This window comes from Abramis brama, assembly GCF_963993115.1.
Source record: "Abramis brama genome assembly, chromosome: 1".
Lineage (NCBI taxonomy): Eukaryota > Metazoa > Chordata > Actinopteri > Cypriniformes > Leuciscidae > Abramis > Abramis brama.
In genome coordinates, this window is record NC_139963.1 from 39,657,908 (window position 1) to 39,715,770 (window position 57,863).

The window sequence follows — 57,863 nt, forward strand, 5'->3', positions numbered from 1 at the left end:
CTTGCCTACTTTTTTTGCTACACTCTCAAAAGCAAAAGTATATACTTTTTCTTCACAAAAAGAGTAGGCTACATACTTTTAGGGCGTATAGCCTAGTATAAGTAGGCGAATTGGGACGTAGCACTAATGTTTCAAATAGTAGGCTACACCAACTTAAACATGTCGCAATCTGTGACGAAGCATAATGAGCGTTTGATATCACTCCCGTAAAACATGTCGTAGTAGTGTTGCCAGACGTACGATAATTATCGTATTTGTACGATAATTTTGACCTCTGTACGATGTACGATCAATAATGACAAAAAATCCTATAATGTACGATAATTTCAGAACTGTGTGACACTTCAAATGATGGTCGTTCGTTGTAATCATAGGGCTTATACTCATTGATCTAGCTGTGGATTCTACGTCTACCGGGAGAAGAACGTGAAGAGAGAGGGAGCGAGAGACCTTGCTTGTGTGTGCTAGTGTGCCTCACGAAGCGCATGTAAGGACCCAACCAATCAATTGTAAGTGCGGGCGGGGTTTTATACTCCCGAACCGAATTAATCAGAACCGAACACCCGTTCGGTTCTGTTTAAATGTTTTATTTAAAAAATAAAGATGAAAAACCGCACTCTCAAAGTATACTTTCATAGATTTATTGTTACCATGTCCACACAGACGCGTTCTCAATACTAAATGTTTTATTTAAACATTATTTATGTTTAAATAAAAAGAAAGTTGAAAAAAAAAAAAAAAGAAAGTTGCATGATTTATTGTTAGTCACATTATAAAGAAAAATACTATTTTTTAATCAGGAAAAGTGTCATGATGAAATATATTATGTATATGTAGCCTTATATGTTTTTGTTTTTTTTAGTAAAAAGTATTTTTTTTCTCCCTTTGTAAATGTTATTAAAATAGGCTACAATTAAATTTCAACAAAACTCAATTAGCCTAATATTATTATAGTGAAGTACTATTGTGATTCGCACATGTTATTCATCTTTATTAGAATATCTCTGTAATTTCAACCTCCAGTATTCTGGATTCTAGCTCGCTCAGTTGAGAATGACAACCATGAACATTATCTCTGAGTTGAATGAACTTTTCCCGTCCGCATTTTTGTAACCGATAAAGGTAAGTTAACCCTGCTTTACCCATAGATTTAGGTCATTTAAAAAGAAAAAAAAATGTCATAATTGATTGATTGATTGATTGATTGATTAAATGATTAATTGATGTCATATTAGGCCTATATCGTGTAGCGTTTACCCTTGAGAACACACGATCGACATGATCAAATACATGGATAAAAACAAGACTTGACTCATTCAGTTCTGTGCCTTTTATTGAGAAATGTTATTCAGACATCATGCATGAGTTGGTTAGGGGTGCCGCACAGTCTTGCCCATGGATGCCCACTGGAAGTTTAGCGGTACTTCTCAGCAAGAGCCAGGCCCAAGTTCTGAAAAAACTTGTCAACTGACACGTGAACATCTGGGGTGAAGTCTCCAGGGAAGAGCATGCCGATAACCACTATGATGTTGTGTGCGATGATCTAGAAAAGGAATAAAGAGAAACACATTACCATGATTAGGCTATTACTACATGTCAGTGTTGGGTAGACTTGTAGTGCTGTTGTTTTGATGTACCTTGAAGTTGGACGGGTCGACACGCAGCTTGAAAGCATGAAGTTCGCTCAGGGCGGCCAGACCTCCCACAAGGTCGTCTATTTTTGAAACGGCATCGCCGACTGCACCCATGATAACCTTGCCGTGCTTCCTCACTGGAGCAGAGCCGGGGCTCAGGTCAGCCCAGTGAGAGAAGTAGGTCTTGGTCTGAGGGTAGACGGTCAGCATTCTGAAGAAGAAATTAATAACAATAATCATTTGGGTAATCTAAACATTAGGCTATACTTGAATGTAGAAGAGATAAAAACATTAACTTTTCATGTTCTTTAGCAAAGTTATTTAACAAGTTTCTATAAAAGTCCGTTAATAATCTTAACTTAAATAGAAAGACAATATCAGTATTACCTGCCGAGGGCTTCAGCGCCGATCTCATCGGCCTTAGGGCTGATCTTAGCCCAGATGCCCTTCACCGTAGCCTTGTCCTTATCAGAGAGACTCATCTTTTTTTCTCAAGTTAGATCGTCTTCAGAAAAAACGGTGTTGGCGAAAACGGGATTTTGTTCCACTTTTTATATAAAACTAAAGACGGGCACACCCATGCAATCGATCCAAACCACACCTCTTCAACGCTTTTCTGCTGATCTCTAACCTGTGGTGTCCAATCAAAAACGTGCCAATTTTGTGCTTCTTGTTTAATGAAGATAACATTTTCAATTTAATTGAATAATGCTCTCATATTATTCATATTAGGGATTTAGAATTTTAAATGAAAAAAAATAGAGATAGAGCTTAATAAAACATTTTTTATACATTTTAATTGAACAAGGGAATTGGTTTAGTTTATGTGATTCATATTCATAAATAAATAAAAATGAAAATTTGTTTTATGAATTTATGAATAAGAATCATATAGCCTACACTAAATGGTCCGTTCCCTTGTTCCATTAAGATGTATACAAAATGTTTATTTAAGCTCTGCTTAACGGATTTAAAATTCTCAATCCATAATATGAATAATATGTAAGTATTGTTCAATTAAATTAGATGGAATTTTACTATACAATTGAAATTCGTAAATCTGAAAAATGTATATTTTTTTTGGAGTGTAGGTCTAGGTATTTCACCGAAAATAACTACATTTTATTGAAATTTATGATCGTTTGTTTGTTTGTTTGTTTGTTTGTTTGTTTGTTTCTTTTAAAAACATAAACTTTTTATTTTTAACCCTATAACAGTGGGGAATATTTGGGGAAGTAATGGCATGATCATTGTGGGCACGACCAAAATTCGTTATGCATATATTTGATAAAAAATGTAAAACATTATAAAAAAAAATAAATAAAAAAAATGCTTGTTCATGGTTACTTACTAACTTTTTGGACGGGGTCCGATCAGTGAGGTCCAGACACATATGCGTCACCTGCTTAGAGAAATTATCCAATAAGACTTTGCATATTTTAATGGGCGGAGACATCAGACATCAATAAATTGTACTTCGGTTTCTGAATTTCTACTAGTGATTCCTATTGGACTTAAACAAGCACCTAAGGACATCCTAAAGCGTAAACATGGTTGAGTGGACAGACGCAGAGCGAGCTGCCATCGCTGGCCTGTGGGGAAAACTCAATGTCGATGAAATCGGACCTCAGGCCTTGTCCAGGTAAAATAACTGAACCAGTTTATTAATAGACGCATTCTATCAGGACTCCCTCTGTTAGATGATATCAGCTACACAGTTTGTCTAATGCTTCTGTTCTTTTAAGGTGTCTGATCGTGTATCCCTGGACTCAGAGATATTTCTCGACCTTTGGCAACCTGTCAAGCCCCGCTGCAATCATGGGTAACGCCAAGGTGGCAGCTCACGGGAGGACTGTGATGGGAGGTTTGGAGAGAGCCATCAAGAACATGGACAACATCAAGGCCACCTATGCCGCGCTCAGTGTGATGCACTCTGAGAAACTGCATGTGGATCCAGACAACTTCAAGGTAGGTTTGCGCACGACATACAAAACTGTTGTGCTGCATATTATGTTGAATACATTCATCACCGAAAAAAAGCAGCCATTTAATAGATCTCTTGCTCTACAGCTTCTCGCTGATTGTATCACCGTGTGCGCTGCCATGAAGTTCGGCCCCTCTGGTTTCAATGCTGACGTCCAGGAGGCTTGGCAGAAGTTCCTGAGCGTGGTCGTGTCCGCTCTGGGCAGACAGTACCACTAGAGTCTCATCACCAATGAACACCAGCTGTATTGCAGAAGATCGCACCCCACGGAGCTGTTCACACAAAGATCTAACTCTTATACAATAAGATCAATAAAATAATGCTAAAAGCACTTTAATGTTGTTTGCTCCCATTTATTCCACAAAACACGCTGATAGTCTATGATCATAAATATAAACTCTTAAAATATATATATATATATTGATGGCAAATTAAGAAAAGAATCCTGTTCTTCAACAACATCATATTGGGGTTTTAACCATTTTAAGTTTTTCTTCAAGACCTAATGAGTCAGAAACGTCTGACAAATAAGCCTTTCAAAGACAGTTGTAATAGATTTGCAGACTGTGGGTGTTAACCGCTTGAATTCATTGATAAAAGAAATTAAATTTATCGCAGCCTCCATAAGCTGACACTCTTATCTAGTTTTATTAATATAATTATTTATTAGTCAGTTAGTTTCTATTTGCAAATTTGTATGCAATTTATTTTAATAGGAGAAAACAGCAAATTACCTGCAATATGCTTGAACAATATTTTTGCAGGGAACGGAAGAGTGCATTCTTATTATTATGAAATAGTAAAAACAACATTCCAAGTTCAAGCAGACCAAGTTCTATTATGAGCTATTTTGTCAAGGTTAAAAAATGATATGCCAAATAACAAAGGTATAGCAGAAACTATAAGTTTAATTTTGCACCTCTTCTTCGAGTTAACACGTTTAACTCAAAATGTCCTAAATGTCCAACTGAAATGTGGGCATCTCTGCTCTGTCGAATTTCTAAATTCTTTAAACTACTTCAACTACACCGGACATCTACTAAAATGAGCCGAAAGCAAACCGTGTAGATCTACCAAATAGGCCAACTTTCAATGTCGAAAGTTAGGTTACATGTAAGTTAATAGCCAAAAGCTATACAATCGCATTACTTCTTTTAGTAGGCCCTATACCGATAGCAAACTATGACATATCGACTGTAATTTGCTTTCCCAGTTTGACAACACAGCTGGACAACCACAGAAACAACAAACAACAGATGGAAATGTATGGATTATAACTTAGCCAAAATAACTGTCACAAAATAACTGTAAAAAAAAAACTTCTGAAATAGAAAGCTATAGGCCTCTATGTAGCCTATTAAAAACGAAAGCACAGAGGATGGATAACCCGGGGCCTCATTTATGGTTCAGTCATTTCTTTTGCAAATTTAACACAACACAAAAAGACAGGTAAGAGGACAGATTTTGGCGTATAAATTGCACGATAAACACAATGCGTGCTATAAGACGCATTTAGTGTGATCGGGTTGTTTCGATAGATGTACAAAGCACTTAGATGTAGCTACAAAGCACATAGTTAGATGTAGGCTACACAGCCAATTTAAATCCTCACGACTCAGCGTTTTAAGCAAATCTGTGTCCAAGACTTTATACACGACAGGCTACAAGACAAACACTACCCCAGTCAATATTATTGACAATTTACTGAAATGTCATCTTAACGTTTGCTTATTTTTTATATATTGTAATATCAATCAGTAGGCCTATTTAATCCGCGAGATCGTGTCTAAAGTTTTGCTAGTAGCCTAGGCCTTCTAGAGAGCAGGTTGACAGTCTAATAAAAGTTAATAGAACATAGCCTACATTTATAGAAAAAATAATAGAAAATAAATATATCTGTTTTTTGAATATTGCTTGATTAAGTAGGCTATACTCTTTCCAGTGTTGACAGCTCCGTTTAATAGCATGCTGCACTTTTGCTGTAGGCTACCATATAGCCAAAAAAATTCAAACATAAAATACACATTTTTAATTTAGGCCTACTTTTGTTTCTGAATAAGTAATTAATAAAATCATCACGACTCTGACTTTATTTGGTCATAATTTATCCTAAATTACGAATAAAAAAATTACAAACATTACATAATGTATAATTTAATGATGAAATATTTGAATATAGGCCTACCTGCAATGTGATTTCTAACGGATGGATGAGGAAAGTAGTTCTAAAATAATCTTAGAATCTTGAGGCTAAACGACGAACGAGGCGGACAGTATTGTTTTATTTAATTAGTGTACATAGAAATCTGTGAAATGCTTATAGATCATTAAATGTTTTTCTTTTCTAGACCCCAATAAAACACATTTTTCAAATTACAAGACATGATTAAATATATTGCTGTCCATTTAAAATGGAGAGACACTTATGTTTTCAAGATATATTCAATTTATATAAAGACACTAAGGCTTACTGTAGTGGTATGAAAATAAAACAAACACTTGTGTTAAACTGCAAGCAGGTTAAGGCAACACACATAGAAATAGCTTATACCTTTAAGGCTCTTTTCATTTTTAAAATATATTTCTATATAATATAATCAAAATGGCTCATAATAGAACTTGGCCTGCTGGAACTTGGAATGTTGTTTTTACTATTTCATATTAATAAGAAGGCACTCTTCCGTTCCCTGCAAAAAATATTGTTCAAGCATATTGCAGCTGTTTTCTCTTATTAAAATAAATGTCAATTTGCAAACAGAGAAACTAACTGACTAATAAATAATTATATAATAAAAATAGATAAGAGTGTCAGCTTATGGAAGCTGCGATAAATTTAATGTATTTTATCAATGAATTAAAGTGGTTAACACCCACAGTATATAGGCTACCGTATAGGCTACACTATCTAACGTTTTTGTTCAAAATTAATCAGTCAATACATCAATACGTTTTCTTTTTGTCTTACCCTGATTCATATGGTAATAGCCTTTTATAAGTGTTTATGTAGACCTCATGGGATGGTTTTCGCGGAAGCATCATAAAATCATGAAACTGCTTGTTCGCTCAGAATCACTTGTTATCCATATCATATTCATATGTACAAAGTTTTGAGAAGTTTGGACTTTGTGTAGCCTACTCCAAAAAAACGCAGTAGCCAATCAAATTTCAAGGCAAGTATACTTATGCCTAAATTTGTTTTTAATAATAATAAACATCTGTAACTATTTTTCCGGAACTCAAATTTTTTTTATGTTAACATTTCAATTGTTGTTGTTTTTTTCTCACTTTAGAGAAAAAACTGACACAAAAAACAGCCAGGCCGCAGCATCCGAAGGGGTTGACCCTGATCCTGTTAAATCATAATGCAAGAGACTGGGATGGTGGAAGGAGCAGAAGAACCAGAAGACTTGAGGACTCTGAAGACAGAAGACTCAAAATCTATTTAAAATAAATGCTGCTCTTTTGACAGTTCTGTTCAAACGTTCCTGATTTTTTTCTCCACGATTTACATGCTGACGACTGGATGCTGGCTACTGTAATAAATTATTAACATAATTTTTTAACATCCCAGGAATAATTACTTTGTAAAATAGATTAAAACAGAAAACAGTTATATTAAGTTGCAACAATATTTCAGAATGTTACTCTTTTTAATGTATTTATTAAATAAATGCAGCTTTGATGATGGTATACTTTCAAAAGTATTTTAAAAAATTTACTGACCCCAAACTTTTGAACGGTAATGTATTGTGTATATATATATTTATATATATATACACACTTTTTTCACGCTGGTATCTGGGCCCACAGTGGGCTGCCCACAGTGGTCCCACACGGGTCCCTAAGGGGTTTGCTGTGGGCCCACAACTGGCCCCAATGGGGGCCCACTCTACTTAGTGTGGGCTAGCCCACAGTCAGCCCACACTTTGGGCTAGCCCACAGTCAGCCCACACTTTGGGCTGTCCCTATGGGGCCCCACCTGGGCCCCATAGTGTGGGGCCCACATGTGCCCCGCATTTCACGCCGGTATCTGGGCCCACAGTGGGCTGCCCGCAAGGGCATATTAAGTGCTACTTAAGTTACGATGCTTTTGGGAAACAGACCGTAATATTAAGATCAGTCGTACGATCGTTTTTCCGATCTACTTAGGCTTACGATGCTTTTGGGAAACGCAGCCTAGAATGGCTCGTAATTGTCGCACACGCTTGTATTTTGAAATGTTTAGCCTAATTGTTTTCATCTGATGTGCATTTTCTACGAGGCCAATAAGCAAAAACTTACGGGTGGAGACACCAGCAAAATGGCAGAACCAAAAAAAAAAAAAAAAAAAAAAAAAAAACTCAAAGAAAATAATTTTTTTTCAAAAAGAGGAGATTAATGTCATTTTAGAGGAGGTGGAGCTACAAACAATTTTTTTTCAGCAGGTTTGAGGGCAGTCATACAAATAAACAAAAATAACAAAAAATCTGGGAGGATATTGCTACAAAACTGACTGCAACTAGGGGCATTAAAAGATCAGGGAAAGATGTCAGGAAGAAGTGGCATGACTTTACCGACCTTGCTAAAAGGAAAAGGGCACAGCAGAGGACAACAATTATTAAAACAGGTGGTGGGACCAATGAGTCCCCCCTTCTCACAGCAGAGGGAGAAAAGGCCTTGTCAATACTTGGCACAAGTGCTTCAGCATTGTGGTGGTATTGACATCCATGGAGAAGTAGGGGTACTCAACCAGGGGTGCGTTTTTACCAAAAGCATCGTTAGCCAACTATGTTCCCAAGTTCCGTCGTTATCAGGAGTGCGTTTCCAGTACAACGACGTAACCCGATGCTTAACTAGTACGATGCATCGTTGAAGAAACCAACTAGCTAGTCACGACTGTTTCCCGAAACCATATTGTCGCAAAGTGGTCGTTCAACCACGTTAGTTTATGACGTCACGCATGTGGTGGAGGTGATGACTTCTTTTAATGAAACTGTTTGAGATCGAATTAATGCTAGATGTTTTGATATAAATTACAGACATGGCATCTGAGGACTATTTCTCATTTTTCTATTTTCTATCATTTTTAGAAATTTCAATCCTGGGTCGTTGGCAGACTGTATGCCAGTTTGATTCCTTGGCTGTTATCGCTGAGTTTTTGGTGGCTGATGTTACCCCCCAAGAATTAGCCTACTGTTGGGTACAGATTTCCTCTCTAAATTTAAATTGTAAAAATATAGTGATATAATTAACTTCTAGCAATGGACCAAATTTGTTTGGACCAAATGTTTAAATTAACATTAACCTAAATTTTGAAACATGAAAAACGAATGCAAACAACCTTGTCATAATTCTCTAGCCTAATTCGCACCTTGGGTTTCACAAGCAAAATAGCCAACACAATTCTAAATCTCCAAAAAGAAATTGATTTGTTAAATAGTCCTACCAACCTCTGAGGTTTGTATGCATTGTAGAAGTATACATTTTTGACATTGAAATATATTGGTCATTGGTAACTGCCCACAACATTGTGAATCAGTGTTTTACTCACAGAGTTGATTTAAAATTAACATTAAATATGTTCAATTAAGTGTAAATCATGTTTAGTGATGTTCTATGTGAATATTATCATATCATATTATAAATAGATTTTGAATAACAATTAGGTCTGTCAATCAATTCATTTTTAATCGAAATAATTACACTATTTATTTACGTTTATATTTTTACTACTTTTTTTTTTAAAGTAGGCCATACTGAGTAACATTTTGGCTTTTACTTATAAAGTCCCCCTGTAGTCAAAAAATGTAAAACTCATCTTTGATCACCAAAATTACATATTTAAACGTGTTTTCCCTTAAAACATTCGTCATGCCTTAAAATAGCTTGAATGTAACGCTACACCCTTGTCTCATTTAGTATAAGCGGTTCTATGAATATGCAATGCTATTAACTTGTGAATTTGTATATGGTTTGTCTTAAAGCACAAAGACATATTACAACTTGACTTTCACCACATGGGGACTTTAAGTTTTTTAAGGTTTCACCCCTGGATCTAAAGAATGTTTTTTAGAAATTAAATGACATTGATTAAATAGAACAAGCTTTACAGAGATTTACATTTCTTTTGGTCATTTCATTATTGTCATCAATAAAATAAATGGCTGCTGATATTTTCAATGTGCTAAAATGAGAGTAACGGATTACCTTCGAGCAGCCATAATAAAATTAATAAAATGGAAAGATCCTGCTTTAAACTCCAAAGCACAATGAGAGGTGCTAAAGTTATCCAAGTAATGTGTCTGAAAGGGTTAAAGGACAATCAATCATGCAATGTAACCTGTTTGGTTATCGTCCGGAAAAAAATACAGGTATAAGAGACGGTGAAGATTTTATTGATTGCGTTTGATATTTTATTTTTCATTATTTGAGGTAGCCCCTGAATGATGATCTTATCTGTATTTATCTGCGATGGCTGCAGACACAGCCGCAAGAAACTTGTCCACGGCCACGTGCACTTCTGCAGTGAAGTCAGTGGGGAAATGAACTGCAAGAGTCACGAGGATGTTATGGGACAGAATCTGAAAAAAAGAAAGAAAACACACACACACACACACACACACACACACACACACACACACACACACACACACACACACACACACACACAAATACACTATGAATTAATAATCCACATTTTATATCACATCTTGAATGTCTCCTTTTGATTTAACTCAGAGTGTTGCACACCATGATTTGAGTGTGTCAGATTATCTTAAACACCTTAAATGTACACTCAAGTGAAAGGATTGAAACACTGCACATAGAAATCATCTCACCTTGAAGTTTACAGGGTCAATGCGAAACTTAGTGGCATGGAGATCACTCAAGGTGCTCATTCCACCAATAAGATCATCCATTTTGCCCACAGCATCAGTGATGGCTGACATCACAGTTTTGCCGTGTTTCTTCACGTGAGGAGAGTCGAGAGACAAATCAGTCCAGCCAGAAAAATATATTTTAGTCTGAGGGTAGACGATGAGCATTCTGTGGGAAGGAGAAAAATCCGTTATTTGGTTTGGCAAAACTCTTTGACATTGATTTGCTTGGTGTCAAAAAATAATTCAAATGTAGATCTCTTACCTTCCCAGAGCTTCTTGTCCTATGGCGTCGGCCTGACCAGAGATTTTACCCCAGAAGGCCTTGACAGTGGCTTTATCCTTAGCTGTCAAACTCATTTTTCGATCCTTTCCACTTCGGTATTAGGCTAGAAGAGAAAAGTTTTAGTTGAAGGATAAGGGGTCTTTTTTTATAATGCGCAGTTCTGCCACACCCAACAGCGCATCAGCTCCACCTCTCAGACTTCAGCCAACAATTACAGACGCATTTTGTCAATTCATTTCATCATTCTTTAAAAAAAAACAAAAAAAAAACAGGGAATGTCTTAATCATTTATTCTAAATGAGAGAGAGAGAGAGAGAGAGAGAGCGATGTATATATCCTAAAATAATTACCAGAATCCTAAACAATATATTGAATGTATTGGCCGTTTTTGTCTGAAAACATAAACAATATTGTCCTTGCTTTTTTCTCCCTTTTTTATTACTAAATTAACAACATATTTATCTGAACAATTTATATTCAGTCTGCTGTGTTTGCATGTAAAAGTTGCTGCCTTTAACTTGGTAAAAGGTTTAAGTAATTTAAAGTACAATTAACTTGGATGTTTAAGTAATTTCAAGTTAAATTACATTAAACTGACTTTTTTGTTAAAAGAATTTGTTGAATTGTTGAGTTGAATTTAGTATAACAAAAAAGGTGAGAACTGCTTATGTTATTATACATTGCTTTAACTCATCAAAATAAGTTATGTTGTAATAACTTGACCATGTAATTTTTTTATACAGTGGGAGAGATGCTTCGGGGTCTTTTGGGGACACCAAATGGTACCTAAAGGGGTGGGGCAAAAAGAACAGGACATCCACGGTTATCGAGATTAAACAAATTGAGAACATTTTGAAATGGGAGGAACGGGTCTGAGTGTCCAGATAAAGCAAAATGAGCTGGCACTCGTTCAAATTAAAAACTTAAATTAGATGTTGAAAGCGTTAATTGAAAGCGTTGAAAGCATTAATTTAACGTTTATTTAATATTAATAATTTACATGCCCGAGCTTTTCCCCTATACGGATTCATATGCCTAAATATTAGCCTATAACATTGACTAGCCTATGTGCCATCACTGTTAATGCGACTCATGTGCCTAGTGTTTTTTAAACATAATTAGGTTAATGGCCAGCTATAGTTTTCAACATTTTCTGAGAATGGAAGACAAATTACAACATAAAGCCTTGATTAGATTTTGGACTCTTACACACAACAATACGACATTAATTGTGATGATTGAATCCATGTTTATTTTGAGATGTACGAAATGGGTTCAAATGGGTTCAATCTAAGTTCGCAGTTCTAATCAAAATGTAGCTAACTAGGATCGGATCCAAGTACGAATGGGTACCACACCAATCAGTCTCGGCGCCTGGTGTGGGGCGGAGAGTGCGAGTATAAATAAAAACTCCGCGCGCATCTATCTATGTTCAGCATTCACATTTGTTGAAAAAGGAAAGAGATAATCACAATGGTGGAGTGGTCAGATTCCGAGCGCAAAACTGTTGCGAATGTCTGGGGCAAAATCAACGTCGGTGAAATCGGACCACAGACTCTGGCAAGGTAATGTGAAAGCGTGTCAAAGATTATATCACGTCGTTAATTCAATTATGTATTTTGAAAAGAGTTTGGATTCATAGAGCTATATTCCATTCCTTCATGTGACAGGGTGCTGATCGTATACCCCTGGACTCAGAGGTATTTCGGTACCTTTGGAAACCTATCCAATGCAGCTGCAATCCAGGGCAATCCTAAAGTGTCAGCACATGGTAAAACTGTGCTAAATGCGTTGGACAAAGCCGTGAAGAACATGGATAACATCAAAGCCACTTACGCCCAACTTAGCCAGCTGCACTGCGAGAAACTCAACGTCGATCCAGGCAACTTCAAGGTAAATGCTTTATTTTCTAAATTTGAGCGTATTCATAAGGATATCACAGACTGTTGTTGCCTAACAAATGCACGTTTTCTTGACCCACGCAGCTGTTGGCCAATTGCCTCACCATTATCATTGCGACCGCATTTGGACCCGCTTTCACCCCTGCAGTTCAGGCCACCTGGCAGAAGCTCCTGTCTGTAGTTGTGTCCGCTCTCACCAGCCAGTATTTCTGAAGTCCTGCTCGACATCTCTGCCTCAATTCAATGATTCAATGCATTAAAGTGTTGAAAAAGTATATAAATAAAGCAATCAAACAAGGGCTGGATTGTGAGTCTTTTTATTCATCAAGTAAATTACTTTAACATACAGCATAATGATATGTAAAGCATCATTGATAAATGAGCATCAACATTTCTCTCCAAAATGAACAAAACTGTTGCCATCATGTTCAGCATTATCAGTGAATAGTTGTTCACCTTGCAATGGTTATAAAGTAGGCCTAATATTTTCTTTTTCAATTTTTAAAACACTCAAAATGCTCTTAATTTGATCACAATTGTATACACAGACTTTCGGAGGGTAGCGGTATATGCTGCAAGTTGGGCCATGTGAGATGTTGCAAGAATGTATGAGCCCCTCTCATAATTCTGCCATTATCCTACAGTTTGTTTTTTTTTTGTTTTTTTTTACACACATTTTGGCACCAGTTTTAGAACCTTGATGTAATTTTCCAAAACTGTAGACACAAAACTCAAAACAGTCATCACTTGTAGATAACACAGGCTGTCCGGTGTTCAAAACTTTGCATTGTGCATTCATATCTATAAAGATGCCTTGCACTTGTAGAATCATTCCTTCAAATAACTAATTTATCATGAAATATTTAATTAGCACTCGGTGTTGCCTCAAGGCAACATAGTCTATTTTAGTTTATTTTTAATAAAATGAGACACCCATTTATTGGTCAAACCTATCTCAGGGGAGAAGAACTCAAATACTAATCAATGAAAGTGCAAAAAAGTGCTCACATGGCCCACAGGGGTCCATTTAGTGTCTTGTTTCAGCACAAATGCACAGGTCACATAGGCCATAGCTAGAGGATTCGGGGCCCCCTGAAAAAATATTGATGTGGCCCCCCCACCACCCTCCACCAATATGATACTGTACAAATGAGCATGAAGGCCCACATATAACAGAAGATGGTGATGTTGTTGTAAAACCTTTATTTTAAAAGTTAAATGTTTATATAAAAATCACAGCTAATAAAAAAAGTAAACATTTAGAAATTGACAAGAATGCAGTCAAATTTAAAACATAAAATCATTTATTGTCTTATTTTTTAATAAAGATAATATGGAACTGGTAATATTATTAAATAAATCTAATAAATTTATTCATCCAAGTGCAGTGTGTTGTATTCGTGTTTTCTTGATGTAATAAATACATCATCAGCCGGCAGGTCAGGTGCATAATGCAATTCGTCCTGACTCGTGTAAAAAAAATTAACTCTATTTACAATATTGTAAAAAGACAGGGATTTTGACCACGTAATCATTCGGTAAAATACTATTGCTTGATGCTGAAATTTTTTTTTTTTTTTACCTACAAGAGTCTCCTAGGATACTCTAGGATACTAGAATTTTTTAATAGCTGTCCACTGTAGTGACCACTATGCATGAAAGGGTTAACATTTTTTTGACAAAGAAAAAAATTATTTTGTTGTTGTTGCAGACAGAGGCTGAATAGAGACAAAAAGTGGCTATAGAAGTCAGTGTTTTAATTCTATCTCAATCATAAGCCTATCACTGCCAGTTCACATCAGCAAAACATTTTGAGCAGCAGAGTTTAGGAGTTGTTAACTCAACATGTTCTTGCATTCTTTCTTAAATATGTTTATGGCCTCTGCATCACATCTGTCTGTTTAAGAGCCATACTTTTTTCTTTCTCTTGTTTTTATTTGTGCTGGAAACTTTATTTTTAAATAATATTATATAATTTATAGTTGTACTTTTTTTTTAAAGTAGGCCATACTGAGTAAGATTTTCTCTAGGCTTAAAGTCCCCCTGTAGTCAAAAAAATGTATCCCTTAAAACTCATCTTTGATCACCAAAATGACATATTTAAACCTATTTTCCCTTAAAACATTCGTCATGCCTTAAAATAGCTTGAATGTCACACCCTTGTCTCATTTAGTATAAGCAGTTCTATGAATATGCAAATTATTCCTCCACTGACTCACACCAGCTCAGAGATCCACTCCTTGATGATCAATTGGTTACAAGGTAGTTTGTGACATCAGAAACACGATTTCAAACCGAGACGGTCTTTGGTTCATTGCAGTAAATACTCAGCAATGCTGCTGACTTATGAATTTGTATATGGTTTGTCTTAAAGGATATTAAAAACACCACATAGACATATTACAACATTAAAAGCTTGACTTTCACCACATGGGGAAGTTTTTTAAGGCTACACCCCTGGATCTAAAGAATGTTTTTTAGAAATTAAATTGATTAAATAGAACAAGCTTTACAGAGATTTACATTTCTTTTGGTCATTTCATTATTGTCATCAATAAAATAAATGGCTGCTGATATTTTCAATGTGCTAAAATGAGAGCAACGGATTACCTTCGAGCAGCCATAATAAAATTAATAAAATGGAAAGATCCCGATTTAAACTCCAAAGCACAATGAGAGGTGCTAAAGTTATCCAAGTAATGTGGCTGAAAGGGTTAAAGGACAATCAATCATGCAATGTAACCTGTTTGGTTATCGTCCGGAAAAAATACAGGTATAAGAGACGTTTTGATTGTTGAAGATTTTATTGATTGCGTCTGATATTTTATTTTTCATTATTTGAGGTAGCCCCTGAATGATGATCTTATCTGTATTTATCTGCGATGGCTGCAGACACAGCCGCAAGAAACTTGTCCACGGCCACGTGCACTTCTGCAGTGAAGTCAGTGGGGAAATGAACTGCAAGAGTCACGAGGATGTTATGGGACTGAATCTGAAAAAAAGAACAGAAAAAAGAACAATTAATACACTATGAATTAATAATCCATATTTTATTTCACATCTTGAATGTCTCCTTTTGATTTAACTCAGAGTGTTGCACACCATGAGTGTGTCAGATTATCTAAACACCTTAAATGTACACTCAAGTGAAAGGATTGAAACACTGCACATATAAATCATCTCACCTTGAAGGTTGCAGGGTCAAGGCGAACCTGAGTGGCATGGAGATCACTCAAGGTGCTCATTCCACCAATAAGATCATCCATTTTGCCCACAGCATCAGTGATGGCTGACATTACAGTTTTGCCGTGTTTCTTCACGTGAGGAGAGTCGAGAGAAAAATCAGTCCAGTCAGGAAAATATATTTTAGTCTGAGGGTAGACGATGAGCATTCTGTGGGAAGGAGAAAAATCCGTTATTTGGTTTGGCAAAACTCTTTGACATTGATTTGCTTGGTATCAAAAAATAATTCAAATGTAGATCTCTTACCTTCCCAGAGCTTCTTGTCCTATGGCGTCGGCCTGACCAGAGATTTTACCCCAGAAGGCCTTGACAATGGCTTTATCCTTAGCTGTCAAACTCATTTTTCGATCCTTTCCACTTCGGTATTAGGCTAGAAGAGAAAAGTTTTAGTTGAAGGATATGGGTTTTTTTTTTATATAATGCGCAGTTCTGCCACACCCAACAGCGCATCAGCTCCACCTCTCAGACTTCAGCCAACAATTACAGACACATTTTGTCAATTAATTTCATCATTCTTTAAAAAAAAACCAAAAAACAGTGAATGTCTTATTCATTTATTCTAAATGAGAGAGAGAGAGAGAGAGAGAACAGAAAATGTCTATGAATCTATTTTGCATCATCTCTCTAAACAGCGATGTATCCTAAAAGAATTACCAGAATCCTAAACAATATATTGAATGTATTGGCCGTTTTTGTCTGAAAACATAAACAATACTGTCCTTGCTTTTTTATGCCTTTTTTATTACTAAATTAACAACATATTTATCTGAACAATTAAACCGTGATTTTTACGGTAAAAAAACGGCAGCTGTGGTTGCCAGAACTTTACCGTCAAAAATATGGTAGCCTAGCAACGTTATTGGTTTTACAGACATAACTTAAAATTTACAGTAATAAACCGTATTTTATTATCTGATATAATGTGAATTTGCCGTCCCATTGAAGTATTAATATCTGTTTTGTACCATTGTAATACACTGATAATAACCACCATTCACAGCAGTGATGAGAGTTACATGATCAATCAAAGCTCATCACAAGCAGCTCTTCCACAAGAAAGTTAATACTAATATATAGAAGCTGCACAGTGTCATTCACACAAACACTAAACACCATCACGGTAACACACATGAAATTTTAAAAATGCAATAAAAAAATGCCCTAATGTACATAACTGATTAGAAAAAACGAAGAAAACTATGAAGAAACATAGTTATTTCAACAAAAATAGCCTACATAAAATGTGAAGTGTCACACAGGGAATTGTGGGAATGTCAATTTACAGTTTTTCACTGTAAATTATACAATGAATTGTTCTTTTTCACTTTCAAAAACTGTAAATTTAACGGTATTTTACAGTAAAATTACATTAAATGTACCATTAGATCTATCACAGTTATTTACCGTATATAGTACGGAAACCTTCTGTTAACCAATTAACAGTTTTTCACTGTAGCATTTTTACAGTCTTTTACCGTTAAAATTACGATCATTTTTTAGTGAGTCTGCTGTGTTTGCATGTAAAAGTTGCTGCCTTTAACTTGGTAAAAGGTTTAAGTAATTTAAGTAAGTAAAAGGTTTAAGTAAGTAAAAGTACAATTCACTTGGATGTTTAAGTAATTTCAAGTTAAATTACATTAAACTGACTTTTTTGTTTAAAAAAATGTTGAATTGAGTTGAATTTAGTATAACAAAAAATGTGAGAATTGCTTATGTTATTACATTGCTTTAACTCATCAAAATAAGCTTTGACATAACTTGACCATGTAATTTTTTTTATACCGTGTGAGAGATGCTTCGGGGTCTTTTGGGGACACCAAATGGTACCTAAAGGGGTGGGGCAAATACAAAAAGAACAGGACATCCACGGTTATCGAGATTAAACAAATTAAGACAATTTTGAAATGGGAGGAACGGCTCTTGAGTGTCCAGATAAAGCAAAATGAGCTGGCACTCGTTCAAATTAAAAACTTAAATTAGATGTTGAAAGCGATAATTTAATTTAACGTTAATTTAATATTAATAATTTACATGCCCGAGCTTTTCCCCTATACGGATTCATATGTCTAAATATTAGCCTATAACATTGACTAGCCTATGTGCCATCCACTGTTAATGCGACTCATGTGCCTAGTGTTTTTTAAACATAATTAGGTTAATGGCCAGCTATAGTTTTCAACATTTTCTGAGAATGGAAGACAAATTACAACATAAAGCCTTGATTAGATTTTGGACTCTTACACACAACAATACACACAATACGACATTCGTGATTTTGATGGTTGAATCCATATTTATTTTGAGATGTACGAAATGGGTTCAATCTAAGTTCGCAGTTCTAATCAAAATGTAGCTAACTAAATCGGATCCAAGTACGAATGGGTCCCACACAAATCACTCGGCGCCTGGTGTGGGGCGAGTGCGGGTAGGCTATAAATAAAAACTCCGCGCGCATCTATCTATGTTCAGCATTCACACTTGTTGAAAAAGGAAAGAGATAATCACAATGGTGGAGTGGTCAGATTCCGAGCGCAAAACTGTTGCGAGTGTCTGGGGCAAAATCAACGTCGGTGAAATCGGACCCCAGACTCTGGCAAGGTAATGTGAAAGCGTGTCAAAGATTATATCACGTCGTTAATTCAATTATGTATTTTGAAAAGAGTTTGGATTTAGACCTATATTCCATTCCTTCATGTGACAGGGTGCTGATCGTATACCCCTGGATTCAGAGGTATTTCGGTACCTTTGGAGACCTATCCAATGCAGCTGCAATCCAGGGCAATCCTAAAGTGTCAGCACATGGTAAAACTGTGCTAAATGCGTTGGACAAAGCCGTGAAGAACATGGATAACATCAAAGCCACTTACGCCCAACTTAGCCAGCTGCACTGCGAGAAACTCAACGTCGATCCAGGCAACTTCAAGGTAAATGCTTTATTTTCTAAATTTGAGCGTATTCATAAGGATATCACAGACTGTTGTTGCCTAACAAATGCACGTTTTCTTGACCCACGCAGCTGTTGGCCAATTGCCTCACCATTATCATTGCGACCGCATTTGGACCCGCTTTCACCCCTGCAGTTCAGGCCACCTGGCAGAAGCTCCTGTCTGTAGTTGTGTCCGCTCTCACCAGCCAGTATTTCTGAAGTCCTGCTCGACATCTCTGCCTCAATTCAATGATTCAATGCATTAAAGTGTTGAAAAAGTATATAAATAAAGCAATCAAACAAGGGCTGGATTGTGAGTCTTTTTATTCATCAAGTAAATTACTTTAACATACAGCATAATGATATGTAAAGCATCATTGATAAATGAGCATCAACATTTCTCTCCAAAATGAACAAAACTGTTGCCATCATGTTCAGCATTATCAGTGAATAGTTGTTCACCTTGCAATGGTTATAAAGTAGGCCTAATATTTTCTTTTTCAATTTTTAAAACACTCAAAATGCTCTTAATTTGATCACAATTGTATACACAGACTTTCGGACGGTAGCGGTATATGCTGCAAGTTGGGCCATATGAATGTGCATATAAATGATTGGCCTATAGGATGGTTCAGAGTTCTTGTAGCCGCAGGTTATGGCATGTGAGATGTTGCAAGAATGTATGAGCCCCTCTCATAATTCTGCCATTATCCTACAGTTGTTGTTTTGTTTTGTTTTTACAGTCATTTTGGCACCAATTTTAGAACCTTGATGTAATTTTCCAAAACTGTAGACACAAAACTCAAAACAGATAACACAGGCTGTCCGGTGTTCAAAACTTTGCATTGTGCATTCATATCTATAAAGATGCCTTGCACTTGTAGAATCATTGCTTCAAATAACTCATTTATCATGAAATATTTAATTAGCACTCGGTGTTGCCTCAAGGCAACATAGTCTATTTTAGTTTATTTTTAATAAAATGAGACACCCATTTATTGGTCAAACCTATCTCAGGGGAGAAGAACTCAAATACTAATCAATGAAAGTGCAAAAAAGTGCTCACATGGCCCACAGGGGTCCATTTAGTGTCTTGTTTCAGCACAAATGCACGGGTCACATAGGCCATAGCTAGAGGATTCGGGGCCCCCTGAAAAAATACTGATGTGGGCCCCCCCACCACCCTCCACCAATATCATACTGTACAAATGAGCATGAAGGCCCATATAACAGAAGATGGTGATGTTGTTGTAAAACCTTTATTTTAAAAGTTAAATGTTTATATAAAAATCACAGCTAATAAAAACTAACAAAAAACAAGAAATTGTTAAATAATAATAAAAACAATTTTAAAAAAGTAACAGCAAAATAATGTTTTTTTTTTCCCCCATCAGTCTGTTAGAATTCATAAATCAATAAGTAAACATTTAGAAATTGACAAGAATGCAGTCAAATTTAAAAAATAAAATCATTTATTGTCTTATTTTTTAATAAAGATAATATGGAACTGGTAATATTATTAAATAAATCTAATACATGTATTAGTGCAGTGTGTTGTATTCGTGTTTTCTTGATGTAATAAATACATCATCAGCCGGCAGGTCAGGTGCATAATGCAATTCGTCCTGACTCGTGTCAATTTTTTAACTCTATTTACAATAGTGTAAAAAGACTACCAGGCAGGCTGTAGACGGTAGTTTTCTTATTACCAGCGAAATAACAATGCAAACTGTATTTAAGAACGTCTTGATCGACTGGGATACAACAACTCTCCTGGCCTTCCTCTCCTTCTTTTCATGGCGTTTCTGGTACCCTCATTTATGTTTTCTTTTCCCCGAAATTTTCAGTCAGTCATTCAGTCTTCTGCTCTTCCACCAAGTTCTTCGTTAACTTCAGGCAGCTGTTGCCTCAACTCTGATTGGTTCTGTTCACGAGCTGGCCGACTTACAATTTTATTGGGTCCATCTGATGTTTGTCACTGACTGAGTAATTAATAAATACTTTAGATCGGACTAAACCATTTTTAGGGAGGTAAGAGAAGCAGATATTTGGAAAAAATATTTAACCAAATTGCATGTTTTTGTGGTTTTCATTTAAATCTCAGGCATATAACTAATATAAATATTAGAATTATTCATACAACAGGGGCATAGTAGCCTATAACTGCTGGATTTTTACCACCTTTCACCCCACTAGCTACGGCCCATGGCTCCATATTTTCCCCAATGAAAAGTGCATTTTTCACTAATTTATGTCCAGTTAATCACCCCCCCCCAAAAATGAGCCACCTTCAGTAGTGAGTAAAGAGGTATTTCATGAACTTTACATTATATATCATCAAATGTTTTAAAGGACATTACAAAAAACTGAGGCGACATTGTACCATAATGGAATCGCATAAAACCATACCAGGTTGGAATACAAAATTATATTTGTAAGGAAAAGAGTTAGAATTATCTAAATATATTTGCATGTTTGCATGCTTTTGTAATGCACTCATAAGAGTAGTAATTCATATACTATGTCTGACTGCACATATTATGATATGCACATATCTAAAAAGGTATAAAACACAACTGACAGTTGATAGAATAGAATAGAGCTTTATTGTCAATGTAAACAACAAGATTACAAAAAGTCACCATGCTCAGCAAACAACAAATATTAGAAAACAATAACTATACATGGGATTGACATAAAATTAAAATAAATTACAAAAATGTGGGATGAAAAAGAGTAGCAATATACAATGATGAGATTAACATGTCTCTGTGGTCTTTGATTATTTAACACTGAGGTATGATGGATTGAGCAGAAGTGGCGTTCAGTATTGTCACAGCCCTGGGAAATAAACGATTTTTCTTCCTCGAAGTCCGAGCAGTGATATTCCTGTATCTCCTCCCAGGCAGAAGGTTAAACAGGTGATGGCTTGGGTGAGATGGGTCTTTTATGAAGTTTTGAGTCCAGGTCTCGTAATTGGGTCCCAATGGTATCCTGTGCTGTACTTACAATTCTTTGCAGCATTTTCCTGTCAGCCTGATTACAGTTACCATACCATGACGTCATGTTATTTTACTTTTGGTGGCACTGTAATAGAAGTTCACCAGCAGTTTCGGGTAGACCGGATCCTTTGAATGCCCTCAGGTAATATAGGCTCTGCTGGGCCCACCACTGTGGACATGTGAGTGGTCCAGTTGAGCACCTCTGTGATTTGTACCCCCAGAAATCCCCCACTATATCTTCATTTATAAGGAGTGGGGCATGTTCAGTCCTTTTTGTTCGCCTGTTTTCCCAGCCTTACTCTCTGTGTTCGGTCTGTTAAAAATCCAAAATCCAGTTGCATGTGTGCATTTAGCCCCAGATGGTTAGATAGTTTCGTGATTAGTTTGTTTGGAACTATAGTGTTAAAGGCTGAACTGTAGTTGGCAAAGAGAATCCTGGCATTGGCATTAGTCTACTTTAGATGCTCCAGAACAGTGTGTAGAGCCATGGAAATCGCATCATCTGTCGATCTGTTTGCCTTGTAAGCAAACTGCAGCTGGTCCATATTTGCAGGAGTGTAGTTCCTAATGAGTGAGAGGATCAGTCTCTCCAGGCATTTAGCTGCTATGGGAGTGTGTGCCACTGGCCTGTAGTCGTTGTGGCAAGTGATCACAGACTTTTTTGGAACTGGGATGATGGTTGATGTTTTAAAACAGGCTTGTACCATGGCAGAGGACAGGGAGAGGTCCAGTCAGCTCAGACCTCAGTCAGCTGATCTGCACAGTCCCTCAGAAGACGTCCCGGCACACCGTCTGGTCCAGCTGCTTTGTGTGGGTTGATGGTGCGCAAGGTGCATCTCACCTCGTTACCAGTGCTGTGCTTCCCTCAAGTGACAGGGCTGGCATTACTGTTCTTTTGTTGTCCCTGTCAAACCTGGCAAAGAAACTGTTCAGCTCCTCTGCTAATGCTGGCTCACTGTTGACAGGGTCTGGAGTCTTCCCCCTGTAATTTGTGATGAGGATGAGGATGAAGTGTCATACTTTGATGAGGAAGATGAGGTCATAGTGACAGTGAATCCTGCAGGGAGAGAGTGAGGGTGAGAGCGAAGATGGAGATGCGGATGAAGATGAATATGATAACTTGATGTATGATGGTTTGGTAATACTTGTGTTCCACTATGGTGCAACAGATGGATTTGCATCCCTTTAAATGCAAATGAGCTGCTGCTCCCAGCACAGAGGGCAGAGCTTCAAGAGATGCGTGTGTTAGCAGCTCCGATTACCTCACACAGACATGAGCTAAAATGTCTAAAATGTTTTTTGTTTAAATTGGAGTCGGACAATGGAGAGACTCAAGAAGAAGTGACAACATGTAGAATAATGCAACAGGACGTTTCTGAATGGTTAGTTGATGAATTTATGTTGCTGATGTGGAGTTAACTATCTTCAAGTTTTTGATTACCATATTCTGTCATGATAATCTATAAATCGCTTGTGCAAGATGCCTACAGAGTGACATGCTATTGCATTTGTGTAATGTACTGTATTGCATGTGAAAAGACGGATGCAACAACTTGAGCAGACTCTCAAATGTGCTCTACTACAACAACTCTTGCTCTTCTCAACATGGACTGCGTGTTCCCGGGGGCGGGGTTTATGTACATTTTAGGGTTAGTGATGTCACTAACCTGGGAGGAATGTTGTGTAGTCCCTACCAGCCTTTTGTTGTAGTCCTTAAAAAAACGATTTCTTTAAAAGCAAATATCTCCCTTTGCTTTGAACTTTGAGCATCGTAACTTTGCAGATGTTGTTTATATTCAAACAGCAACATTACACACTAACTAAAGTTAGAAAAGTAAAATCATAATGAACCACCCCTTTAAATTGAACAAATATATAAAAAAAACACTTGCTGCAAGAAATAACCATAGAAGAAAGAAAAAAAAAAAAAGAAAAAAATTCAAGAGATCACACTTACTAGAATCAGGTATAAAATATGTGTATTTGGCGTGCTGTCCAAGGAGAGTGATCGAGCTCGATTTGACCAGAACACAAAGCACTCCCCCCAGCCCCATCCCTGGCTGGGATAGGAATAATCGAGCATGAGGAGTTGGGGTGGAGGAGGGATGCTGAAGTTTGCTCTCTATATAAGCCTTCTTTAGCTCAGGGTGGACTGGATTATCTGAACGTGCTCCTCCCAAACTTTGTAAATAAAACAATTTTTTAAGTTAAAAATAAAATAGCCCAGTTTCAGTCAATATGAGCTAACATTGAGTTAAAGTGTGTAACCAAGCTGTTACTTTAACTCAGGTGTTCTGTCCAATGTATACAGTGCTGGGTTTCCATTTTTAAAATGTGGATTTCTGCAAATTGGTCAAAATTGGATCTGATTTTAAGCTAAGTCACAGCAAAATGTTTTGCTCATCGCCTCCTCCCCAGATTTTGATATGGCCGACACACGACCAAAGAGACGACGTTCCGATGAACAAATAACAAAGAATAGGGAAAAGAAGGAACGCGAAGTCCGAATTTACATCGGAAAAGCGTTCAAACGGTGGCGAGAACTCCACCGGCAGAAGGGCTTCAAATCCGACATTCAGGTGACTAGAAGCAATGTAAGTCTTCACAAACACTCAGATAATCATGGAAGTACCGTAAAAAAAGTTTATAGTTCGGATATAAACACTGATATCTATGGTATCAAAATAGAGTAAATCACCTTTTGAAAGGTGACACTTCAAATAAAGATGATTTCTATTACAACACAACACCAGTAGGTGGCGACAAGTTACTGTTAAATAATTTAAAAAAAAGATTCATTCAAAAAACGCTGATTCATCCAGGAATGAAACAAGTGAAGTCATGACAGGCTCTGGCTCAAACCGCTGGTTAAGTCCGGTGTGATATAAACACAAAGTCAGATTAGTGAGTTAGGCACAGCAGGTCGAAAAAGTCCCTTGTGTGATCCTCGAGGGAGCTATACCCTTGCTCCAGCAGGAGGAGATGGACTGCGGAAATATCCATTTATAATGTTCGTCATTTAATCTTGTCTGTAGATCTCTCTTTCTGTTAGGGTTTGCTTGTAGTATGAATCCAAATGATAATGCATGACGCAGAATGAACAGATAATCACTTTAATAAACACTGAAGAGAATAACGACACCACAACTAATAGAACTTTAACAAAATACAATAAACAAAGGAGAACTGAGGACTTAAATACATGAGGAAGGTAATCAACAAAATAGGAGACAGGTGACCTAAAAAACGGAAAACTGTTCACTGTTCACTGTAAACTGTAAACTGCGTTTTGGCCATTCATTAACGGGTTTCAAAGTAAAACTAAATTGTTATGGTCTCTGTGTAAACAACAAAAACGCGAATTTGTGAAATGGTGATGTCAGGCGCATGCATATTAGGCCAACATGTTGTCTATAGGCATGTACTGTTTCTTTACAAAATGACATTGCCACCTGCTGGCCTTGCATGAATTATACAGCGTTTTTAGTCATTTTCACGGATCGGTGTGGATGGAATGGTTTTGACAATGTTGTAGTCCGTACCATAGACTGTAAAAAAAGATGGACGACGCCCCTTCGCTCTCTTCCATTGATGAGAACTGAAGCCGCCAGAGTCCCGATATGGCGCTGACATATTGGAACTTGAGTCTGCGCAGTAGCGATCTCGGGACCAGACCTGCGCAGTAGTGAGCAGGAAGTAAAGCCGCGAAATCAACGCTCCGCCCTCACTCTCGCAGAATGCACTCAGGGAGAGTGGATTCTGCCAGAGCCCGTCTACGGAGAGCCTTGGCACTTCCTATTAGCCCCATTGTATCGATCTTGGTTGCAGTTCCATTAGAATTCCACTGGAGGTGATCGCGGGCGAGTGCAGAATGAATGGGAGTCTATGGGGCTATACAGCTAAATGTGTCTCTTTCACCCGATTGCCGTTGAGAAATCTCAGATTTTATTGTAGGTTTTGCAAGTTCAACATGTGTTATAGGTCGAAAGTTGAATGAACGAGTACTTATTTCTTTTCGATTTCTTACAGGTTGAGTTGTTGTTGCCCATAACACGCTAGCATTCTGCAAATGACGTCAGCATTCTGACGTCATTGACATTTTAAAAGACTTTTTAAACCAAATAAGTGACTCTAAAAAATCTAACACCCAGCAATGTGTAATTTCTTTGCATCTCCTTTCGAATACAACATTCAAATTACTAGACAAAAAATTATATCCTGAGAAAAGTGGATTTTGAGGGTTTTTCGTCATAGACCTCCATTCATTCTGCACTCGCCTGCGAGCGCCCCCGCATGGACAGAGACGTGTTAACTGCAGCCAGTCCAGAAACCGGAAGTAAGCAGAGAGTGCCACTTCTCTTCCTATTAGACATTCTCTGATTCTGCACACTTTTTTAAAAATTGATTGCAGTACGTCAAGAGGCTTGTTAAAATAAAGTAAATACAATCTCCTCAGTCCTCCGAAGATCCCGAAAAAAATGTCCGTTGGTGCTTCAGTGGATTCGCTTGAGAACCTGTCAATCACAGCTGTCAATCATGACTTTACACCACCGCATCACGTAACTAACTAAAAACCAACTTATTTTTGAAACAGACACTTGAACTTACATCAGCGTGATAAAAACAACAGCAAATGAAAGAAACCACCTTTGGAAAAAAGATATTTGAAGTGTAATTAAATTGTTTAGTTGGTCTCACGTCCCGTTGAATAACACAGGGAGGCGGGGCTTATGACCTATACTAGGACCAGTCACCGGGGGGCGATCGAGACGTTTTGGCTTCACTTTTCAGGGCTAGTGCGGCACGCTTGGTCCGTACGTGAAAAACGCACAGGAAAAAGTTTCCAGCTTTTAGTACATCATTCATCATCACCATCGTGTAAACATACCAAACAAGACAGAACCTTACTGTGACATTTGCAGCCATGACAAATTGGGCAGGACAGGGTGGACCACTGGAATATCATAATTCTAGGCCGAGTAACATGCACAGAAGAACAACGGCCAAGGTCAGGATTTTTGTTCAATAATACATTAAATTTCAGTTTATTTTTTTTCACTTGGAATATACGGCATGTGTCGCATGGGATCATTCTGTGATATTTTTGCATCTTATTTTAAAAGCTTAATGCTCGATATTCACTGCCATCCCAGCAAACACATTAACGTTGTGGCAAGAGACCCATCTATCACTGTTTTCCATGTTTGTATAGTTAGTTTATGGAGTAAATATATAGGCTATAATCTGTGTGTTTACATTCTAGCTGTTTTAAAAATGGCGGGTGCTGGTGTTCCGCGTGCGTTCGGTCAATCAGCGTACACTAACGTCACGGGTAGTTCCTATAGTGCTGGTTTAGACCCTACTCTGAAGTAGGACCTAAATTAGTTCCTCCAAATGGAGTTCCTAGAACTAAAATCGTTCCTAGTTCCTGCGGTGCGAACACGCCGACATCCGGGTAATTTAGCCAATAGTTCTAGGAACTGTGAAAAGGTTCATCCGGTCGGAAAGCGGCTATTGTAACAACGTGCGACAGGGCTGTAGCAACGTTGTTGCGCGACATTCAGCAACTGAGAGATGACGTTCTGAGTCAGAACTTCTGACAATTTTTTGTTTTTATGCTAGATAGGCCTATACAGTAGATATCCCCCATTTAGCATTTTATGTTTTGAGGTTAATTTTTTATTAGACAGATGTTAGATAATTAGAATGTTAGAAGTTTTTTTTAAATATTGTTTATCCTTATTATTACCACGGGACTATCAGTAAATTAGCCTAATTATAATCAACACCTGCAAGTGTACACTTTGAAGAGTAAAAATTACAGAAGGTTACGTTAATTCAAATTTATTAAAACTAACTGCATATATGGTAATCAAATTGCACTTCCAAAAGTCATACATTTGTGAAAAAAAAGAAAAAATCTAAATAAATGAATATACAAATTTCTTTTAAGTATAATAAATAAAACATCAAAAGCAAAGATCCGAACATTTAATGAACAAACCCGGTTCTGTAGCAATGGCAGACAGTGGTCGAAAGCCGGACGATAAAGTTTGGTAACCGGAATCAGTTCAGGAAACATCCACAAATCCAGAGGAGCAAAGAAACGAATGAGACTAAATAGCAGACTAATGAAATGAAAACCTAAACCGTGCAAGCGAGGCTACATTAGTCACATTAGAAAATGAAGTTGTAGGTTGTGTTTGAATAATAACGTATCTTATTTAGCTGAGGTAAATAAAACGCAATACTCACGTATCCTTGCTCGATGAAGAACGAGACAACACAATGAGCCCAACGGGCGGTTGAAATTTAAAAGGCTGATTTTCGCGCTTCAGGGCAGTGACGAGTACACATGTAGTCCAGTGGTTGTCAAGACACCGTTGGCTCAACCTTATCTCACATAGAAATACACAACTTTAAATTAAAAGACAATGTCAGTAACATTTCACATTTACCTAGTAAGTTACAGCTTCACCAAATTACGTTACTGGTTGTTATTTTAATCTCATGCCATCTCACTTAAACATACACAGGACATATTCACTGCGATGTGTGTTATACCTTATTATATTGCAAATTCACAACACCTGCTAATATTTACCATAGACAGTATGATATTTACAGTTAACGTAAACAGAGTTAACCGGTGCTATGGCTAAAGCTAAAGCAATTTCTTCTTTACTTACCTTGGTAATTGTGGATAAACTCTTCGTGGAAGAATTTATATCCCTTGTCCAATTTGTTCCCTTTAGTGGACGAATGTATCTCCACACTCTTCACCACATCGGCGCTGGTGAACTTCGGAAGACAACTCAGGCTAGTCGAAAACACTCTAGCTGCCATTTCTCCGCCAATAAGCTCACACCGGAACTGGGTTTACGCTTCGTTTACGTATTTCCGGTTTTTGCGTAAATCTATGGCCCTGAACAATGTTGTCAACAATGTGACAACGCTGTAACAACCTTCACCACACAACGTATTTATAGCAACCTTTTGGCCATGTTGTTAAAACGTTGTTAGAAGGTTGGGTACGTTGTGCCAACGTTCTGTGTTTGCTGGGATGAGGGGGCATACGTCATTAGTAGAACAACAGTATGAGCCAATTATGACTTAATTTACATTTTAGGGTGAACTATCCAGGGAGTAGGGAGCATAAAACACTGTAGGGATCCTGACTCAGTCAACTTTAGAAGAAGAAAAAAACTTTATTGGGGCAACTCTTCGTGGGGTTGTTTGGGGAGGTTTTGGACGGACGGGGGGGGGGGGTGTTGTTTGGGGAGGTTTTGGGGTAGTCCTACTATGATATTTGACTACATAGCCTATAATAAAATGAATTTTCACACCTGAACCAAACATATTTTTATTCAAAGATCAACAGTCTGTCATTAATATTTAGTCTGCCACAAAAAAACAGCATTAAAATCATGAACTCAAATGTCATTATGACCAAAAAAAAAAAAAAAAAAAAATTTGTAACAGTGCGTAAATCAGACATTCCAGGCTATAGTCTAATAAGCCTTATGCCAAAATTATTATTATGACAAAATTGTCGGTCAGTAAATAAGAAAACTAAATAATTGTGTATATGATTTGCCTTGTGTAACCCAACATCAGACATTAGGCCGAAGTTTTTTTTTGAACACAGTGCCGCGACCATAGGTCACTCCTTTACTGGCTGCCTGCACATTCACTGTGCTCGCGGCTGCGACAACTCGCGCTCGCTTATCAATGCATTATAATTCGCGCCTACGGTATCTTTGTAGAACTTCAAAAAAAGACAAAAAAAAAAGATGCTGCAGCCAATGAGCAGCCGGCGGGGGCTGGCTGCAGGACGACTCAACCTCCACGGACAGTTTTTAATGTTTTATCAGACAATAACTACTCAAGAATTTGCTTTAGTATAATTTTCGGGACAATTAGGGCCGGATTCGGGATTCGGGACAACAGCTTAAATTTCGGGAATGTCCCGAATTTTTCGGGACGTCTGGTCACCCTACTATTCAGGCTACTTTTTGAGTAACCGATATGAATAATTCAAACAACAACATAAGTACTTTAGTTAGTATTATGTCAGTATTTGTAATTATATGGATTATAATAGTTTAAAAAATAATTAATATTTTATGATGGATTTTCATAACTAAAAATGTCAAACAATATAGGTTATAGCTACATGAAAGGCGTTTAAAAATTGATCGAAAAAAATATTCAACTGTTTTATTTATTTAATTATTTATGCATGCAGGCATACATGCGGAACCATTGCATCCAGTCATTTGTATTTCTTCGGCGCACGTAGTGTAACACTAAACACTGACAGGCGGTAATGTCTTTAATGTTTCAGTAAAGAATTACGTTTATTTATTTAGCTCTCCGTTTTAAACTTCACTGTCAGATTAGTTGCACATATTCAATGACGCCAGCTGGTGACTGATGGACAAGCCATTTTGGTGTACTATATCTAATGATACCATTAACTGGTTTGCGTCAGTGTTGTGCTTTTAGTTAGCTAGCAGGCTAACAGAACTTGTTATACTGCCATTATCTCCCATTTTCGTTTATGTCAGTTCTCTTTTCAGGTTATCAGAGATGCAGTTCATCAAGTGCATCGGATGTCTTACACTCATTCAGTTAAATTATCATGCGGTACAACCCTTTAGCTGCCCAAACTTGTATTGTAAATGTTACATTGCACGTTTTCAGATCCAGCTGCAACCTTAATTCGACTGAGATTATATATACTTCAGAATACGCGTCAGGATGTACAAGCAGTGGGAAGCTGATGCGAAAAATTCGCTAAATTCAGATGCGAAGCTGATGTGGAAGCAGTCTGAGTCCAGCCTGCAGCCAAATGGTGAAAAGACAAGTCCCATAAGCGTTATACTAGTTAGCTCTGGCAGCAGAGGAAATAAACTGCTCTTCCGATACCCGTTCCAGAAGGTGTCTGAAAACACTTCATCAGCGGCATGTAAGTGTTCCTGCTTTCTCTTCTGTGTGTCACCCTGGCGTTTGTACTGGGGACTGTAACATTTATGTCTGCATATGATGAGTTTTAACCTGACACTGCCACACCTGCTGTGATTGATACATTTTGACACATTTCTACTGTCAATCACATTTACACATGCAATATAGGCCTACACAAATAATTGAACTTTTCAAGGTGTGTATTTTTATTTCATTAAAGCAAAACAGCGAAGTCCATATGTGTTGAATACATCAGGTGACTCTACGGAGGACCAGGATGGTGACTCAAGGTACTATGCAAAGCATTACTTTTCGACTTAAGTCGCTTTATAAGTGTGCATGTTGTTGATGTAAATGTGCTTTCTGCTAATACACTACATATGACCCAAATTATTCTGTTGTTGTCAGCATTTTTCTGCATGGGATAAACCCTAGTGGCATGTTAAGAAATCACCAGTGTCACCAGAGCTCATGATGTCCACTGTTGTATGTTTCTATGTTGGATGATTTTAGCTTGCTATCTGGATATTATGCATTAGTGTGTGCTTATAAACCACAATATATGTATGGCCTGATCCAGAAACGTCATTAAACTTGACTATAAATGTACATGTTATATGTGATAGTTTTAGGTATATGATTATAAAATGTTTTAAGCAGCATAAACATAATATAATAATGCATAATATATGTACATATATTATTTAAATAATAATACATAACTTAATAAATGTGTCGTAAAAGTGTCACTGAGTCTGTATCGCTCTGAAATCTGTTTAACAGCATTATTGCGTGATATACATTGCCGTTTAAAAGTATGAGCTCGGCACGTTTTTAAATGTTTTGCAAAGAATTCTCTTCTGCTCGCCAAGGCTGCATTTACTTGATTAAAAATACAAAACAGTTTTTTGTTTGATCCCATACTGTTGAAATCAGTTGCGAAATTTTTTTGATTCTTTGATTAATAGAAAGTTCAAAAGAACAGCATTTATTTGAAATAGAATCTTTTGTAACATTATAAATGTATACTGTCACTTTTGATCAATTTAATGCATCCTTGCTGAATAAGAATATTAATTTCTTTCATTTTTCCAAACAAAAAAATTCTTACGGACCGTAATTTTTGTAATTTTCACAATATTACTGTTTTTGTTTTTTAAATAAAATAAATGCAGCCTTGGTGAGCAGAAAATACTTATTTTAAAAACATTAAAAATCTTACCGATCCCAAACTTTTGAACGGCAGTGTATAGTAGGCTACATTTGTATTATTATTATTATTATTATTATTATTACTACTACTACTATTATTATAGGCTAAATTATAACCCTTTTATAAGCCATTATAATGAACAAAAATACCTTACAACATCAGGTGTCCTTTGTGATAATATATTATTACAAAGGACATCTAAATGATAAAGTTAATTTATTATGTTAAATGAAAGGACAAACAAATAATTAACAAATAATCACACTTTCAAAGGGCTATATGTAGAATTCAGAAACCCTCGTTATTAGCGACACCGGTGGCCGTTAAGTGAACTGCAGCCAGCAACTTATTGCTCAGGCTCACATTCCTGAACACGTAATGTACAAGAGACTGAACATGATTCAAGGCTCTGATATACAAAGAAGTTAGAAATACCTTTTCACCGATATCCTGACGCCATCCACGCTACTGAGAGAGCGACGGTTAGATGAATATGTAAATATGTGCTGTACAAAAATGACAGCGGTGAGAAAGCAGCAGTTCAGAAAGCATCTAATCGTCGTGATTTGGAGATGTTTGCACAACCTCTGAAATTCACCGGCATCATGTCAACAGATGAAGAAAATAAAATTATACTGTTATGATAGTTTGATAATTAAGTATATTTGAGACCATAGACTTTATAGATCTGGCTGAGACTATAGTTTGAATTAATCCCTTTTCTTTGTATGACACATTACAGTACAGAATGGCTCATTTGGCATTATCCTGACACATTTATTTCATGTGCCTTTTGAGTTTCCCATCAGAAACGTCCCGAGTCCGTCACATAAAAATCAGTCAATAGGCTTTCAGAGACAACCTAGGAAGTCGGGGAAGGTTTCGTTAAAGGGCTGTTCGTACATTGGCAATAAATAAAAGCGATTAATACATGACAATTTGTATTATAGCCCCTTAAACATTGTAACCATAATTAAATATGTAAAAAGAAAACAAACTTACTGTCCTGGATGATCGATCTTCAATCTTAAAATTTGGTTTGTTTTTGTCACCCTTATGTCATGCATCCTGCCAACTTGTCTGCTGCATTTTTTTCTTTCTTTTTTTCCTTTTTTTTTTTTTTTTCTTCTTTATGGCCCTATTCCCATTTCAGAGAACAAACTCCATTAACTGATGAACAGTTGGTAGCAGGGTAAGATTAAACCACCATTCTCTAAGTCTAAACCACCTCTCCTTTTTCCAGAGCACCACATCTTTGTTCATGTTTTCTTCCTGATAATTTTGTTGTTCTATTTTGTTCACACTTATATGCATTTAAATGGCAAATGCAGTCTGTAAAATTTTGAGTAATTGTTGTGATAGCTTCTGTAATTTATGTCATAGTATCAGCTTAAATCGGGTCATGGATTTGAATGAGTTGCAATGGTACGATTATGATTTTGCTCTTACATTTATTAAAATTAATTGAAATACAGCATTGCGGGAATCACCTGAGATACGTTTGCAATCAAGAAATGCTATTCAATCAAATGTGGTACAGGTGATGGGCCTGCATTAATGCAATGCTCATGAACTCAACACATTTCAAGACCTGTTTTCCTTTCTTTCTTTCTTTTCCCCTCACATAATTAAATGTTTGAATCAGACCACTGACTTCTGTGCCATGGGCCTTCTTGGGGTCTGTCTCACTCTAAAGGACCTTGTCTGAGTGGGTGAAATGTATACAGTGAGCAATATAAACCAGCAGATTCATCACTCTGCCAGAGGGAGACAATCACTCACTTATAAGTGCATTTTAAAGGTTTAGATCAGGGAAAAAAGTCCAGAGGCTTCACCAAATCATTTGCCCAAACACCCATCCCTTGTGAATCCCCTAGAAATATGTTTAGAGAGTGTATAATTATCAGCTAGCTGCTTGTGTTGCTACTAGTGTTGAGTAGATTAGCACTTGAAATCCTATCAGACCCTCTGCCGTAATTGCACCCACTTATTTTAGTTTTACTCCTTCTGTGATATCTTTTCTTTATTCCTCTTTTTATGCATTTACCTTCAAAGGTTTTCTGATATTATTCTCGCCACCATCTTGGCTACCAAGTCTGATATGTGCGGCAAGAAGTTTGAACTAAAAATAGACAATGTGCGCTTCGTCGGACATCCAACTTTACTGCAGCTTCCGCACAGTATTCAGGTGAGACGTACCAAATATCTTGTGAAATTTTATTGCAATTTAATATAACTCATTTCTGTTTTAATATATTTTAAAATGTTATTTATTCCTGTGATGTTAAATCTGAATTTTCAGCATCATTTCTCAAGTCTCCAGTGTCACATGATCCTTCAGAAATCATTCTAAGGATCTGATTTACTGCTCAAGAAACATTTATGATTATCAATGTTGAAAACTGTTAATAGTTAATAGTAATTAACTTAATAGTTGGTGGAAACCAAAATCTGATCAATAGAAAGAACAGCATTTATTTGAAATGGAAATCTTTTGTAACATTATAAATGTATTTACTGTCACTTTTGATCCATTTAATGTGTCCTTGCTGAATAAAAGTATTAATTTCTTAAAAGTCTTTCTGACCCCAGAACAATAGTCTGTACTGCGTTAGGTTAGGAAAGAATTTTGAACTGTGAAATTTGGCCTTTTATTCCTCCCATAAATGGCTCAAATGTTTGAGCCTTCAGGAAGCTGCTGCATGTGTGATGAGCTGCTGATAATATTGCAAAGGCACTGACAACTACCATGATCACAGGCGAACAGCTCCACCTTCTGTTAGAGAGAAAATATGTTAGGAGACCACTATGCCAAGAAATTCTTTGCATTTGTTGAATGAGAATTTAACTTGCTTTACAGCAAAGATTCATAAAAAAATAAACTCAAGCTGCAGATAAATTGATTCTGATTATAACATTATCACTTTTTCTGTATGTTATCAACACAAAACTCTGTTATACTAACCTGCACAATGAAAGTATAATCTACATGCACACATCACATTTATTTCTCAAATCTAGAAATATAGTTGTCACGACTTATAAATAAGTCAAGATTGATTTTTTTTAAGAACTTGAACTGCAATACGCTTAATGCAACATTCAATTCAATTAATTTACTGTAATATACGTAACTTTAAAAGAAAACAAACGTTTGCTCTAAAATTATCATCACGTGTCTACCTTTTGAAAGACATGTTTAATAATAGAATTAGCTTAATCTAATTCTACTTATTAATGATATTCCTTTCCCCAGGTCTCCAAAACCGACCCCTCCCCCAAAAGAGAGCTGCCCACCATGATCCTGTTCAGTGTGGTTTTTGCTTTAAGGGTAAGAAAACACCATATTTAAATAAACTCTTAATGAAAACTGATATAATCTTTATATATTATAATAAATATAATATATATATATATATAGAGAGAGTGAGAAGTGTTTTCTTATCATTGCCACACTGCCCATCTATTCAGCTCCTGACAAACACATTAATTATTATTTGAATTATCACTCAGTGACTTGTTTAACCATGTATTACTATATCTCTGGAAGGCTATTGTCTTTCAAACACATGAACACATCAAACACATGATGTGAATACAAATTCACATCATTTCATATATACATACAATGCAGGGATTCCCCAACTTTTTCATCAGCTTAACCTCTTTCACCTAGTATATTCACTTAGTATTTTGAATTTATTTATTAAAGGATAGCCTCTTGAGATGCAAGAGGGTCCTATAAACACAAATACAGAATACAAAAGACAAATCATAAGCAAAAATAATAAATAACAACATTACAGATACACCTACAAATTCATTCATACACTTGAAGTATCCCCTGCGACTTTAAGTTAATAAGTGCAATAATACAATTAAGTTCACGATTCTCTGATGTTGGATAATGGTGTAATGACATGCAGGTAAACAAACTAAAATATTTTTTAGTAAGTGTTTTATTTTTATTTGGTTTTGTTTTTATTTTAGAATTATTTATTTTAACGATTTAATTACTTAATATCTTAAAACCACTGTTTGATATGTTTGATATGTTAGATATTAAGGTACACTTAAAATATGTGACTATCATGGCATTATTGTTTTGTTCTAAAATAAGATTCAAAATGTCAGTGTGAGTCTCAGTGTATGCTTGATAAAGGACAGGACATCTATGTGAACTAAGAGGGAAAAAAAATCATAATTTGTATTGATCATTGTTTAATATGCATTGCAACAACAAAAAAAGTATACATTTTTTAATACAGAATACTTTTTGGAGCCCCTGCATAGTGAATCAGCTGTTTGTGAGGATATGTGAGGTCAAGAGTTTCTCAGAAAGGGTGTGGATTTTGATAAGCCTCCAGTGTGCTGTCTATCAGACAGCCTAACAGGGAGGCGGGACTCTGTTCTCCTCACAATCAGACCACACATGATCAGACCCACCCTGGTGCCACCATGACTTAACATGGCAGAGCGCTGAGTCAAAGCTCCAGCTGCAGAAAACGCACACTCACGCTCCTATCAGTTCTCCAGCAATGCCCACTCCCTTTACTCGGGACCCTCCCTCTGTCACACTGCCCACCATTAGTCTGCAAATTTGCCATATGGGCACATTTGAAACAAGAAAATATTCTGTAAAATATTAGGTTGTTAAAGGGTTGTATTATTGGTTGGGTTATTCTTTATGTCCCCTTAAAAATATCAAAATGCAGAAATGAAAAACATGTTAATCACACAAAAGGTATATTCAAGTCATTGTGTGCAATTATTGCATGAATCAAATGAACAAAGACTGTTTTCATTTATACATCATGTACTGTATTTTTGTGGACTAAATAGTAATTTGTGGAATAATGTGTAAATTTAGATTTAACTGGAACGTTTTAGATTATAATTAGATTATATACACTTCAGATTTTAACTTTAAGAGGTTTAATAAAGGTTTCTTGTCATGTATAATCGTGTAACTACAGTACACTGCACATGCACATTGCAAATATTAGGGGAGAAAAAATATATATTTATTTTGTTTGTTCCTTGTGAACAGTAAAAAGTAAAAAAAAAAGTAAAAAAAATAAAATAACAAAAGGCCAACAAAGACTGTACTGTAACGTAATTTTATAGTTTGCATTAGAGATATTTGTCAAAGAAAAGTCTAGGAAAGGGAGTTCTTTTTAAATGTAATATAAAATACATGCTGATGTTTATATATATATATATATATATATATATATATATATATATATATATATATATATATATATATATATATATATATATATATATATACTATTTATATTAATATTTGTTTCATAAAGTTTTGAGAATTTTTATTTAAGTTTAATGTTAATGACTCAAAAATGTTGGAATACATGATTTTGATGGGTATTAAGGAAGCAGTGAAACAGTTTTATTAAAATATACGATTATGCCAAATTTGTCTTTTTAAAAAATGTCTTTTTTAATGAGGCATTTTTTTTAATTCATTATGATTTCAGCATAGTTTAATTTTTTTTACTTTGTCCCCCAAAAATAGAATATCATCCCCAGTGTGGGGGAAAGTTACTTTTAAAAGTAGTTCATTACAATATTGTGTTACTTTTTAAAGTAACTTGTGTGAATTACTTTTTATGGAAAGTAATATGTTACATTTCTTTAGCATTACTTTTCTCTGCTTGTTTGATTTTTTTTTTTTTTTTTTTTTTTTTTAAGAACCAAAACAAAAAACAAAAGTTTTATTTTTGGCAAATGTAAAGTCCCTTTAACACCAAAAGTGAGTGAAAGTTTAGCACTTTTACTTTAGCAGTAAAAAAAAAAGAGAGAGAAAGAAACACGTATGTGATGTTTATCTAAAGTCATTTTTGCTGTTGAATTGGATCATCGAAGGAAAGCAGAAAAGACATTGGCCAATAAAGTGAGACTAAATACATAAAGTATATTTGTGTTATTTACCAAATTTAATTATTGCGGGTTTGCGTAATATTCTGAATTCGCATTTTACTCTTTTTGTTCATTATGAGGAGTATTGAATCTGTTTTTGTGCATAAATGAGTAAATGCCCACATTAGTCTAGAACTACAATAAGCATCATGTTCACACACAGCGCACACAACACCTCTGCACTTACTCCTGATTTGTCTCAACATGGGGACAGGTGTCAGTCAATACATGGGAAAACAAAGTAACTTGTGTTGTTTGAAATAGTAACTTTAAAAGTTTCATTTTAAAAGCAATGTGTTACTAGTTACTTGAAAAAAGTAATCTGATTACCCACTCATTAAATAAATAATAACTGTTTGTCTCTCTCTCATCTGTGTTTGCACCTTCTACAGGCCAATGCAGACGCCTCAGTCATCAACTGTATGCATAACCTGTCTCGTCGCATTGCCATAGCCCTGCAGCACGAGGAGCGCAGATGCCAGTACCTCACCAGAGAGGCCAAGCTCATGCTAGCAGTGCAGGACGAGGTCACCACCATGACTGAGAGTGAGACATCCCGTTCCCTTGAGATGTGCAGTGTTTGTCCTGCTAATATAATCACTGAAGCTGTTACATGATTTTCACCATGACATTTACCTGTTATTATAGCAGACGGCACCCCACAGTCGCCGTTTCGCCAGATCCTTCCCAAGTGTAAATTAGCTAGAGACCTAAAGGAGGCCTATGACAGGTGAGTAGTGTTACGTTAACCGTCATTTACCCATTCCTGTCATCGGGTTGATAACAGCATCAGCAAATGTCCCTTTGATTTTAGGGGTACTAGGTTATGGTTAGGAGTAGGAAAGTGGTTGTTTAGGGCAATAATTGTTCAAAAGGAACATGTCCTGCTGGGCTAAATCATGCAGCATGTTGGGTTTCAGCACTGCTATTGATGCTTTAACTTAAATTCTTATGCATGAAATACCTAATTTTCATATATGACTAAATGTTGCATACAGTTGTATCCACCTTATTTGTAATGTAGGAGTGGGTGCATCTTGTGTGAATGTGTGAGGCTTCCAGTTTCAGTCCGTTTTGCTGCTTGATATTGCAAAGTGGTATTTATTGTCATATTATTTTAATCACAAACATGCTGGTTTGTAAACGCACCATTTACTGCTCTTTGTTTGTTGTTCCTTTAGTTATTTCCCTATAGCGTCTAATGAATCAAAAGTCTTGCATATTTCACAGAATATAGCTTCTGCTTTGCAAAATTAGGTGGACCGACAAAGATAATTGACTTGTAATTTCTGTAATGTAACCTTATAGACTGTGTGTTGTTTTCAGTCTCTGCACAACCGGAGTTGTTCGGCTTCACATCAATAACTGGCTTGAGGTCAGTTTCTGCCTTCCACACAAAATCCACCGTGTAGGAGGGAAACACATCCCACCAGAGGCTCTTGAGCGCAGCCTAAAGGCCATTCGGTGAGTTACAGCGTATATCCAACACATTTTGCAACATTTTAAAGTCACAAATGCCCCCATCATCATGTTGCATTTAATTCAGCAAGTTGCTGATATTTTCTTGAAAATAAAAACAGATAATTTGCTTTTTCTAAAACTCTTTTTCTTTCTTGTTTCATGCAAGCAAAAGGGGTTGTTGACATTGAATAATGGGATATAGTATTCCTCAGTGTGCTTTGTTATAAAGTGCTAGTTTTGGCAAATATAGTAATTCATACTTTGTGCACAGTATGTATACTATTTACTTCAGCAATAGTATGGTAATATGATAATCTGACAATAGTCTCCCTTGCCTTTTTTTGCTTGCATGATCAAGTGCACTTGCTATTTGGCCGGAGTTTAGTTTGAACAGCAAGTATTGTTGTGGCGGTGTGCCCCCTGCAGGCCGTATCACGCACTGCTGCTGCTGGACAGTGAGAAGGCCTTGCTGGCTCAGCTCCCTCTGGACTGCTCTCCTGCTCTAGTGCGCCTCATCAAGACCTGCTCAGCTGTCAAGAACCTGCAGCAGCTGGCTCAAGACGCTGACCTGGCTCTCCTGCAGGTCAATGACTATATGACACTTTTATCAGCAATGTCCTATTTTCATGTTTTCATCTTCTCTTTGGTTTGACAAAGACAAGCTCTAGTTTTAGTCCTGGCAAAAATAAAATGAAGTTACTTTCCACGTAATAGCATTTGTTTTTGTTATAGTTAGTCTTATACTGCCACCTAGTGGATGGAAAATAACTCTGTTGTAATAACATTATGTTCTGGATAGACTATATACTGTATAAAACAGTGGTTTTTAACCTTTTTGACTGTAATATTTATTGTCCACATCATTATTTAAAAGCCTGAGACTCATAGTTCATGGTTTACTGGTTAAGGATAAAATAAAATGTAATTATTATTATTAAAAAAATTATACTCAATAAAATATTTTAGAGCTTTGCATAACTAGAAAAATGTATATTCATTATAAAAATTGTTTTACGATTTATTAATTTACATGACCTGTAATCCAGGTCCAGAAATCACACTTTTACCTACAGGATACATCTCTACAATTTTTCTAGTAATATGGGAATCCTGTTTCTTCGCAGAAAAGTAAAATAGTTTTTGAAAGGTTGAATTAAAGTAAGAAATCTCTTGATTTGTAGTTGTTTTGGCTTATTTAAAATCATTTAACCCTCCTAATGCATTCTGGTCCGTTTTGACCCGCAAGAGGTACATAATTATTATTATTTTTTTTAATTAATAGTTTTTAGTATGAAAATTAATGAAAAATTGTGTTAAGACTGTCAAAATACACATAATTTATTTTTTAAATACAAAATGTAGGAGTAAATGTAGGATATAACCATTTCAACTAAATTGTTACACCTTTTGCGTTCACGTCCGTTTTGACCCGAAAGTGAACTGTGGCTTTACATATGAAATGATATATATATATATATATATATATATATATATATATATATATATATATATATATATATATATATATATATATTTATATATTTATATGTATATATATTTATATGTATGTGTGTGTGTGTGTGTATATGTATAATTTATATATATATATATATATTATATATATATTTTTTTTTAATTAGTCTAGACATTGATTAGTTAGATTTGTCTCAAATTACTTCTGTAAAATACATTTAATTTTCCTACACTTCCCTCTTGCGCTGCATTTTGTTTATAAGCATGCTTGCTCGTACGCACACAATATTTCTGAAATTAAAATAAAATGACAAATTAATTTACCAACTGTATTTAGATTCAGACACTAACACTGCCTCCCACAGGTCTTCCAGATAGCTGCGCATTTGGTGTACTGGGGTAAAGCCATCATTATCTACCCTCTCTGTGAGAACAACGTGTATATGCTCTCTCCCCATGCAAACATCTGCATGTGAGTATGTGCTTTCTAGAAAACCAATCGAAGCTCTTTTGCATTATCAGTGTTAATGCACACACTGTAAAAAATGTAACTTTAATTAAATTAAAGTTCTTCTAATTCCTTCAAAATACCTCTCTGCAGACATTAATCGTGATTTTGTGTCTTCCTCCCCCCAGCTACTCTCCTCTGGCTGATGAGTTCGCCCTCCAATTTCCAGGTCATGACCTGCCTTCCATGTTAGCCAAGTTCTCACTTCCTGTATCTCTGTCGGAGTTCAGGAATCCACTGGATGCCCCTGTGCATGAGGTTAGTGTCATAAGCCACAATTTTACCATCTCAGACAAACAACAAGCAGGAAGTCATTCCTTGTCAATGGAGAGTAGTACAGGAGCATTGTGGAGATTAGAACATATTTGAATGCAGAATTTTCTGATTTCTGATATATAAAATATCTAAAATGTTCTGTAAAAAAATTATGAATAATTATGTCAAAAAATAATGATGTTATAATTAATTATATATGTTGATGAGCCCTAGAAAACCTTCTCTGTTTTTCTTTCAGACGTTTAGACCTACTATGTTTTTCTTTCAGAAGTTTAGACTTTAGTCAGGGTAGGCCCCACATTGGATGAAAATGAGGCTGTGAGGGAAAAACATAGTCTTTCCAATGGCGTGTGCTTTATAAAGGCCCTAGATCACATGTAACTCACCACTTTCAAAACTGTTTTTTTTAGAGTTTTTGTCTACTGAAAGTCTTTTGGAAAGATGTTTCGTCAACTGAACAATCTGCTATTGAATAATTACAGTCCATTGAACACTCTGAACACACAGCGTTCTCTCCGTATTTACGATTCTTTGTAGCCTTTAGCCACTGCCTACAATGCGCTGGATCCTTCACTGGAAACCGAAAGTACTTCACTCCCGCTAAACGTGTAATCTTTGAATTCTTGCAAAGGAAACAATACAAGTCGACGCCATTGGGATTAAAAGTTCGCTAAGAAGTATTTCCTACTAAAGCAAGGGGGTATTTGACTCTGGTCAAGCATGTCTATAACAGACTAGTGGGAGTGACCTTGGACGGAAACATGCCCAGTGCATTATGGGAGTTGCAGTTATTCAATTTTTTTCACCTTTTTTACTGTATAGACAGCCAAATTTTCTTTAAAGCCCTTTTTGCCAGCAGGGAAGAACCCCTTTAAGGCTTGTAGATGAAGTAATTATTGTTACCATTATGTGTATCTGTGCAGGCCCAGCTCATTCAGATGGTGGTATGGATGCTCCAGCACCGGCTGCTGTTTCAGATCCATACGTATGTTTATCTAATGGTCCCGCCCACTGAGGAGGAGCCTGGTCTGCGGGAGGAGGAGCCACCCATAGTCACACGCGTTACAGGCCGAAGTCTGAGCACTCCCAGTGCCCTGAGCTTCGGCTCTCCCAGTATGTAACCCAGTTAACCACAACACCACAGACACTCACATGAGAGAAGAGACAAATAAATAATCAAATAAAGTTTCTCTCATTTTCTCTCTGCAGCAAGTAGCGATGACATGACCCTGACGAGTCCCAGTATGGAAAACTCCAGCGCTGAGCTGCAGACTGGAGGAGACTCTCCTCTCAATAAAAGAATGACGGAAACGCTTCTGGCCAGCCTGACCGAACATGAGCGGCAGGCCATACTCCGTGTCCCAGCGGCACAGAACCCAGAGGATCTGCGCTTGTTTGCCAGGTGACAGAGCAGTTTTTTTATAGCTTGTTTTTTGTTGTTGTTTTTTTAATCTAAAACGTGACTTTGTTTTGAACAGTAGGTACGTTTTCGTAAGTTTGCACTCATTTTCATCTTTCAGAATGAATCCATTCCAATTTCTGATTCTGAAAGTTGTGTATATTAAACCCTAAACACTGCAATTCGATTCACATATTTGTTTACGTGTGCATTACATGTATTCCAAACTAAATTTCCATGTGCAGTGATCCGAATCAGACAAAATGAACCGATAATGTCATCTGAGCTACAGTACCGCCAGCATAAATGTAGATTTTGCCTTGATGACACATCTAATATGAATGCTTACACATGTTTTTTTTAAACAAATATTTAGTCAAGTCAAGTCAAGTCAAGTGTATTTATATAGCGCTTTTCACAATACAGATTGCATCAAAGCAGCTTCACAGCATTAAACCAAAATAACACAACAAGGTTGTTTCTAGTGTAAATTTATTGATTGATAAAATTAAATTAATATCCCCAAAATATCCCCAACTGAGCAAGCCAAAGGCAACAGTGGCAAGGAACCGAAAACTCCATCAAGTGACCTAATGGTGTCCTAAAACTCCATCAGGTGACCCAATGGAGAAAAAAAACCTTGGGAGAACCCAGGCTCAGTCGGGGGCCAGTTCTCCTCTGGCGTTTATGAACTAGAGGCCGGATTGTAGTTTGAACAGTAAGATTTAAAATGTTATATGAATGCCTGGCTGAAGAGATGCGTCTTTAATCTAGTTTTAAACTGTTTAAAGATTTAGTCTCATCTTCTGACTAGGGCTGCATTTCCCAAATGCATCGTAAGTCTATGTAGATTGCAGAACTTTTTGGAAACGCAGCCCAGTTCATAAGTTGCGAGACATAAATAAAGATATGCACATTTATAAGACGTAAAATGTAAATGTGTATCACGGCACTGCACATGTGCACTTGGTATTTTTGAATCCGATTGAGAAAATAGTCAGATTCAAGTGTTTACATGCTTCTATTTGTCCTGTTAATTGGATTATTTATGGTCTACAACACCTTTTCCAAACCGATCAAGATTTACCTCGGATTGAGCTCAATCGCATCGATTGAGGTGTTTACATGAAGTCCAATCAGTCTTATTTTAAATGGATTATTTGGGTGCATATTAATGTAGATAGTGTTGTCATTCTTTAGGCTTCTGCATTCCTTCAGAGGCCATCATCACCTGGAAGAGATCATGTACAATGAGAACATGCGTCGCTCGCAGCTGAAAACTTTATTCGACAAGTTTCGCAGTGTTTTAGTCATAACCAACCATGAGGACCCCATCATCTCTCTGTTCCAGTCTCCACCAGAGTAAACGGATCATTCAGTTTGCCGTGAGTCTGAGGACGGCGTGACGTGTTTGCTCATCATCAGTGGCTTAACCTAATTCAGGAGCAAAATGTGTTCTGCTGCAACAAAATAATGACCTGCTCAGTTTCAGAAGAGGCTTATGGAGCGAGCCTCGCATAATCTACTGTATATAACTGTGCTGACCAAAGATTTTTATGTTGTCATGATTTTAACTCATAAGTGGTTGATTTTAATAAATGATTCAGGGGTCGTGATGTGCAGTTCATCCTCGGGCAGCCATTAAATGGATTGTTTAAGTATTCCACCCAAGCATCTCCTATTTTGATATCGTTCCCTGATGTGATATATCATCTCCTCAAGCAAACAAGACCAAAAACACATGCCATGATGGTAATTCCAGACTATAAGACTGCATGCCCTGAAGACTCCAGTGCGGAGAAACCGAGATCGGGAAGAGAAAGAGAAAAAAAGGGGGTTGTAATTGCTATGAGGTGCAAATGGTTTTCCAAACATCTGTAAAATCAATGAGCACCAGGAATAACAAGACTATTTATTATATAAGAAACATGATGTTACAAAAACCAGACCTGTTCAGAAATCAAACTCCAAGGAATGGTTCACTCAAAAGTGACAATTCTCATTATTTACTCGCCCTCATGTCTTTCCAAACCTGTATGATTTGTTTCTGTAGAAGCTTGTGATTTTTGCTGCTCTTTTTTTGTTCTCAATACACTAAAAGTGAAGCTTTCAAGCTCCAGAAAAGACGAAATGATAACCATGATAGATTTGTGTGCTATATTCTCAATCAGATGGCTTTGAGAGGGCAGTTAAGAAAATTATTGGTGAATAAAGATGTCAATTTCAGCCTTTTGCTCACACATTATTATATGGCTTTAGAAAACTATAGAGACCAGCGATTAGAATATACTTGCATTATATAGAGAATATAAAGCACAACCACTTTATGATACTTTTAGTCGTTTTTTTGCGCTGAACGATCCCTGGTCACCATTTATTTTATTATATGAAAAAGAGCAACTTGGACATTCTGCTAAACTTCTCCTTTTCTGTTCTCCAAAATAACACAAAAAAAACATACACGTTTAGAACAACATGCGAGTGAGTAAATGATGACAATCTCTTTAAAGAGACCGAACAACATGAAGACCTTCAGGAGACTGTCTTTTGCGAATCAGTGGAGGATTGTGAATGCATCTGACGCTCTGCGTCTCTGTTCAGGACACTCACACATGGGTGTCCTCTCAGGTAGAAGCGAAGCGGTTTGGTTGCCCATTCCCCATGAGACTCAACTCCAATCCGATGGGCCGACACCACCTCTCCAGCGGGAACCGTCTCTCGCTCTGGGTCCTCCTCAAGCCACACCTCGGTGTCAGTGGCCAGATCCCTGCGGTCGAAGCAGCGCTGTACATCTAGCGCTTGGCACAACTTGGACGGGCCATTGCAGAGCTCTTTGTCCTTAAGGGTTTTGGCTCCAGCTTTGCGTTTGGCTGCTCGCAGGCCCCTCATGACGTCCTGACCGCTCAAAGGCTCCAGCGAGCGCAAAAGCACGGCCGCCCCCTCCCCTGCGCACACACACACACACATAGTAGAGTAGTTAGCAAGGCTCCTCACTGTCTCCTTCCTGTTGGCTTGTGTCTTTGTGCGTATGCTCCAACCTTTCTCAAGGTTTATGTAATGTGCCAACTCGACCCATAATGAGAAACAGTTGGAGAGAAGCAAAACGGCAGCAAAACAAAACACTTGTTTCTTGCTTAACTAGCGATGAGGGATCTGTGGTTACAGCCTTCCGGCTCCATCTCCTGTAAAGCCTTTTTCCTATGTGCGTGTGGTCAATTAGAGTGGATTTTGGAGCCTCACCTTGGCTGGAGACGTTCATGCAGAGGTAGATGCCGTAGATGGGATAGACATAGATGGTTCCAGGCTTCATGAACATTGCAGTGTTCCTCTCTGTGCGTTTTCCCCCCGCTGAGTGGGACGCCTTGTCCTCCCCACCCAAATATGCCTCGGTTTCCACAACCCTTGCTCTGAGCTCAGTGCCATCAGTTAGCTTCCTCACCAACACCTAATAAACACACAAACCAGATATCCTGCAAAAACACCATCTGTACACTCATCTTATATCCAGCAGGTGGTGCAAATGTGCCAATAAATTATAACGACTGAGACTAGAATCACGTTAACAGTTGGTGCTGCTATTGATGATATGTAAAATCTTGTTGCTTTTTGAGTAAAGGCGGGCTATTGTTTTTCTAAACGACTGGGTCTATGATTGTTTTTGATAGTTTATAAAACAGGCACAAAAAAATACATGTTCAAAAGTTTGGGGTCAGTAAGATTTTTTGAATGTTTTTAAAAAGAAGTCTCTTCTGCTCACCAAGGCTGCAAAAATACATTGAAACCGTAATTTTGTGAAATATTATTGCAATTGAAAAAAAAAAAAAAAAAAAAGTTTTCTATTGTAATATATTTTAAAATGTAATTTATTCCTGTGATCAAAGCTGAATTTTCAGCATCATTACTCCAGTCTTCAGTGTCACACGATCCTTCAGAAATCATTCTGATATGATGATTTGAAACATTTTTGATTATTAGCAATGTTGTGCTGCTAAATATCTTTTTTTCCCAGGATTCAGAAAGTTGAGGGGAAAAAACAGCATTTATTTAAAATAGAACTAAAATAGAACTTTTCTCTTTGACATTTTTTATGACAAAGCAAAGTTGGTTCAGGATGTAAAATGTCATAGGTTGTGACTCCCCAAAAACCTAATAATATTGATATATTTATTTTTTACTTTTAGTTTGAAAAATATTTTGAAAACTTTTTTTTTAATGTGTAAAATGTGTTTGAAGGTGTAAGAACAATATATTACATTATGTTTTTAGAGTCATGTAAACTTTTTGTAAAGTTTTTCAAAAACCATACATGAATACAAAGTCTACATTATTTAAACTAGAAAACTAACCGTCAAAGCACTAACACATTGTGTGACACTCTAAAGTCTGTGTTCATTCAAAGTGGGTTCACTTGGTTCACTTATCCTTTGAAAGGTTGCTTAAAATGTGCTAAAAGATGCTACAGCCAGTCATGCAGGGAGGTAGAGCAAATACAAGACAGCTGTGAACGATGTTTATGCAGTGAGCGCAGAGCGACAGAGTGTGAAAGCCACAAGTGTCACCTTCTTCAATGTGGCTGCAGGCTGTCAAGCTGGACCAGTGCTTGGTCACACCGAGCAACCTATTATGGGTCAGACCGGATACCCTTCAACATGATAATGGCTTTTCATGCTTCTCATTACACCCCCTTATTTACACACTGGTAAACTGAAAACAAACAAGGGCATACTTTGTGCTGGTTAAATCGACCGAAACTCGGCACGGTCATGCAACGATGTGGCTAATTTTATTAGAGTAGCCTCGATGGTTTCAGCAGCCTTCTTTCCATTTTAAACCTCATTAAAATGCAAATTAGGCCTCCCTGTGTCCGGTCGAGTCTATTCTGTGCTCTGCATTCTGCATTTAACTCTGTCATTCAAATGGTTCCATGAGGTTAAGCTGTATTTCAAGTGCTGTCTGCAGTCAAGAGAGGGAGTCTTTAAAAAACTAGAAGCCAAAGTGATTCTCAACTTTATATCTAAATTAATATGATATCTATATGTATTGTAAAAATGGACAATTCTTATTTTTAATGGAATATTGCAGTGTTTATTATAACTGATTTATCCGTGCACATCACAATTTTTTTAATTCATGTGCCCTTAAAATAACTTCCCCCTCCCTCTTGTAGTGACATCTCTTCACTGATGACATGTTTACTGACAACCTGTCACTCACATGAGATCGACCAATAGCAAACCACAAAAATCCAATCAATTCCCAATGGACAAAATGAAATCCCGCCCTACATTTTTTCTTGTTTGGAGAGGCTGTTTCACTCTGATATATGTCACAATAGGGAAGAAAAAACTTTCGCAACTTGTTTCATGCCGATTTTAAGACATTTTATAAGCATGTATTAGTTATGTATTTGTAGCATTACAGAATTTTTTTCTTCTATCAAGTCAGAATTGGGCTTCTGAACGCTGACTCTTGCCAAGGAATGAGTATGTGCTTGGGATGTTGCTCATTTTTGGGTGTCACTCCATGATTTCATCACAGTTTCTGTGAATAATTTTTTACAGGCTTGGGGTAGGCTACATTTTTTTTGACAGGAGACGGCTCAGGATTACACTCTTTCCTTCATACTCTATGATAGAAATAAGATATGAATATGATGATGCCATTTCTGACCATTTGAATACATATAACTAATATTAAGTTAAACATTTAATGCAGGACTTTAATGCCATTTGTGTTCCATCTGCATTCCTATTATATATATATATATATATATATATATATATATATATATATATATATATATATATATATATAGAAAAAAAAAGAAAAACTAATAATATTAGAGAAAATTAGAGAAAGCTATTTTTTAATAGTTTTAGTTAACAATAACAACAATGCCTGACACTTTAGGAACGTGATTTCTTGAAAGTTCAGCAGTAACCTTTTCATATGAGGTGATTTCCTGAGATCGGACCCTTCCCTCAGCTTACCTTGCCGAGAAAGGCCTTCGCCAGATCGACGCAGGACTGATGGAAGAAGTTGTCACTCAGTCTGACGGGGTCTTTCATTGAGAAATAAGGGCTGAGATGATGATGATGATGATGATGATGATCCGCAGTGTTCGTGTCAGACTGAATGAGTCTCTTGGGAGGTTCACCATCGGCAGATTCTGATTGAGGTAATGATAAATTATTTCTCTTCCTTGTTGTCATTATAAATTTTACAAAATATTAGGCTATATATTTTTTTCCCCAAACCACAAGTTTATTCCAGTCTTTCTATCTATCTATCTTTTCTCTCTTTTTTTTACTTTACTTTATAACGTTACTTAAATGCTAAATAAAAAAAGCACGCAGGAATAGCGTAATGTCGCTTTTATAGGTGATATAGCCTATAGCAAAACTGCAACATGTTCCAATGTGCAGATTATTTTGAATAAGTATAACTGCGGTCTAGAGGGGGGGGAACACTTAAGGCGTATACTGTCGCTTCTGTGTTTAGTGGATGTTTGAATACGGAGTTGCAGCAGCTTTAACAAATTCATTCAGTTCAGTTTCAGCAGCAGCCCTGGTTTGTTTACCTTTAGCAAGCGCAAAGCACTCTGGGATACTTAAAGGGCCAGTGGCGTTTGTGTGACGTTAAGTTGCAGAACAACTGAGTTGTTGGTTTGTAGTTGTGTTGATTGATTTTCGGATGAAATAAGGTGCAAGTATTTTTCCCACTTCTCCCACAAAAGTTTATCACCCATAGAAATGAGTAGAAGTTTTGGCAATGATTAAAATGACAGTCACATTTCCCCTATTTCCTTGCCACCAAGAAGATTTAGGTGCATGGAAATTATGTCATGACATCACCAACACAGGTCCTGTTTACACCTGGTATTGAAATGCGTTTGGGTCGATCAGATCACAAGACAAGGGAGACACATAACCATTTACACCTGGTATTTTAATCTGTCATTTTGTCCACTTTCAACCACTTCTGTCCTGATTTCTTTGAGGGGAGGAGGGTCTATGGACAGGCAAATGTATGGGCTTTTTCAGATATTTCGAACTAATGAACAAAGAAAGCTCACGCAATTTACATATGAACACGACCAGAGTCGACGGAAAAAATACGGAGATCAGCAGCTTCGTTTCTGCTCTGACAGCTCTGATAACGCTGTGAATGTGTCAGAAATCAGGAATGGTGAGAGAGCATTGTGCTTGGTATGTTTTTTGTCTTCAAACCAAACTTGGATCTTTAGCTGACAAAGCCTAAATCCTGTCTGGCTAGCGCACTTCCCATAATGTTTATGCGTTAGGTCAGTTGGCGAAGAGCAGTCTTTTGCTGTTTGAACACATCCGACCACATGAGCGTTTACACTACGAAAGCAATCCGGTTAATGCGTTTTCGACTACCTCTGGAAGTGGTCGAAAGTTGACAAGCTAAAAATGTGTCCACTTGTGATCCGATCGACCAAATCACATCTTAATACCAGGTCTCAACAGGGCCATAATCTCATGGCAATTCATAACTATTTTACATTTTGGCAAATTGGTGGCTAATTTATATTAATTATACCATCTCATTCATACATTTTCGTACTATCAAATTGCACCCCAGTGACAGGTATGTTTAGGGGTGGGGTTATGGTTGAACCTTCATGCTTACTTTTTTTACACATCGTACAAATTCATAAGAAATCACCACCTCGTAAGTTACACAGATACGTTTTCACGCGATATCAGTTTGGACTGGCTGGCCCGAACAGTCCCAAATTCATCAGAGACTACCTAAGCTGTGACATGGAAAGCTTTTAAATGAACAGTTCACCTCAAAATGAAAATTCTGTCATCATTTACTCACCCTCATGTCATTCCAAACCCATAAGACTTTTGTTCATGTTCAAAACACAAATGAAGATATTTTCCATGAAACCTGATTTCTGTCCCTCCAATGACAGTCCATGCAACCCAGACTTGCTTCAAGACGTTCATAAAGAGATAGTAAAAGAAAAAGAAAATAAATCATTATGAATCGGAATTTCATTTTGGGTGAACTATCTCTTTTAGACCCCATCAAGAAGAATTGGGCACTGGTAAAATATCTACTATAATACAAAAAAATAATGTTGTTTGCAAAAAAAATTTCATTTAGTCAGAATACACAAATATTTTTTGATTGATTATAAATGAAAAAGCTTTCGTCTTAAAGGTAACCAACAACAAACTTACCTCAGACTTTGCTGTCGTAACAGGTTTTTTGAAAGAGAAATATAAAATGTAATGACTCGATGCCCCTTTACAAATCTGCAACATTTCCACATATAGAGATAATACACAATCACAATATTGTATAATATTAGTAGATACTACTACTACAAAAATAAGAGCGGTTTTCACGCCTGTTGATGCCAGTATTTTGAAAGAGGGTTATTCGTCTATCAATGATAACTCAAAGAAATTACAATAAACTGATATTATATACCTGAAACACTATTGCAAAATGGTTGTGGTTTAGTATATTCATTCTTTAAAAATACCTTTCATACTCTCCATTCCCCGAGAAAGCTTGTGATTTGTCAGAGCTCAGAGGGAGTGAGTGTCTGTGGTAAGGAAATGCTCAGAAACATCTGACGAAGAACCACACCGATCAGATTTTAGGGTTCAGTTTAAGGTTAGATGTAGGGTTAGGATTCATAGCTTGAACAACCTTATTTATATCAACCAATCTTTTTCCTCTGGTTTTACGGAAACCATGATTTGGACCATGATTGTTTGATAGGAATGTTCCAGCAATGATCCAGGAATCCATGCATAAAGTGCAGACTGGATTATTTCTGTGTGTTTTTTATGGCTAAGATATCAGATGTATACCTATAAGTATTTTTTCTAAAACATTACACAGCAAAAGTTCAGAGTTGGCCTGACTTTAAACGGACAGCGTGACACACAGTGGCTTTAATGGGACTTACAGATTCAGGCTTTAACTGAGCCACTCTCTACGGTCTCAGCATGTCTGTCATCAGTAGCAGCAGGCCGACTCCTGAACACCTGGCTGATCGCCTGTGGACGCTCCCAGAGGACACAACCACCAGCTGTAAAGTTCTGTGAGACTGAGGAACAGACGACAGGATGGACAAAAGCCTGTCCCAGGCCTCCCATCTGACTCCTCTGAAGCCCGTCCAAAGTCTTTGAAGTGCTTGCAATATGTTACAGTGCTTAGGTGAGTTAAAGCAGAGTGTAGAGGCATATAGTATTGTTGCTCAAAACTGGGCTTAGGGATTTTTCAAAACCTTTATCCCCAAGTATTAAGGCCCGTTCACACAAAACACGATAACTATTGCATCTACATCAGCGGACGATAATGCTCTGTTTCACAAGTTCACACTTACAAATCTTCAGATAGAGTAAAGAGTATTTGGCATGTTGTCCGAGGAGAGGACTCCGAGGTCGCTATTTTGGCCTGAACCCAGAGTGCTCCGCCCGTATTCCTGGCATTGTCACATTTTTTTAAAAGACTTGGTACCGAAGTCTGTACTTTTGACAACCCGAACTTTGTTAATAAAACATCATTTATTGCAAGTGTGTGATGCAGTTTAGGTCGTCTGCCGCTTTAAATGCTCAAGCTCTTTAAAGCAGGATGGATTTTGATTGGGCTACTTTTGAGCTAGGCCATATTGAGCTAGTTTTGTTACGCAGACCTGGCAACACTGCTTGGCTGTCAATGTTTTTAAAGTTCATCTGCAGGAAGAAAATCATTTTGAAAGTGATTTCAAATTTCCAACGCTATCATTCCTCTGTGTCGTTTATAGCTGTGGTGTGGACTCTTCCATTCTTTTACATTTAGAACGATTTTTAGAACTACATCTGAATTATTATCGTTGTAGGTATCGTCCTTGTTGTGTATGGGTCTTTACTCTCTTTAGCCACTGAGATCTGCATGCTCACACATTGCTGCTCTGATGTGCAATGGTAGCAGAAATAGAAAGGGGGCACACTGTTGGCTGCCAATGTGTAAATCAATATGTTTAAGTAACTCAAGAATGCCATAAACATTCCAAGGTGAAATATGCTCATGGCTCATTTTTATGGTGCAGTGGAGTAACCAGCTGCACCTCTAAGGTCTTCCACAAGATTGTGTTTTGCACTAGAATCTTCTTTACAATGATTCTTCGTAAAGTTTTTAACACAGCTTTGTAAGTTGGAATCACTAAAATGTTTTAGTTTTTGAAGAGTATATATTTTACTATTTTTATTTTTATTCACCAATGATGCATTCAGCCGCGCAGAGCTTATGCATTTTAGTCAGTTTAGTTTCACTTCTGCTGGTGTAACGGGATTGTAGTTCACGTCTCATTTCCCATATACACTACTGTTCAAATTAAAGTTTGGGGTCGCTAAGATTTTTTAAATGTTTTTATAGAAGTCTTTTAAGCTCACAGAGGCTGTATTTATTTTATCAAAAAATAGAGTAAAAACAGTAATATTGTGAAATATTATTACAATGTAATTAATTTCTATTGTAATATACAGTATTTTATAGTGTCACATGATCCTGCAGAAGTCATACGTATATACTGATTTGTAGCTAATGAAACATTTCTGAATATTATTTTTACTAACGTTTGATCAATTAAATTAATTTCCAAAAAAGTAATTTGCTGAATACAAGTATTGATTTCTTTTTCTTTCAAAAAGGTGAAGCCAGAAGACTTACTGAAGGCTTCAGCAATTGAAAAAAATACACTGTATTATCTTTCCACACACCATTAAGCAGCACAACCATTTGCAACTGTGCTAATAATAAAAAGTTTCCATGACAAAAAATCAACACATTAGAAAGAGCACATTAAAAATCACAATTTACTAATTAAAACCTTTGTGTTGAATGATCCTTACAAAATGGATTGTTTAACACAAGGCTTTTCTAGAAGATGTGATGTTGAAAATGTGTATATATATTTATTACATGACTTGGTTGAATTCTAATGTAGAATGCGGTCTGTTATTTCTTGATAACAGACCGCTACCAAGTATAACACACCGTTGCTATGAAAAACAAAGTGTTGCTATGGACGCAGGATTCTAACCGTAGAGACGGAACGGACTATTTTCTTTAGCGGAAGCAATGCAATCGTTTTTAAATCAATAAACTCCTTTTTAAATCAATATTTCGTGTCAAATTATTGATTTATTTGGTACACTCTTAAAAGAGATTGAACCTTTGGGGTTCAAAAAAGAACTTTAAAGTGCAAATATGAACTTCTAACTATAAAAAAGGTTCAAAGTTGAACCTATAGGTAGCCATGTAATAAGCGGGATAATGTAGAGCGAGGCGGTTGTTATAGCGAATACAACCCCTTCAGGCTGATTCAATCGGTCCCGATCAGCCTGTCGGGGTTGTATTCGCTATAACAACCGCCTCGCTCTACATTATCCCTTACATATATACTCAAACTTTACTTTATTAGATACACCAGTTCAACTGCTCGGAAATATTTAAAGCAGGGCTCAGTAGTTTCGGGATTTCTTCGCTGTATTCTCGCTTTTTGCTCGCAGGTTTCTCTCTAGAGCTCCCCCCACAGCTTCGGAATAGATATTTGACAACACTGTTGTAAAAACTAGTTGGCGATTCTCAGACACCAGAGGCTAGTAGATCAACAACATCAAAGCAGATGGGACATTCTTTAAAACGTCTTCTTCATTCGGGTTCGAACAGCGTGAGGGAGCGCAATAATGACAGCATTTTAGCAGATTTCTTCAGGCCGTAAAGCAATTGTTTACATCGCGAGACCTGATATCACGCGACTTCCTGACGCGGCGGCTCGCCGGCTCAAAGTTGCAAGTGCGGATTTTCCGCTCACGGGCACCAGGGGGGTGCGAAATGACCACCATTCAACCCGAAATAAGTAATATAACCATTCCAATGACTCCGAAGCTGTTCAGTTAAGGTAAAAAAGTTACTTAGATCACCTTTAATCAGCCAATCACATGGCAGCAACTCAATGCATGTAGGCATGTGGTGAAGAGGATCTGCTGAAGTTAAAACTGAGCATCATAATGGGGAAGAAAGGTGATTTAAGTTACTTTATATATCATTATATCTAATGTTAGATACATTAGCTTTTCAAGAGTGTCATTCATGCCAAAAGTTATTATGCAGCACACTGTACATCTATTTAGAGAACAATGAGAAGCATATGTGTAACACAGTATCTCAGTATGTGGTTAAGTGTTGCGTTGGGATGCTTGTTGTCTGCTGATCGGAGCGTATGTGCTCCAACAGCCAGTTGGCATCAGGATCACGTCTGCCTGTTGAGCCAAAGCTGGGGCCAGAGATACAAATTGGCCTGACATGACTGTAACTAAAAGCCAGAGATGGTTTGATGATGGCTGTGTCATATATCTGGTGGTTTGGCTGAAACCATTGTTGGGATGTTTTGGCTTTGGTCTTATGTACATGTCAGCAGACAGGAGGAGATCTGGCAAAGACTTCCATCATCAGCTCAGATAAAGCTCTTCAGCTTTAGGCAGCAGGACATGCCTGTGACAGACAGATGGATGCTCTCCACTGTCACGCTTCAGTGATACTCACTGATTATGACAGCCGTATGAGTCATCAGACCATCCACACTGAGCTGTCACCTTAAGAAGCAGGTAGAAAGCTTTATTTTCATGTCTGATATGTCTTTTCACACTCTTTTAAATGGAAAGATTGGCTTGTTTGATTTGAGTTTCAGTGTTCCCGCATGGCTGCTCCCGCACAGGAAGCAAGCAGAAGGCAGCAAAAACATTTCTTGAAGCAGAGTGTGTCCGCATGTCCATTTATTTTCAGTATGAAACTGAAGCAGTGAGATTTATTTGCAATATAAGGACCATATCCTAGCACAGTAAAAGGCTCCATGGGAAAACTGGAAATACCAGTAATTGCAAAGCTGCAAACCTGTAGCGCTGAAGATTAGGTAAGATTTGGTTATAGGTTTTGTTTAGAAACTCTGAATCAATCGTTTGTCAAGACCAGTGTTTATGCATTACAAGTACCCAGAGTTATGCGATCAGTTGACTTTTTTTTTAAAGCTAGTAACCAGGAAAGTAACGCATTACTTTTAAATGTACAACAAAATAGCTGAGTTACTTTTTACATAATTAACTCAAGTTACTTTGTTTTCCCATTTATTGACTGACAGCTTTCCTGTATGTTAAGAGAAATCGTGAAGCTTTGTGTGCGCTGTGTGTGAACATGGTTGTAGTTAAATGTGAGCATGTATTTACTAATCTCACTTGCACAAAAAACAATTCAGTATCCCTCAAAATGAATAAAAACAGTGAAATGCAAACTCAGAATATTACGCAAACCTGCAATAATTAAATATGGTAAATAACACAAATATACTTTATGTATTTAATCTCACTTTCTTACCCACTGTCTTTTCTGCTGACCTTCGACGATCCAATTCAACCATACTAATAAGCAAAAATGACTTTGTTTTATTGCTGCAGTAAGATTGTTGAACTTCCTTCTCCTGCATCCTATTCTTCGGTGATCCAGAATGGCAGGTTTGTTTGACCTGCACCCTCTACTTTACAGGCCTGAATTTGCATTTCCTTTTGCATTTGCTCTTTTGGTGTGAAAGGGCCTTTACATTTGCCAAAAATACAACTCTTTTTTTTTTGTTATAAAAAAAAAAACAGACAAGCAAGCCCAGCCCAGGTGTGAAAAAGTAATGCAAAAGTAATGTATCAAATTACTTTCCATTAAAAGTAACTAAGTAACGCAAATAGTAGGGAGTAACACAATATTGTATAGCACATTACTTTTAAAAGTATAACTTTCCCCAACACTGTTCTTTTGAACTTTTTATCCGTTAAAGAATCCTTCAAAAATATCAAGCAGCACAACATTTTTCAACATTGCTAATAATAATAAATGTTTCTTGAACATCAATGAATTTTCTGTGGTACTTTTAAATCATGCGTAGCTTGCATCCATATCTGCCTCATTGTTCTATGTGTCATATTGTAGCTGGCCAAGAGATAGTTCACTCAGAAATGAAAATGCTGTCATCCTTTACTTTACTCACTTGCATGTCTTTAGATGTCTGATTCATGAACGAATCATTCGTTTGAGTCAGATCTTTTCAATGAATCGGTTATTCGAAGTTCACAAAAACGGATGATTCATTCACGAATCAGAATGGTTTGGTTCGCATTGACACAATGATCCAGTCACAGCGGTTAACAGCTCACTGGAGGGAAAGATTATCACTGAATAACGATTTTGGTCTCTTCATCACAGAAAGCTATCGAATGACTAATGCATGAGTTATATGAACCTTTGCACATTTATACTTTTGTGCCCATTTAAAGTTTAAAAGCCTCACTCCTCTTTGGGACTAACTGTTTGGAAAAGAATGACAATACCATTCTTCTTTTGTGTTCAGTGGAAGAAAGAAAGTCATACAGGTTTGGAACAACATGACATAAAGGTGAGTAAATGAGGATAGATTTTAAATTTATATCCCTTTAAGGACAGGGAACATAAAAATGTTTTGTGAGCTGCACATCTACATGAGCCTCAGTGAAACAAAACACTTGACATCCTACTTATATGTTATTTCCTTTAGGCAAACCTCTTCCTTTTGAGTGAAATGTAAATTAAACGTTAAGCAGTGTAGGAAAGCTACTCCAGCCTCTGGCTAAGTAAGTTCAAACAAACCCTGGCTGAAATATGAGGTCAGATAATAGAGACGGTGGGAGTGTTTTTTTCTCTGGCATACTCTGCTCTGTTTGCCTCACTGCTAAA

At 36.9% G+C, this 57,863-nt stretch overlaps 8 protein-coding genes across 13 annotated transcripts; 4 read left to right on the plus strand and 4 right to left on the minus strand.

Moving 5' to 3' along the window:
* Window positions 1–1,315: 1,315 nt before the first annotated feature.
* LOC311083056 (hemoglobin subunit alpha) lies at window positions 1,316–2,216 on the minus strand. The gene is made up of 3 exons (XM_084114307.1): window positions 2,022–2,216; window positions 1,638–1,845; window positions 1,316–1,543 (listed from the first exon to the last, which is right to left on the minus strand). Exons 1-3 carry the CDS (start codon window positions 2,114–2,116, stop codon window positions 1,415–1,417), a joined length of 432 nt encoding a protein of 143 aa, XP_083970433.1. The 5' UTR covers window positions 2,117–2,216; the 3' UTR covers window positions 1,316–1,414.
* Window positions 2,217–2,359: 143 nt separating this feature from the next.
* Window positions 2,360–3,949, plus strand: ba1l (ba1 globin, like). The gene is made up of 3 exons (XM_084114231.1): window positions 2,360–3,276; window positions 3,380–3,602; window positions 3,705–3,949. Exons 1-3 carry the CDS (start codon window positions 3,185–3,187, stop codon window positions 3,834–3,836), a joined length of 447 nt encoding a protein of 148 aa, XP_083970357.1. The 5' UTR covers window positions 2,360–3,184; the 3' UTR covers window positions 3,837–3,949.
* Window positions 3,950–9,981: 6,032 nt separating this feature from the next.
* On the minus strand, window positions 9,982–10,900 carry LOC311083076 (hemoglobin subunit alpha-like). The gene is made up of 3 exons (XM_084114328.1): window positions 10,741–10,900; window positions 10,437–10,644; window positions 9,982–10,178 (listed from the first exon to the last, which is right to left on the minus strand). The coding sequence occupies exons 1-3, from the start codon at window positions 10,833–10,835 to the stop codon at window positions 10,050–10,052; spliced, it is 432 nt and encodes a 143-aa protein (XP_083970454.1). The 5' UTR covers window positions 10,836–10,900; the 3' UTR covers window positions 9,982–10,049.
* Window positions 10,901–12,117: 1,217 nt separating this feature from the next.
* On the plus strand, window positions 12,118–12,961 carry LOC311083002 (hemoglobin cathodic subunit beta-like). The gene is made up of 3 exons (XM_084114246.1): window positions 12,118–12,326; window positions 12,432–12,654; window positions 12,747–12,961. Exons 1-3 carry the CDS (start codon window positions 12,235–12,237, stop codon window positions 12,873–12,875), a joined length of 444 nt encoding a protein of 147 aa, XP_083970372.1. The 5' UTR covers window positions 12,118–12,234; the 3' UTR covers window positions 12,876–12,961.
* Window positions 12,962–15,447: 2,486 nt separating this feature from the next.
* On the minus strand, window positions 15,448–16,299 carry LOC311083088 (hemoglobin subunit alpha-like). The gene is made up of 3 exons (XM_084114358.1): window positions 16,152–16,299; window positions 15,848–16,055; window positions 15,448–15,654 (listed from the first exon to the last, which is right to left on the minus strand). Exons 1-3 carry the CDS (start codon window positions 16,244–16,246, stop codon window positions 15,526–15,528), a joined length of 432 nt encoding a protein of 143 aa, XP_083970484.1. The 5' UTR covers window positions 16,247–16,299; the 3' UTR covers window positions 15,448–15,525.
* Window positions 16,300–18,345: 2,046 nt separating this feature from the next.
* On the plus strand, window positions 18,346–19,136 carry LOC311083011 (hemoglobin cathodic subunit beta-like). The gene is made up of 3 exons (XM_084114257.1): window positions 18,346–18,503; window positions 18,607–18,829; window positions 18,922–19,136. Exons 1-3 carry the CDS (start codon window positions 18,412–18,414, stop codon window positions 19,048–19,050), a joined length of 444 nt encoding a protein of 147 aa, XP_083970383.1. The 5' UTR covers window positions 18,346–18,411; the 3' UTR covers window positions 19,051–19,136.
* Window positions 19,137–30,114: 10,978 nt separating this feature from the next.
* On the plus strand, window positions 30,115–46,713 carry nprl3 (NPR3-like, GATOR1 complex subunit). 4 transcript variants are annotated; one of them, XM_084113765.1, is made up of 15 exons: window positions 30,121–30,159; window positions 30,540–30,804; window positions 31,024–31,093; window positions 33,170–33,208; window positions 34,072–34,204; window positions 35,273–35,347; window positions 38,352–38,505; window positions 38,608–38,689; window positions 39,286–39,423; window positions 39,847–40,003; window positions 41,259–41,365; window positions 41,530–41,659; window positions 42,601–42,790; window positions 42,887–43,079; window positions 44,277–46,713. In XM_084113765.1, the coding sequence occupies exons 2-15, from the start codon at window positions 30,597–30,599 to the stop codon at window positions 44,440–44,442; spliced, it is 1,842 nt and encodes a 613-aa protein (XP_083969891.1). In that variant the 5' UTR covers window positions 30,121–30,159; window positions 30,540–30,596; the 3' UTR covers window positions 44,443–46,713. The 4 variants fall into 4 exon arrangements, with proteins under 4 accessions (XP_083969892.1, XP_083969893.1, XP_083969891.1 ...); XM_084113766.1 differs by having other exon boundaries at window positions 30,115–30,804; window positions 38,611–38,689; XM_084113768.1 differs by lacking the exon at window positions 33,170–33,208 and having other exon boundaries at window positions 30,134–30,159; window positions 38,611–38,689.
* mpg (N-methylpurine DNA glycosylase) lies at window positions 44,968–56,602 on the minus strand. Of its 3 annotated transcripts, XM_084114107.1 has the most exons (5): window positions 56,481–56,602; window positions 50,925–51,040; window positions 49,067–49,245; window positions 46,317–46,521; window positions 44,968–46,021 (listed from the first exon to the last, which is right to left on the minus strand). In XM_084114107.1, exons 3-5 carry the CDS (start codon window positions 49,142–49,144, stop codon window positions 45,609–45,611), a joined length of 696 nt encoding a protein of 231 aa, XP_083970233.1. In that variant the 5' UTR covers window positions 49,145–49,245; window positions 50,925–51,040; window positions 56,481–56,602; the 3' UTR covers window positions 44,968–45,608. The 3 variants fall into 3 exon arrangements, with proteins under 3 accessions (XP_083970233.1, XP_083970231.1, XP_083970232.1); XM_084114105.1 differs by lacking the exon at window positions 50,925–51,040 and having other exon boundaries at window positions 56,481–56,594; XM_084114106.1 differs by lacking the exon at window positions 56,481–56,602 and having other exon boundaries at window positions 50,925–51,743.
* Between the last annotated feature and the right edge of the window lie 1,261 nt (window positions 56,603–57,863).

Bases quoted from the DNA above. Each gene is read 5' to 3' on its own strand.
- LOC311083056 (XM_084114307.1), bottom strand. From the start codon at position 2,116: ATGAGTCTCTCTGATAAGGACAAGGCTACGGTGAAGGGCATCTGGGCT. The intron at 1,846-2,021 runs GTAATACTGATA...TTTCTTCTTCAG, and splicing joins GGCGCTGAAGCCCTCGGCAG to AATGCTGACCGTCTACCCTC. The intron at 1,544-1,637 runs GTACATCAAAAC...TTCCTTTTCTAG, and splicing joins TCGACCCGTCCAACTTCAAG to ATCATCGCACACAACATCAT.
- ba1l (XM_084114231.1), top strand. From the start codon at position 3,185: ATGGTTGAGTGGACAGACGCAGAGCGAGCTGCCATCGCTGGCCTGTGG. The intron at 3,277-3,379 runs GTAAAATAACTG...TGTTCTTTTAAG, and splicing joins GGACCTCAGGCCTTGTCCAG to GTGTCTGATCGTGTATCCCT. The intron at 3,603-3,704 runs GTAGGTTTGCGC...CTTGCTCTACAG, and splicing joins TGGATCCAGACAACTTCAAG to CTTCTCGCTGATTGTATCAC.
- LOC311083076 (XM_084114328.1), bottom strand. From the start codon at position 10,835: ATGAGTTTGACAGCTAAGGATAAAGCCACTGTCAAGGCCTTCTGGGGT. The intron at 10,645-10,740 runs GTAAGAGATCTA...TCCTTCCCACAG, and splicing joins GGACAAGAAGCTCTGGGAAG to AATGCTCATCGTCTACCCTC. The intron at 10,179-10,436 runs GTGAGATGATTT...TCTTTTTTTCAG, and splicing joins TTGACCCTGTAAACTTCAAG to ATTCTGTCCCATAACATCCT.
- LOC311083002 (XM_084114246.1), top strand. From the start codon at position 12,235: ATGGTGGAGTGGTCAGATTCCGAGCGCAAAACTGTTGCGAATGTCTGG. The intron at 12,327-12,431 runs GTAATGTGAAAG...TTCATGTGACAG, and splicing joins GGACCACAGACTCTGGCAAG to GGTGCTGATCGTATACCCCT. The intron at 12,655-12,746 runs GTAAATGCTTTA...TGACCCACGCAG, and splicing joins TCGATCCAGGCAACTTCAAG to CTGTTGGCCAATTGCCTCAC.
- LOC311083088 (XM_084114358.1), bottom strand. From the start codon at position 16,246: ATGAGTTTGACAGCTAAGGATAAAGCCATTGTCAAGGCCTTCTGGGGT. The intron at 16,056-16,151 runs GTAAGAGATCTA...TCCTTCCCACAG, and splicing joins GGACAAGAAGCTCTGGGAAG to AATGCTCATCGTCTACCCTC. The intron at 15,655-15,847 runs GTGAGATGATTT...TCTTTTTTTCAG, and splicing joins TTGACCCTGCAACCTTCAAG to ATTCAGTCCCATAACATCCT.
- LOC311083011 (XM_084114257.1), top strand. From the start codon at position 18,412: ATGGTGGAGTGGTCAGATTCCGAGCGCAAAACTGTTGCGAGTGTCTGG. The intron at 18,504-18,606 runs GTAATGTGAAAG...TTCATGTGACAG, and splicing joins GGACCCCAGACTCTGGCAAG to GGTGCTGATCGTATACCCCT. The intron at 18,830-18,921 runs GTAAATGCTTTA...TGACCCACGCAG, and splicing joins TCGATCCAGGCAACTTCAAG to CTGTTGGCCAATTGCCTCAC.
- nprl3 (XM_084113765.1), top strand. From the start codon at position 30,597: ATGTACAAGCAGTGGGAAGCTGATGCGAAAAATTCGCTAAATTCAGAT. The intron at 38,506-38,607 runs GTGAGACATCCC...CTGTTATTATAG, and splicing joins GGTCACCACCATGACTGAGA to CAGACGGCACCCCACAGTCG. The intron at 42,791-42,886 runs GTATGTAACCCA...TTCTCTCTGCAG, and splicing joins CCTGAGCTTCGGCTCTCCCA to CAAGTAGCGATGACATGACC.
- mpg (XM_084114105.1), bottom strand. From the start codon at position 56,589: ATGCAGGAGAAGGAAGTTCAACAATCTTACTGCAGCAATAAAACAAAG. The intron at 49,246-56,480 runs GTAAGAAAGTGA...TACCTCAATCAG, and splicing joins GTCAGCAGAAAAGACAGTGG to AATCTGCCGATGGTGAACCT. The intron at 46,522-49,066 runs GTAAGCTGAGGG...TGTGTTTATTAG, and splicing joins CGAAGGCCTTTCTCGGCAAG to GTGTTGGTGAGGAAGCTAAC.